This window comes from Primulina tabacum, chromosome 18 (assembly GCF_025594145.1).
Source record: "Primulina tabacum isolate GXHZ01 chromosome 18, ASM2559414v2, whole genome shotgun sequence".
Classification (NCBI taxonomy): Eukaryota; Viridiplantae; Streptophyta; class Magnoliopsida; order Lamiales; family Gesneriaceae; genus Primulina; species Primulina tabacum.
In genome coordinates, this window is record NC_134567.1 from 3895295 (window position 1) to 3967383 (window position 72089).

General features: G+C 36.1%; 2 protein-coding genes, 1 long non-coding RNA gene and 1 other non-coding gene across 11 annotated transcripts; 2 read left to right on the plus strand and 2 right to left on the minus strand.

Annotated features, from left to right (window-relative positions):
* The first annotated feature begins 5256 nt into the window (after window positions 1-5256).
* On the plus strand, window positions 5257-9926 carry LOC142533081 (putative plastid-lipid-associated protein 14, chloroplastic). Of its 5 annotated transcripts, none has more exons than XM_075639694.1 (14): window positions 5257-5478; window positions 5698-6033; window positions 6425-6468; window positions 6555-6633; window positions 6731-6844; window positions 7152-7334; window positions 7444-7530; window positions 7697-7803; window positions 7892-7979; window positions 8056-8136; window positions 8225-8301; window positions 8531-8666; window positions 9024-9086; window positions 9249-9926. In XM_075639694.1, exons 2-14 carry the CDS (start codon window positions 5704-5706, stop codon window positions 9903-9905), a joined length of 2046 nt encoding a protein of 681 aa, XP_075495809.1. In that variant the 5' UTR covers window positions 5257-5478; window positions 5698-5703; the 3' UTR covers window positions 9906-9926. The 5 variants fall into 5 exon arrangements, with proteins under 5 accessions (XP_075495809.1, XP_075495811.1, XP_075495812.1 ...); XM_075639696.1 differs by lacking the exon at window positions 5257-5478 and adding an exon at window positions 5485-5621; XM_075639697.1 differs by lacking the exon at window positions 5257-5478 and having other exon boundaries at window positions 5883-6033; window positions 6414-6468.
* Window positions 9927-36222: 26296 nt separating this feature from the next.
* On the minus strand, window positions 36223-39354 carry LOC142533814 (uncharacterized). The gene is made up of 6 exons (XR_012816816.1): window positions 39084-39354; window positions 38661-38836; window positions 38345-38408; window positions 38137-38241; window positions 37830-38028; window positions 36223-37652 (listed from the first exon to the last, which is right to left on the minus strand). It is a non-coding gene; the product is annotated as an uncharacterized LOC142533814 (long non-coding RNA).
* Window positions 39355-41482: 2128 nt separating this feature from the next.
* Window positions 41483-41588, minus strand: LOC142534014 (small nucleolar RNA R71). The gene has a single exon (XR_012816886.1). It is a non-coding gene; the product is annotated as a small nucleolar RNA R71 (small nucleolar RNA).
* Window positions 41589-48439: 6851 nt separating this feature from the next.
* LOC142533128 (E3 ubiquitin-protein ligase UPL1-like) lies at window positions 48440-64310 on the plus strand. Of its 4 annotated transcripts, none has more exons than XR_012816679.1 (16): window positions 48440-48788; window positions 49324-49419; window positions 49494-49700; window positions 50431-58356; window positions 58425-58742; window positions 58878-59076; window positions 59166-59455; window positions 59544-59833; window positions 60031-61153; window positions 61251-61397; window positions 61486-61566; window positions 61699-61924; window positions 62014-62153; window positions 62590-62696; window positions 62808-62970; window positions 63805-64310. XR_012816679.1 is itself a non-coding variant. In XM_075639773.1 (16 exons), exons 1-15 carry the CDS (start codon window positions 48756-48758, stop codon window positions 62908-62910), a joined length of 11286 nt encoding a protein of 3761 aa, XP_075495888.1. In that variant the 5' UTR covers window positions 48440-48755; the 3' UTR covers window positions 62911-62949; window positions 63805-64310. The 4 variants fall into 4 exon arrangements, 1 of the variants encoding a protein (XP_075495888.1); XR_012816680.1 differs by lacking the exon at window positions 63805-64310 and adding an exon at window positions 63264-63775; XM_075639773.1 differs by having other exon boundaries at window positions 62808-62949.
* The last annotated feature ends 7779 nt before the right edge of the window (window positions 64311-72089 follow it).

The following is a 72089-nucleotide window of genomic DNA, read 5'->3' on the forward strand; positions in this document are numbered from 1 at the left end:
CAGGTTGTAAACAAATTTTGGGTAAATTACTCATACAATTTTTCTTGCACATAGATTCCTTAAAATAGTTCCCAGTATTGAATCTGCAATGTTCGTATATCACATATAGCAATATCAATAAGTGAATCTATTCTAGGTTTTAACATGAAATGAACTGCTTCAATATGAATTCAGAACATGGTTCATTCTACTTCTGGTTTGAGTTTTTGTTTCTTTTTTTATTTCTTCAAAAATAATTAATTGCATATCCATATGGTTTCCCTAATTTCCATTGGATTTTCAATTTCCTTATGGAAACATTATTGATTAGATGATATTTTCTGTTTCTTAGACCAAGATTTCTTAAGAACTTCTTTACATGTCTTGTAGTTAATTCTTGACATCTCCGTGAGCTAATATTTTCTCTCATAATCTTTTTGAGCATGTTATGAGATAAAGTTGTGTGGATAAAGAAACCAAACAAATCTTCATGTGTTTTCGTGTCGAAACACTCCGTATTTCAGTCGTATTATGATTCTATCTTTCCTTCTTACTCTTGTTGACTCAAAACTTCTTCATATAATTTTGTCAAGAGGATATCCTCAAACTGGTATATTTGAATCATATCTTGATAATAAACCGCTTATTTATTGTCCAAAGTTGATACGAAGCACTTTATTCCCTTTCTATTGTTTTCTAGACATTTGGTAGAATTGTGACAGCATGCTGCACATATCCAACTATTATAATCTTTAAAAACTTTACTTAACTTTGGCGTGAGCTCTTCTGAAATTTTTTCTTGTCGATGTTTGTCTCATGATTCGAGATAAGTTCGATGCCTGGGACAACATTCTATTTCATGATGGTACATTTCTTTGCCCAAATTTATAAGATTTGGTTTTATGTTTAGTCCATATTATTCATGGTTAGTTCTTTCACTCTTGGCATAAGGTTGAGATCTAAAACTTTCCTCTTTTGCCTTTGTGATTTCTTTTAAGAAAAGATTCTCTTCTGGTATGAGAATATAGATTGCTGGATGTATTTTCTTATTAGCATTTCCCTCAAAGGAATTGGCATTTTGGCGACGAAAAGTTGCATTGTTGTATTTTTTTTCAACTCCTTTATTTCAATTATATTTAATGATAACATAATGTATTGATCTATTAAACAAATGTCATGTAATTGAAGTCTATACAAAGCTTGATTATATTTTTTTTCTTCTCCGTATCTTGACTATTAAAATAGTTAATCCCTATGAATTATACTTTTAATAGGGTACCCATTCTTCATGCTATTTCGAAGAGATTATCCGGCTAGAACAGATTCTTTTGTTTATGCCAACGTCATGTCCCAAGTGATTTTGACTGATAACATAAAAATCATTTATGCAAGTTTAATAAATCATTCTTTGTTAAGATCAACTGTTGTTGTTGCGATTCTCAGAACTGATGTTCAATCATCTATGATCAATTTTCTGTTTTTTAAATTCATCACATCGAGGTTAAGAATAAACTCATAAGGATATATTGGTTATAAAACAGTCTTTCCATATGATGTTTGGTACAAGAAAATTTGATTCTTTCTTGACCGTATTCCTGTTGGATGTGATTCCTTTCTAACATGGAAATCAATGTGGTTCTCTCCTTTGTTTGTTCATGGGATCCCAGACTTTCTCCTCTCGATGTTTCTTGATAAATATTCTAGTGGTAACAAGAGATCGATCATCTCGAGTTGTGTTCATTATTAGATACACGACTTTGAGATTTACAAAAAAATCTTCAAGATCTTGAAGATTATTAAGACCAACCCTTTTTATGGTTGTCATCATGTTATTTATTTCTTGAGACCTTATTGATAAGACTGACAATTTTTTTTCATCTGTTAGATGTTTTTGCCCAAATTTGACTTTCCTCTTTTTATATAATAAGAGTTCTATTATAAGGTCTAGAAATTCGAACGACGTGACCTGACTGCATGCAAATATAGGGTTTTGTTAAAATATATGTTTAATTATTTTAATATTTTAAATGCATGATTGTGACATGAATATATGTTTTATGTCTTGGTTCATTAAGATTGCATGATGTAGGGCTTTTAGCAGTATTTCACACTCGAACGAAGAACGGAGACCAGAGACGATTAAGGAAAAATGTTTTGCAAAAACTTGTGTGAGACGGTCTCACGGGTCGTATTTTATGAGACATATCTTTTATTTGGGTCATCCATTAAAAAGTATTACTTTTTATGCTAAGAATATTACTTTTTATTGTGAATATCGATAGGGTTGACTCGTTTCATAGATAAAGATTTGTGAGACCGTCTCACAAGAGACTACCCAAAATGTTTTTATTAAATAATTATTTTTAATTATTTAATATATGATGTAAATATGATGGATTTTCAAAAAATGGGCTTTTAAAGTATTTTTACGCATCGAGTCATATCTTTAACCTGTATGCAATTTTTAGCAAAGCGGAGGAATTTTTGAGGGTTCGGATAATATTTTCAAAAACGTACCTAAATAAAATATTTTACGAGTGTGCTATGTGACTTAATGTGCCTATTTTAATATATATTGGGCCTAGACTCCTATTCATCATCATTATTTTAATTATGGGCCCAATATACGCTTAATATTATATCAACCCTACCCCGAAACCCTAATATTCCCTCACTCTCACTCGGTCGCCCCTCTCAAAAAAATCCAGCAGCTGCTCGTGATTTCCAGCAGCAACCATGCTAGTTTTTCTCAAGAAATTTTCATAGTAACTCTTCTCCGTCCCTGCGGTATCCGTTCTACGCGATTGTTATCAAGTTTTTCGAGCGTATTTACGTGAAGGCACGCCCTATACCTCGTTTTTCTCATCATTCACATCAAAATATGTCTATTTGTGTGTTTAGGCATGAGAAACATCGTATTTATTATTTTATGTGCATATGGATCGAATTTACGTGGAAGCACTTCACTTTTCCTCATGTAACTCACGTTTTTTTTTTGACATGTTCGAAGGGGCCGTCAGGCTCTGAGTTTTAGGAGCATTTTACAGCAGGTTTCGAAGGTGTTTAAGGGCGATATCAAATCTGGTATGAAAGGGTAAGGGCCGATGGTGATCTCTTGGTTCTAGGGTTCAAATGGTTAGATCGGGTGAAAGGGAGAGGGCAACCGTGATGGATCCTTCCAAGCACTGGTTCAAGTCGTGTGGGGTTTGTGTCAGGCCTGGGAATGGTCCATGGTCAGCTGGTAGAAGGCCTAGGCTTGGATCGAAGCTTGATGACAAGCTAGGTCGAGTTTTGGGCGAGTTCGAGTAATCTCGATTGCAAGGGCTGTAGACGTGGGTTAGGTTGGTCCAGTCAGTTCAAGTTGGTCTGGTCACGGTCCTATAAGGGTTATTCATGGCCTGGAAGCGTCGGTTTCGGGTCTAGGGTCGAAGGTCGAAAGCTAGGTTCAATAGGGTTTGAATCTCGATACGTGCAGAAAATTTCAGCAGCTGGTCGAGGACTTTCGAGGGTCTTAGGTGGTCTGAAATATGCATTTTAAGGGCTGATCATGTAGGTTCAAGTCATGGTTTAAGTTTAGAAAAGTTTGGTTGAGTTTCGGGTTGATTCGGGTTAAAATCGGGACCCCACCCGATTCGGGTTAAAACTGGAACCCCAGCCTAAGTTTAAAACGAATTATAAAAGTTGATGAATGGGCACGAGTTTACGTCTAGAAAATGGTTATAAATATGTTTTGAGGTGTTTTAATAAGTTTGGTTGGCTTCAGGTCGAAAATTTGAGGTCCAGGGGTAAAATGGTCAATTAGGGTTTTCAGGAGCAAAATTGTCATTTTGCACCCCGATCGAGTTAGCAGTTCTGGAAACGCCTTGATAACCAAAATTGCATGTTTAAAATGTATATGTTTATTATGAATATGAATTTTTATGAAAATTCGAGAAAATACGTTGCATGCTTGGTTTTAAGAAATATACTTATATGCATGAATTTTATAAGTGATGAATAGAATGACATGTTTTTGAAGGATGTGAGTTGGTTGTAACTAATATGAACACGAACTCGAACACGAACATGTAAGGCCAAGGCTCAGTGGATGGGTAAAACTATACCTGATGTCCCCGGGTACCGCGGTTATACGTAGATGGATGCATCGACTTAGAGCTGATACGAAAGTCACAACTAATGATCTGAATTCAATAAAGAAAAATAAACACATATATGATTACATGATGATATATAATTTGAATATGTTTATGTTACGTTTGTTTAAGTTCACGCTTGTAAGGATCATAAAGTTTATTTTAATTACATTACTTTTCATTGTTGCGTGTTATATATATGTAATTGTTATATCGGTTCAGGTGTGTTGAGTCTTTAGACTCACTAGGTGTGATCCATGCAAGTGAGCATGATGAGGTAGAGACTGGAGGCGCTGAAGAGTGAGTAGGCGGAGCTGGGAGTGTGTACGATAACCCGATGACCTTGCATTTTCCGCATATTATGTTCCGCATATTATGTTTATGAGTAAGGGATAAACAATTTGGCTTGTTTTTGCATCTTTTTATGCTATAAAGGTGTTGAGTTCTTTTCAAAACAGTAGTATGGGAGTTGATGATATTTAGGATTTATTTAACTGCAGTCATTTTTATTCAATGGTTGACTGCTTTTATTCGCATTCATGTGTATGAATATTTTCGAACTTAGTTTTCAAAAAAAATTCTAGTAGTATTTTAGCAGTAGACGTTACATCTATACCAAAAGATGTCAACAACTTTCTTCCCATTTTCTTTTGACTAGAATTGAGCTAGTGTTCTAGATTTGGATTCTTGTTTGAATAACCTTCAATATTTCAAGAATTTCTTCTTATTTTTTGAGAACTCCTTCAACCTTTCGTGATACATAATATATCTGATTGTCGTAATTTTGTACCATCTTTTTGATTTTTCTAAAAAACACGAGAGTTTATAGTAATCCAGAACTATCTATAAGAATAATATTATTCTAGATAATATTTTATCTCAGTAATCAGATTTGTTATTAATTGCTAATGATATCCAACCTTAGTTATATCTTTGTTTTAAATATTAGAATTAAATCTGAAAATATAAATTTTAAACGCATGTTCGGATCTACCATTCGAGAAATATCTTCTCCTCTTAAAAGTTACATTGTAATAATAATTTAACATATCTGAGGCTCTGATCCAATTTTAATTGTCCTTTATGCAATTGTCCCTAAATGTGATCGCTAGAAGCAATAAAGTGGAGTCAAATTTTGAATAGAGAGGTGATTTTTTCCAACTCTATCCATAAATATCCATAAAATGTCAAATATGCACGCTCGTTAAGATATATATATATATCAGTCCGCGGGCGGACGCAGACTTGCGATTGGCTCGTGTTACAACGCTTCCACAGCTTTCGTGCACGCAACCCTCACGCGCTCGTTGTCTATTTGTACCACTCCTCCTGTGTATATCTCACGCTTCCATTTCCTCGCATTCAGGTATGCTAAATTCTCTGTCTACATAATTGTCGGTTAAAGTATTGGAAATTTTCAGGATTGTTTTTGCGAATGAGTGTTTTTTACTTTTTTTGGTAATTAGGATGTGATCCGTTGCTAAGGCTTTGTATTTACGAATTTTAGCGGTAGTTGATGTTTTACAAATTCGTTGACTCGAATTGAATTGATTAGTAAATTGATTTTTGTTTTTGTTTGATTTAGATTGTGATGGCGGTACCAATTGGAGTATGCTCCAGTTCAGCTTTTGATTATTCTCAAGTTCAGTGTTTGATGAGTTTGTCGAGTTGTAGAAATAATTCGTCGAGTATGCAAAGATCTTTGCCTGTGGCTACGAGGAATCACTATATTATACTCAGAGATAGGAGTTCGAGTGTAGAGGTTTTTGCTTCTAGAGGCAATATATCTCAAGAATTAGAATCCGAGGATAATGCTGGTGTGAGTTGTTCGGAGGAGGACGATGAATTAAGTCATGTGATTAAGTTCAAGATGTCGGATTTTAAGATTCACGACCGCGTTTCCATTGCTCTCGGCGAAAGGGTACGTGACAATTTCTTGCGAATTTGATATCATGCAAATGCTGTTGTGCTGTTATATCTATACTGTTGTTCGGCACTAGCACGTTTGAAGGCTAACTTAGCAACGAACAAGTAGGTTTCCTGAGACTTATATCCGACTTTCAGAGATAATTGGATACTTTTGAATGGAAAAGCATAATTAAATTTTCGTCATTGAACTTTGGGAATTTCAAACTCAACACAATCGTTTTCTGAATGGTAGCGAAGTAGAAGCCTAAGGTCCTACACTTTTTTGTAAAATCATATCTTTCAAAATAGTGCATATTTTACCAAAATCTCTTGTTATCACAAAATATTCTCTTATCAATGATTGGGTCCTCATTTTATTACGTTTGGGATAAGTTGTGATGCAGGGTGATGAGGTGGTATATGAAGCCACTGTGAAGGACCCTCGTAGGTTTGTTTCTTCTTCCAGACTTTGTCAAGCTCGTTTTGAAAGAATATGTATGAGATTTTAATATCAGTTTCTTTCTAGAAATGCAGTCCATTGTTTAACACAAGAGTTGTGCTTAGGAGACTGATTGGTACACTGGCTAAGCGAAGAGGAAGACGTGCAATGGAGGTTAGCAAGAATGATATTTTTAGTAATATTATTGAAAAGTTGCTGACCTTATTCTAAACTTGTTTTCTTTTTTTTTAAAAAAAAAAAATTGTTCTAGGTGTTGAGAAGACTAGGCAGCCGCAGATTATATCATTCTTACTCAATGCAAGTACATGGTTATGTTTGCTCATCCACAACCGAGGATAGTGATTCGTTCACTCTAGTTCATGGAGTAGGTTGCTTCCTCTAGTGCCAGTTTTTCTTATTTTTCGTCAATTTTCCAGGCATAAGGAAAATACAAATCATCAATACGGTGTACACATGATTGGTTTAACTCATGAAAAAGAGACGGTATTGATTGTATGACCACTGTTATACTCAGTTTCCTCATTTTTTATTGTGACAGTTCATAAAATATCTGCGAGTTTTCTTTGTACTGTAAACTATGATGGTGCATGGTCAAATGATTAATTCTCCTTTCTTCCTCGATTGATCAGGCTATCAGATGTCCAATGTAATTTTCTGAATTTGTCATGCAGTATCATGGAAGTTCTTCTTTGAGACATTGGCTTCAACGGTCTGATTGGCTTCCAACTTTGGAAGCTACTCTTGCTCTGGATGAGGAGTCCGTCAGGAAGGTTGGAGATGATACAGTGGGAGGACCAGCAGTTTCCCGACAGCTTCGCGTAATTCGACTCTTAATGCGTGATCTGTTGATTGGGGTTAGGAATCAAGCTCATCCTATCTCCAAAATTGGTGTAAATGGTTTCTTTTGTGGCTAAAGCACATTGGCGGTTAACCATGTTTCTTTTTTTCCTTACCATGTGCCAGGTGAATTACTTGCACAGCCATGGACTTGCCCATACGGAGCTGAGACTTGAAAATTTACATATTAGCCCCGTTGATAGACATATTAAAGTGAGTATGAACTATTCATTATCTTCTAACGGAAACAAAGCAATTGAGGTTGTTGCTACTTGTAGCATTTGATGTGCTATCCTATACTTGACTTGGTTAGTTGGATCTATCATTTTCTGGTTTACAATAAGGAACCGTCATCATCTGTTTCTTTATATAATCTTAGGTTGGACTACTGGGAAATGCTTCCGATTTCCACGAGTCCAGTCCAGATGATAGCAAACTCGATAGCAATATGGATAGACGAAAAATGATGATTGCTTTTGACATGAGGTTGGAAACGCTATCTGAACTTCGTTTGTCCTTGTTACGATCTAGAACCCTTGTTTTGACCTTTTTTTTTTCCAAACGTATTTGGTAGATGTGTTGGATTCATTATGGCCAAAATGGTTCTGAGAGACCTTATGGATCCCATGATTTTCTCACAGTTCAAAACATTTCTCTCCAAGGTATTATAAATTAAGTGGATTGGGATTTTTTGCTTCAACAGAAACGTCATTGTGCTCTTTTGTTTTCGTTTTTCAGGGAAACAACCCATCCTGCTTGCGTGAGTTTTTGATTAGTATTATCAATAGAAATTCTTCATCTGGAAAAATCGGATTCCAGGTTGGAAAACTTCCCATTACACATATAGCTGACTCATAGTTCCTAGTTCCCCCTTAATACCAACTTGTACTGATGCTGTAATTTGCAGATACTTGATAGAAATTGGGGAGCGGGTTGGAACTTGCTGTTCTTGCTTCTTGCAACGAAACCATCACAGGGAATTAGGTACCATTACATGGGTAGTTATTGTTTAGTGCTGTGTTCCTCCCATATCAATAAATATTATCTGCGCGTAACATCAAGTGAGCAAAAGATTTGTATATAGTTGTTGCGTAGCCTATGCACCTCAAGTTTTCTTCATTTCACTAGCAGTATTTTTGAAAGCTTGATAAGATGCATTTGTACGCATCAAGATCATTTTTTTATTAATTCAATTATGTTGGTACATCTGCAGTTGCTTGGATGCTTTGAGGCACCCTTTCCTGTGTGGACCACTATGGCGAGTGGACCCAACAATGGAAATGATCAGATGGAGCCTTGGTTCAACTGCAGTTCGAATCGCTGAGGAATATATTTATGGCAAGCAGCAGGTTTGTTGAATACATTCTCTCTAACTTATGCAGTCAGCCCTTAGCAATCCCAATAAGCAATCCCAATATTTCAATCTTCACGTATATGATCTAAAATTCGCATGTCTCACAGACTGATTGTATGTCAAAGAAAATAAAACCAAAATTTACGCTATATAATCCAAAACCTGAACTTTTATCAACGAATTTTCAACGTTTCCCTTGAGAATCTATAATTGTATTTATAATCAATATAATCGTATTTATAATCAACGTGTCGGAGACTGAATTAGAAAGGTTTGATGCTTAACTTTGAATATTATTGTGCGAAGTTCCTCTGACCAAGTGAACTGTTTTTGGTCTTTTGTTCCATTTCAGCGAAGAAGAATTGCACATTTTATTGAGCTAATGGAAATGTTGAACCCACATTCAAAGCCCAGGGTAACAAATTTCTTCATCACTTGGCTTTTTTTTACTACCGTAACTTCTTTTTTCTCGCCTCCATGTGTTGAATTCCGTATTTCAACCTCCCTTTGCTGAATCTGGTAGGCCGCCAACTGTTTTAACTTCCATTAGAACTGATAAATTTGCGTTCACATTCAGCAATGGCTGGAATTGCTTCCTGGCAAATGGCGTCTTCTTTATAGCACGGGTCGGCACATTGGTCTAACCCTGCGCCAACCTCCAGCTCGAGTCCTTATCGGCGATGTCCATTTGACAATATCCAAGCTTCTGAAGCCAGAAGCAACGTTTTCAATAGCATCAGACATTGGTTACAATGTTATAATTGGCAGAGATTGGGCTCATGACAAAACTGGGACAGGCGGAAAACTGAAGGTTACCTGTCTTTCTAAATTAAGAGCAGGACGACGGTTATATATAAAAGAGGAAACCTTGACTTCGAATTTCGTGTCAGCCACACAAGATGTCAGAGATTCTATTATAGAGAAGCTATCTAGTAAGAAGTGGAGAAAGATCATGCCCATAAAAGAATATCCTTCTAGCCTTCCTGTGGCAAAGCTCGTCTCCAGTGATGTTGAAATGACCATGAGCTTGGACAAACCGTTGAGTAGTGACATCGAAACTGCAAAGAATGTTATTCGCGAGGTTAGAATGCAAATACCACCCGAATTATTCGAGTTGTCGAAAATCGTGTGTGGGACATATGTAGATTCTAGGTTGCTTCTCCTTCGTAGTGTGAATGGTTCTGCCCTATTGTTCACCAGATCCCATGTAAATGACATATCATATAAACCATGATTTTTATGCATATTTTGATGTTTTCATTTCCAATCAAGTCGATAACACAGTTGCATCGGTTGTTAGGTAAGTGGTTTTAATTTCACACATATTATGTCGTAGGAAACGGACAAGTGTTTGAGATGAAATGAAGAATAATAACTACTATACACAAAAAAGATAAAACCAGCAGAAAAGTGTAAACCTAACACAATAAGTAATAATATGTATTATTCATTTCAAATAGTGTGGAGGTGTTTATCTGTGAAAATTAAAAAAAAAAATCCTCGAAACATTAGCTGAGGGTACATGTATAATTGCCACTGTCGAGGGGGTGGTGTAGATGTACACATGGTTGCTGCTGCTCAGGCATGGAGTGCTTAGGACTAATCTTCCGAATTCCGTTCCAGTAGTTGCATTGACATTATAGGAGATTCATGGAGTCACTTCATAGCTTTGTTTGAATCAGTTAAATTTTCTTTATCCTCAGGTGTTGTTCTGGCCAGTAAGCCTTTCTTACCTAGGATAGGATGTAATTCTTACTTCTTACCTAGGATAGGATGTAATTCTTACTCAAAGTGTGACATCATCTCTCCTGGTCTCCTTTATCCTACTGGATACACTGCACATCTACTAGTTACGCTTAATGTAGGTTTCATCTACTCTTCTGTACCATTTTGCCTTGCCCTCACCACAAACTTCGTCTCTAGTATTTATTTGTTCTCATGCTTATGGTGAACCCAACTTCCGAATAAAATCTCTATACTTCGACCACAAATCCTATCATCCTAAAAATTGGGCATTTTGGGGATATTTTGCCAAACTGATATCAAATTCTATGCATGATATTAAAAGGAGTGCCGATGTTTACCTTAAGAAAAACACACAGAGAGCCTTAATTCATGTGAGGATCTCGCATCGTATTATCGTAAATCATATTTTGATTCTCGATAATTCATGAGATTTGTCATATTATTAAGTATATGAAGGATATAATTGACAATGAAAGTGAAAAAATATGTTGTGATAATGAAATATTGTATTAGTAATTGATTTATGTTTGAAAAGTATGTTGAACAACAATAGATAAGTGACACATGTTACAGTTTCTTGCATAATTATCTGAGTATTATTTCAAATAAAATAAAACGAATTTCATTAGAAAGATGATACATACGACTAAAACTTTTATGTTTTTAGTTTTGTCCAAATCCATTTGAAAATATGAGCAAAATCATCCCCAAGTGTATCGTGTGCATTGAAGTTCTTGCAATGACACATTTTAGGAAGAATGAGCATAACTTCATGCCTGATATTCAAATGTCAATGGCACATGAAAGCCAATATATAGATATAATACTTTCATGTTGAAGACTTTTACTAATTCGAAGTGTAAAATAGAGTTTCAGACAAAACAAGGCACGCACCCGTGCTGAAAGTCGCCAAGCTCTGCCAAACTCCTTCTGAACAACAACAAGCGCGTGGCCGTGCCAGAACTCTCGCACCCACGCCCACCGCCTTAGCTGCATATGTTTTAAGATTGATAAGCATAGTTATGTTGATATTTTTCCTCTGTTTTCTACAAAGAAAAGTGAAAAATCAAATTCTATCGTCACAAGCACAGTTAGGTCTAAGGAAGAGGTCTAGGGCCTGGTTCGGGGTCGTTTAGACTTTCAAGCTGTGGTCTGTTCGGAGTCGTAAATTGTCCAAACGTGTCAAAATAGAGACGAATTGGACCTAGGTTAAAAAATTTCTTCAAGTTTCGGTTTTGGCTTGGGTTTGGGAAGTTCAAATAGCTTAAATTGGGTCTTAGGATGTTAATAAAGGTCTGGTATCGGGTTGGTTCGAGACAGAAGGGTAGTTTGGTCATTTGTTTGCCCAAAAACATGAAAACATGGGTAAAAGATTCGTTCGGTGAGAGAGTCGAGTCGTTTTTGAAATGTAGGTCCTAAGATGAAATTTTCAGCAAGTTTCTGGATATTTGGGTATTTTTAAAATTTTGGAATCAATTCGCTTTCTTTAGGACAAAGTCCGGGGTTGTGCGGGTAATTATAGAGTTGAAACGTTGGCGGTCGGTTTGAGGAAAAGTCGAGGGGTATGCAACTTCTTAAAACAATTTCATATCATGTTCAATGTTATTTTTAGAATTTTTAAAGTATATGCATAATATATGTTATTTTCAGAAGTTTTAACGTATCTGCATGTTTATGCTATTTTTAGCAGTCTCGACGTGTACGAATGATATAAGCCATTTTTAGAAGTTTTAAAGAATATGAAAAGTTATGCATGTTTTTACGAAATGATAAACTAAAGGAAAATATTTTTGAGGAATGTGAATTGATTGTGACGTAAAATTCGTAAGGGATCCGTTGAAAATAAGAACGGTGACGTTGCAATGAAAATGGAGTGAAGCATCGAAAACGGGGGCGATAATCTCAATAATAATGGATCCATTGAAGAAGTGAACGGTGAAATTATTTTGTGACAGTCGGAGGGATCGTCGAAGAAGTGGACGTTGAACCTGGCGGCCTAGTACTATGATTTATTTATTGATCAATCAATTGAATGTTGTCACTACCGAGGAACGAGCTTCACTTAAAAACGATATTTTTATGGGAAAGTTCATATCTAAGTGTGATTTCAAAAGTTGCATATTTTTGAAGGTTTTGCGTTTGCATGACAAATCTATTTTAAATAAACGCAATTTTTACGCATGTGATTGTATAATTATGTACTTGATATATCAGGTTTGAGCGTGCTGAGTCAATAGACTCACTAGGTTTGAATAGTTGCAGGTGATGATGATATTGAGTCATGAGGTGCGAACTATCAAGTCATCCGGGAGGTGCAGTATATACCCGAGGACCTATAAATTCCGCATATGTTAAAGATTTTGATGATTTTATGGATGATTGTTTTTATTTACAGACCGTTAGGATGATAGAATTTATTGATCTTAAATTTTATACTTTTACTGATTTATTTATGTATTTCTCAAGAACGAGTCTGGACATTATGGAATTCATTTATTTTACTATTTATGCTAGTTTATTTATGATGAATTAATTATGCATGGTTTAAGAATAAAAAAACTAGTGTAAATAAATGAATTTAGAAGTTAGGGTCATTTCAGTTGATATCAGAGCGGTGGTTCTTGAAAGGGTTATGCCTGTCGTTTCCGAAGAGCTCAAGAAGTTACGCCTCAAGTCTGTGTGTTTTATTGCTTTAAAGTTTTTAATTGTTTAGATATATCTGCTTATATGACTATCATAGAAACATGTTAGACGCGTTTTATTTTAAAACTACATGTTGGTTACGTGTTGGGTTGGACGACTTGTACATATATGCCTCCTAGACTAGTTCTTCGCAGAGATAGTAAGGATAGGTTGGGAGGAGGAGAATCCACCGCATCCTCCTAATCAGGATGCTAGTGCTCATGTGCTAGCTGGTATGGCTCGATTACTGGAGCAGCATTTTGGGAATGCTGCAAGGGTTCGACCATAGGTAGTATATGAGCGGTTCAGGAGGATGGACCCCGAGGAATTTTCTTGCACCACTGTTCCATTCGTGGCTGAGGGATGGATCAGGTCTTTGGAGATGATCTTTAGATATATGGATGTGACGGACGCTGACTGAGTTCATTGCACTATCTATTTGCTGAAGTATGATACTTCGTTATGGTGGGAGGGAGCGGAGCGAGGAGTGAATCTAGCGACTTTGACGTGGGAGGACTTCAAGAGGGTATTCTTTTAGAAGTATTTCAACGCCGATGTCCATTCGAGGTTGAAGACGGAGTTCATGAGTCTCCTCCAAGAGGATTCATCTGTTGCTGAATTTGTTCAGAGGTTTGACCGGGGCTGTCACTTTGTGGCCCTGATTGCAAATAATGTTGCAGAGAAGCTACGTCATTTCTTGGATGGTTTGAGGCCGAAGATCCATCGGGATGTGGTGCTGGTAGATCCAATCGACTATAATTCTGCTGTTGCTAGAGCTTTTCGAGCTAAGCAGTCACTGAAAGACATCGAGTGGGAGATGCGGTGCAAGAGGAACCGTGCTCAGCAACCAAGCCAGTAGAATAAGAAGCCATTCACGGGTCCTAGCAGGAATCAAGGTCAGCAGAGGCCTCAGGGAAAGCCGAAGCAGAATCAAAAACTAGGTGCTCCGAAGAGTGATGTGAAGCCATTGTGTAAGGAATGCAACCGCTACCATTATGGTAAGTATGTGTGGCTCTTTGGGAAGTGCTTCAAATGTGGAGAGCAAAGGCATATCGCTCTCAAATTGCCCTAATATTCAGGCACCTGAATCTGGCAGGGTGTATGTTATGCATGCAGAGGAGGCTGAGCTAGACACTACTCTCATCACAGGAAGGATCCGTCTCGAGGGTGTAGCCACGAATGCGCTGTTATATTCTGGATCTACTCATTCCTTTATTTTTCTGAATCTTTTGTGAGCCTTCTGAGGGTCACATCTGAGCAGTTGCATTTGGGATTTAGAGTTATGGTAGTTCGAGAGAGGAGATGTTGTCGTCTAGCGTGGTTAGAGGTGTGGAGCTTGAGATACATGGTTATTCTATTCGAGCAGATCTTATTGTACTTCCTATGCTCGAGTTCGACATTATCTTGGGTATGGGTTGGTTGACAGTGAATGGAGGTTTGACCGGCTTCCATTGGAGGACCGTATCTATTAATCCAGTCGGCGGGGAGTCTTTCTTATTTGAGGAAGCTCTGAGTAGTCGTGTGCCACACATTATCTCTTGCTTGCGCGCGAGGAATTTGATTATTAAGGGATGTCAAGCTTTTCTGGCTAGTCTTATCTCGATTCCTGACACAGCCAGTTGGACTATGGAGGAGGTAGAGGTCGTCAGGGAATTTCTTGATGTTTTCCCTGACGACGTGATCGGCGTTCCACCAGCAAGAGAGGTGGAGTTTTCTATCAAGCTGATGCCGGGTACCATGCCAATTTCTAAGGCACCTTATCGTCTTGTACCTACTGAGAATGAAAGAGCTGAAGAATCAGATTCAGGAGTTGTTAGACAAGGGTTTTATTCGTCCAAGTTCAATTTTATGCGGTGCATCAGTTCTCTTTGTGAAGAAGAAGGATGGCAGTATTAGACTCTGTATTGATTACCGAGAGTTGAACAGAGTGACTGTGAAAATCAAGTATCCGTTGCCAATGATCGAAGACCTATTTGATCAGTTGCAGGGAGCTTCGGTGTTCTCGAAGATAGACCTTCGTTCCGGTTATTATCAGTTGAAAGTCAAAGTGGCGGATGTTCATAAGACGGCCTTCAGAACTCATTATAGGCAATAAGAATTTCTTGTGATGCCATTGGGGTTGACAAATTCCCCATCGATCTTCATGGATATCATGAATTGCGTATTTCAGTCGTATTTGGATCAGTTTATTATCGTGTTCATTGACGACATTCTGATCTATTCGAGAAGTCGCAAGGATCACAATCAACATCTGATGACAGCACTGCAGGTGCTTCGTGATCAAAATCTATTTGCCAAGTTCAGCAAGTGTGAGTTCTGGTTAGAGAAGGTGGCATTCTTAGGCCACATTATTTCAAGAGATGGAGTAGAGGTCTACCCGTCTAAGGTCGAAGCTGTGAAGGAGTGGTCAGTACCTAGTAATGTATTCGAGATTCGCAATTTCTGAGGCCTGGATGGTTATTATCGCAAGTTTATCAAGAGATTTTTGTCTATTGCAGTGTCCTTAACAGATCTGATGAAGAAAAATGTCAAGTTTGTATGGAGTGCCGAATTCCATAGCAGTTTCGAGAAGTTGAAGCAAGCACTTACTGCAGCACCAGTTCTAGCGATGCCCTTCGGGCAAGGGGATTATGTGCTATACACTAATGTTTCGAAGCTCGGTTTGGGCACTGTACTGATGCAGAATGATAGGGTGATCGCCTATGCGTCCAAACAATTGAAAAATCAAGAGAAGAACTATCCGACGCATGACCTTGAATTAACTGCAGTTGTTTTTGCACCTAGATTTCGATACATTACTTGTATGGTGAGAAATGCAAGATTTTCACTAATCACAAGAGCCTCGAGTATTTCTTTACTCGGAAAGAGCTGAACATGAGGCAGAGGCGATAATTGAAGTTGGTTAAGGACTATGAATGTGACATTAGCTATCAAATGGGGAAAGCTAAAGTGGTGGTCGATGCATTGAGCTGAAAGACAACAATAGTAGGCCATGTAGCAGTACATAAACATCTCCAGACAGAGATTCAGAGGTTTGACCTTGAGATTTATGCAAGTGGCCATGCCCCGAGATTATCTACCTTGACGGTACAATCCACTTTGAGAGACCGCATTCGTACTGAGTAGTCTACTGATGAGCAGTTGCAGAAGTAGAAGACGAGGGACGAATCAAAGGGCGATACTTTGTATTCGGTGGAGGACGACATTGTCAGATATAGAGGTAGTTTATGGGTGCCTAGTGGTGATTCGTTGAGAATCGAGATTATGAAAGTTGAAATTGATTATACAATCTAGTGAATTTGAGTAACAAATCATTCTCATCTAAAAAAGTCCAAAACAACAAAAATAGATCAGTGTCACACCAATCAAGGCAGTAACTTTTCTTGGATAGAAGTGGTCGAGGATACTGACCAGCCAGCCGAAAAATTGAAACTGATCGGTGGTAGCTCCACCCAGAAAAATCAATATTCCAACGACTCTCCCTCCTCCAAGACAAAAAAGGAATAATCATCTAAGATTCTCTTCAATCCACCAGTTCAGGACTGGTCTCTACCTTTCCCATAGCCAAGGGGAAAGGAAAAGCGTAGCTGAAGTTCATGTCTCATAATCAGTATCACCTATCATGAAACGACCTCGATTTTTTTTTTCTAATCTTAAATGATAAATTCTAAAATACTAAACTAAATAAAATAATTTAACATTTCTAACAATCAAAATAAATTAATTTTTTAAATATCAAGTTCATAAAATAAATCCTAAATCATCCCCTAACCAAAACTTCCTAAATTGACCTTTGAAAACATCACTAACAATAAAAATAAAACATAAGAATATCTATAATAAAAATCATTAACATAATCTTTAAATATTTAATCTATCAAGCTAGTGCGAAAACATAAAGGCCCTAGGGTGTGTACTGATGCACTCGATCCACTCAAGCGTCGGCACCTCCCATAAATCATCAAAACCTGCATCATACAAACCTAGTGGTCTAAAGACTCAACACGTTCTAAATACGGATAGCAAATAGTACATATACATTCACATTCATTAAAATCATATTTTTATTTAAAATATCTTTTGAACATAAGTAAACCATTTAAAATCATTTTAGCATAATTAAATCATAAATCGTAAAATCATTTTAAAATAACCTTAAGCATAATAAATCCTTAAAAATCATTTAAAATAAGCTTTAAGCATAAATAATTCATTTCAAAAATAGCTTTAATCCTCATCATAAATCATAAGAATCATTTTTATCATAAGCTTTCAATCATATATCATTTTGGGTGAAGTTTGATCCTTGAAAGTGACTTGTTTTTATCTTTTGGTCGACTGCAGTCTTAGCTCTACATGGTCCATGGGGGTGTGCACTAGGGTCCCTCTTGGGACTTTTTCCATACACGAGGTCCTCTGGGGCCTTGGCCCGTATATGGGCTCCCTCTGGGGCCTTGGCCCTCACGTCATCCCCACAAAATTGTAAGTTCACCTTCCTCAACATAAACGGATCCCCCGCAAATCATGTATCATATATCATATCTTATGTCACAGTTAATTCACATCCCTCAAAATATTTTTCATTTTTTTAAAAAAAATCATAAAATAGCGTAACTTTCCAAAAATAACATTTTAAACAGTATAAATTGCACAACTTTACAATAAATCGTAAAATAACATATTATCATCAAAATCATCATTTTAAATCATAAAATATCATTTAACATGCGTTATGATCCTTCGGGACGTTGCCAAGCGTTTACGTATTTTCCTAAGTGTAAAATTACTGTTTTGTCCCTGGACGTAAACACTCAAATTTATTTTTTTTTATCACTTTTAATGACATGAGATTATTCTAAATAATTATTTAAGCTTAAATATAATTTTTCATAATTTTATAAAGTTTAAACTAGGCTTTTCAATTATTTCTTTAATTAACGTTTTGTGAGGCGATAAAATCCCGGATAAATTCAAAACTCCGTATTTTGATCCCAAATTTTAAGCATAACATTTTTATTATTTATTCTACCCTTATGAGCCATGAACCACACCCGTGGACCCATGGTTCTAATTTTTGTTCTTAAATTCGAAATATTGACCCATTATCGAACACACTGAGACATCTCCCAAAATACTCGAGCCAAGCCCGAGCCACCTCGAGCCAAACCCAAGCCAACCCACCTAGGCACCCTCTTGACTAAGCCCAGCTCAAAGAAATAGCCCCTAAGTCACTCCAACTCACCTGGAAACTGACCCATCACCTGCATGTGTGTGTGCATGAGTCTCCATAGTGCAATAGGACTCCCATCTAGTCTAGGACCCTTCCAGCCAAGCCACCACCAAGCCCACATGACCCTAACCCTCCATGGACCATGCCCAAACCCTAACCAGACCAACCCAAGCCCTGGACCCCGCGGAGCGAGCCACCAAACCAAAGCACAGCAGCCGCGCGCTTCATGGAGCTTCCCTCACGGTTTCCTCTTTTGGCTCGAGCCACAGCGCACCCAGCCACTCCAGCCCCTGGCCTGACCCCTGCCCATCACCCTAGGACCCTGGTGGACCACCCTGGCTCGCCCCCAGGCCACTGTGAGCCCCTCTTCTCAGCCACACCAGAAACCTGCGCGCCCCAAGCTCTCTCACGGTTCTCTCAAGCCAGCGGCCAGCCCAACCACTCCAGCCCCTACCCATCACTCTAGAACCCTTATTGACCACCTAGCCCAGCCCCAAACCGAGCCACAGCCCCTGGAACTTCCAGCCACCAGAAACTCTCTCGGGAAGAGTCCTATGCAGCGTGGACTCATCCCTAGCCCTGCTGCACGAGTCCTAGCCCACTAGGTCTCTACCAGGCCCTCTCCCCTGACCCTACTCGTTCCCCAGCCAGCCCTAGCCAAGCCCCCAAGCCCCATGCAAAGCCACCGAGTTCCTTGAACCCCAACAAGCATACACACACTTTTAAAAACTCTCAGCCCTTCTTTGATAAAAATCCTACGGTTCTAGCTTAGTTTTCTCAATTATTTTGTCATGTTTTGGTTATAAATCATTCATATAACAACCTATGTTGGCAGCGTACTCGTTGGATTCAAAATCGTTTTTCATAATAACATAAAATCGTCTCGTTTTTGAAAATATACGTTCTATCGTAAAAATAATCCGACAAACGTATTTTTTATGCATAAACAATTAAACACACATATTATGATTTGTATGATATTTTAAAAAGGTTTAGGAAACGTGGCTTTGCGTTTATAACACTCGAATTTTCAATCGTCGGCGAGGAAGGACGAACAGACGACGAAGAACACAAGCTTTTCTCTTCTCCCAAATTTTTGAAATTGTGGTTTGTGCTTTGAGGTGTGTTCCATGGCTGATTGGTGATGATTATGGTGAAAGAAAACTCTAAAACACTATTTATGTATTTTAATTAACATGTAATTGGGTTTAGGTTTGGGCTTGCTTGGTTATGGTGATTGGGCTTACTTAATTTATCTTAATTAGGCCCAATTGCCCTTATTTAATTGTAAAATAATATTGTTGGAAACTAAGTTTCGGCGTTTGACAAACTGAAGGACAAAAGCTAATACCAACTGATTATAATAACTGAACGTGTGAAGCCGCAACTGAACTACGCAACTGATTTACGCAACTGAACGAACAGTCAAATAACAGCAGTATTAAACCTTACCAGCTATTGCTCAGCAGCTGATTCTTCAGCTGAACACGTCATCAGTTATCGGAAAAGGACATTTAACCGACAATGGTACACAGCAGACTGTTACTTAGTGGAACGCCGCATTTCAAAGATTGCAGTGTACGGTTGTCAGAGGAATATTGACGTGGCAATCAACGGATATAAAGATTCAAATATTATTTATTGTTACCGTTGGAAGAGAAGCCTATAAATAGGCGAGAAGAGCAGTCGAAGAAAATGACGAACAACTATTCTATTCAAGCTTGATGTTACGCTGCTAAAATCACTACTCGTACTCAAATATCAAAAGCTCACTCTTATCAGATTGATCAGTAGCAATCAAGGCTACATTTACGAGCTTGTTAGCTCTTTGAAATCATTGTTAGACTCATTCAGTCATGTTAAATTCAGTCACGCACTATAAAAGTTTTTGTGAACTAAGAGTTTCACTTTTGGCAGTGTTAAGTTCAAACTGAAGTGGGTTAGTACAACTTTTGTATTCGATCAAAGTCTTTTAGTAAATATCATATCTTCGTGATAGAAGGGGTGACGTAGGAGTTATTCTATTCTCCGAACATCCAGAAACAAACCGTGTGCATTTTATTTCAGTTATTCTATCTCTCAGTCAGTTTACTTCCACAACTGTTTTTTCAGTTAAACTGATTGTTATCGATTGGCAAGATACCGAGTGTTAGTTTGCCACTAAACTGAACCCAATTTTCGAAAAATATATATAATTCGTGAGTGTTTATTCAACCCCCCTTCTAAACACTTATCGCCTTCTAACTGATCCTTTCAAGTGGTATCAGAGCTTATATCTTGCAAACTTTCAGGTTTTCGTATTCTCAGAAATGGCAAATCAAATTCCAGCACACATTTTGAATGCTATGGCTATTGATTTTGAGTCAGTTCTATCAGTCAACGAGGCAGATATCAAGAACGTATTTCTGAAATTGGAAGCAGCTGGTTTGAGGACATTTCTGGAACAATCTTCTCAGGAAATCTACCCGAAGGAACTTCATGATTTCTACTCAAATGGGTATATCAATTCTGATGGAAACGTCATCACTACTATCAATGGTCAGTTGTTGATCATTTCTGAAGAATCTTTTGGAGAACTGTTCTTATTTCCTACTGATGGGCTCAACAACGTTTCTGAGGTTAATACATCCGATATTGAGGAGATGCAATCGTTGTTAGCTGATGGTCGGAAAATCAAAGTTTCCGATCCCAATAAAGAGTTGAAGCCAAAAATCCAACTGCTGGCTGATATTGTGGCTAAGGGGATCTTAGCTAAGGCCGGTTCCTTTGCTGCCCTTACTCTTGAAAAATTTCAAGCGATGACTGTGATTATGGCTGAAAAGAAGGTGAATTGGAGGCATATCATCTTTTACCATTCTACGCAACATGGTCAAATCAACCAAGCAGTCAAGGGGTATGCAGTTCAAATCAGTTATCTTTTGAAGGCCAAGGGGCTAGTGGCTGATAATGCTGAAAAATCAGTCAAGTTCAAAATCTTCAACGCCAAGAACGTTCAGCCACCCAAGACTAAACTGGACATCTCTCCTGATCAGTTTGTAAAGATAAAAAAGGAGATAGGGACGCAGCAGGATGTTCCCATGTCAGTAAAGAAGGGCACAACTTTGGCTCAGCTGAAGACAATCCAGAGAAAATTGATTGTCAGTGAATCAGATTCTGAGAAGACACCTTCTTCGAAGATTGCAAAGAAACAAAGGACACAGAAAACCAAGCCGGCAGCAATGTTGGAATTCATCCCGACTGAAAGTGTAAAGCAATCAGATGTTCAACAGCCTATTCAGGCTATTCCTCTGAAAGCCATTCCAGCTGAAGTTTCAGCAAAAGATTAGTTACCCCCATCAATTGATCCATCCAAAAAGGTCATCACCACAGCTAGTAAAAAGAAGGAATCAGCTAGAGTTACAGCTCCTTTGATCCATATCAATCGACCTACCATCTTTGCTCCTACTTGACCCAAAGGAATCAAAATTCAGGAACTGGTGGATACTACTCGTTCTGGACTGAACATTCCGCACATTCTCTCTGATGAGAAAGGCAAGGGCCAGTTGATCGAAGAGCCCAAGCCAACAAACGCGATTCAAACTCACATTGACCTTATCTGGGAACAGGTCAATGCATTTGCTGAATCCAAACTGAAAACTTATGATGCTTGGACGCGTTTCAGAACTCACATCTTTGCCAAAGAGTTGAAAAGGAAGTCTCAACTGCATAAATTCATCAAACTGGAAGCAGGTGTTCTTAAAGTGGTCAAAGATGCTACCATTGTTCAGGCACTGGAAAGAAAAAAATATTTCTTTTATCAAATAAGAGCCAAAAAGTTGGCTCAACTGATTGAGAAGCTCAAGAGCAACTACATTCCTACAAATCCAACTGCCTACAATGATCGAGCTGTGCTTACTCAGTTAGACACAGATCTTATGAATTTGCAAATGCAGATAAAGTTCTGGGAAATGGATCAGGAATTAGTCAATCATGAAGGCCTTTCAGAAGAATAAGAAGACGAACCTTCATCACAGCACAAAGAGCCATCCCCAGAACAAGCTGCTGCTACAACTGTAGAGCCAATTCAGGATGTGCCACAATCTTCTTCTGCTGCTGATCCTCAACTATATTCGGACGCTGACTTGACACTTGCTAATATCGATGAAATCATTCAGTCCGTATCCCAAGAACTTCAGACAAATGTGCCTTCAACTGAATCAGTTGATCTCCCAACAGATCAAGCAGTTACAGATGCTCCTATCTCTTTCACTGAGGAACCAGTTCAACCTTTTATCTCTGCTGAACAAAGTGTTCTAACTGATGTGCCCATTCGATCGCCTGTCGTGACAAATCTAGAAACTGTTGACACTGTGGAGGCTCAGTTGCATGCCATTGAAAATTTTCCAACTGACGAGCCGCAACAAGTCTTAGTTGACCAAAAATCAGAAGCACCAGTCACTGAAACTCCCACAGATCATCAACTTAATCAGCAGGAAAGTTCCTCTGCTGCTACCGAATCACTCTTCATCTCCTCCTATTCAAGAATAAGCCAGTATGCAAGACGTTCCAGAGCTGATACATGCTGAAACGGTAATATCTGACAGGACTATGGTGGTCTTTGATCAAACTACCAGGGAATAGGAACCAAGGATGACTGAACATGTATCTCATCATCCATCCTCAGACATGGATTTAGTACTTGAAGAGATTCAGGACATCCAAAATCACATGTCATAGATGATGGATGATATCAAGAAAATTCAAAACACTCAACTTGCTCATTCTCTGAAAATAGACTCTTTAGTTGAATTCAATTCAGAGAGGCTGAAGAAAATTCAAGTTGCTGTGACCTCTATCTCTCTTACAATAGAGAAACTTAGAAAGAAAGAGGCTTAGTTGAGAGTCTCTCCCTAACTCAAGACACAATCAGCAAACGAGTTGACTTTGTGGAGACGTCTGTCTCAAGGAACATAGATTTGATGCAAACCATGGTGCTTAATGCAATCTTAAACGTGTCCACTACTGTCGGCCTCTTATCGGTTGATGTTCGGAGGTTATCAAATAAGATGGATGTATTTGACAAAAAGGGAGAAGAGATTAACGCTCAGCTATATCAACAGAAAAAGCAGTCAGAATCTCGTTGAAGAGCAGTCAGAAGTTAACTGTTTCGAGTAGCAGTTTTTATTGTTTGAAGATTATTATTCTTTAAGAAGAAGTTCAGTTAATTGAATTCTTATCTTATCTACAATGAGTTAAGTTGTTCAGTTATTATTTGCTTAGTTTTGTCAAACACCTAAAAAGGGGAAATTGTTGGAAACTAAGTTTCGGAGTTTGACAAACTGAAGGACAAAAGCTCGAACCAACTGATTATAATAACTGAACGTATGAAGCCGCAACTGAACTACGCAACTGATTTACGCAACTGAACGAGCAGTCAACTAACAGCAGTTGTAAACCTTACCAGCTATTGTTCAGCAGCTGATTCTTCAGCTGAACACGTCATCAGTTATCGGGAAAGGACATTTAACCGACAATGGTACACAGCAGAATGTTACTTAGTGGAACGGCGCATTTCAGAGATTGCAGTGTACGGTTGTCAGAGGAATATTGACGTGGCAATCAACGGATATAAAGATTCAAATATTATTTATTGTTACCGTTGGAAGAGAAGCCTATAAATAGGCGAGAAGGGCAGTCTAAGAAAATGACGAATAACTATTCTATTCAAGCTTGCTGTTACGCTGCTAAAATCACTACTCGTACTCAAATATCAAAAGCTCACTCTTATCAGATTGATCAGTAGCAATCAAGGCTACATTTACGAGCTTGTTAGCACTTTGAAATCATTGTTAGATTCATTCAGTCGTGTTAAATTCAGTCACGCACTGTAAAAGTTTTGGTGAACTAAGAGTTTCAGTTTTGGCAGTGTTAAGTCCAAACTGAAGTGGGTCAGTACAACTTTTGTATTCGATCAAAATCTTTTAGTGAAAATCTTATCTTCGTGATAGAAGGGGTGAAGTAGGAGTTATCTATTCTCCGAACATCCAGAAACAAACCGTGCGTATTTTAATTCAGTTATTATTTTCAGTTAGTTATTCTATCTCTCAGTCAGTTTACTTCCGCAACTGTTTTTTCAGTTAAACTGATTGTTATCGACTGACGAGATACCGAGTGTCAGTTTGTCACTAAACTGAACCCAATTTTCGAAAAATATATATAATCCGTGAGTGTTTATTCAACCCCCCTTATAAACAATTATCACCTTCTAACCGATCCTTTCAAATATTCTACAAAAATTCGTTTTCGAAAATATTGCATTTGGTATTTTTTAAAAATAATTTATTGGCGCAAAACCAATTTCTCAGAAAAATCGAGCTCGACTCGTAAAATAATTCGAACTCCAAAATTATTAGGAAAATTAGATCATTTTTAAATCATATTAGGAAGTCTTGCCATTATTTAAAGAAAATTACATATTCTTGTCTTGTCGTCACCGGTCTCCTTTCCCCTGCCTATTATGGAATATTCGGGTAAAATCCTTAATTTCATGAAATCATGTCATATTATCATTTAATCACGCAATCATACATTTAATCATGTAATAAATATCATGCAATAATTTAAAACAAATTAAATAAAACAATTAAGCAATTAAAATAATTTGCATGCATGCGGTTTACGTAAGTTGGTTTTTCGGACGTTACATATCCAATCTCAAATAAACCTACGGATGGATGAAGTGAATGTACTTACTAAAGAGAAGATCAAATTCTTTGATGAATGGGTGGAATTCAAGATGGTCATCCTTGCATCAAAATTGAAGAAAAATGATGTGCTGAAGAGGTGCATAGCATTAGAAAAAGTTGTTCTACAACAAGTCAAGATTGTGGTCATAAATGAAGCTATTAAACGACGCGATGATCTCTTGGATCTTCTAAAGATTCAAAAGCTTAATACAGTTTGTGCCGAACAAAGATCCAATTATGATCCTTCTTGTCCAACCACATTTGATGATACAGTTGTGATAAATCAACTAGATATGGACGTGGCCTCCCTGTAGATGAAGGTCAAATTCTAGGAGAATGAGCACAAATTGTTTGACAAACTGTCCACCTAGTCATATCCGATCACCTCTCCACCTTTGAGGAAGATCACTCTTGACAATGTTGAGGAAATTGTTCAATCCATTGCAGAACAACAAGATGATGACGATGATGATGAATGAATTGTTATTGAGTGAACTACTTTCTACACCTCCTTTGACCAAGAATACCGATGCAATGATTTCTAATGCAGAAGTCATCATATTGAGGGCGTGATTACGATTGAATCTAATGAACCTACTTTTTTTCGAGGAGTTTTACAAGAAGTAGTTGAGATAACAATGGCTGAGCAAGATAATCTAGATCCTAAAGAAAAAATCAGTTAGACTGAAGAGGAACAGGCTGAATCAAGAATCTTAATGATCGAATAAGCGGGGCCTTCTAGCAGTCATGCTCTTTGACTAACAGTTACTAAATCCAAAGAACTATCAAGAATAGAGACGTTCTCCCTGATTGGGACTTAACCGATGAAACAACTTTGGATCAGATCAAATCAAGTCTCACTCTCGTCTTCTCTTTTATAACGGTTCTGAAAAGAAGGAATCTGAATACTGAGGAAGCCTTAGAATCATTCAAAAATAAATGCTCAAAGAAGTGTCAGATCTATCCAGGGGTATGATCGACAAATTTAATCTACTTGAGCAAATAAAAAAGGCCCAGGCAGCCACTGCTACTCATCTTGGTGGGCAAATTCAACCCAATAACTTTCGAATTCACACCAAGATAGAGGAATTTCAAGCAAACTTTAATGACAAGATTAACGGCTTCGGTTCTCAGTTAAACTCTATTCTTGACTACCTAAATTCATTATCTAGTTGATCAGTCAGACCGAATCCATATATTTCGTGAGGAATCAATATGATCAGTTATTAAGGATCAGAGCCTATCTGGAATATTAGATAAAGTTTTTTGTACTAACAGTCACTGAACCTAAAACACAATGTCAGTTTTCGACGTACTACCAGAACATGTCGGAAAGGACAATGACTTGGCAACAACGACATCTGCATTTGGAAACGATGTATTTTGAAAAGATTACCGTTGTATAATAAATATGTAAATAGATCAGTTGCACAAACTCTAAGTTAGACAGTTACATCATCTATCTTTGGATTATAAAAGCAAACTGATATTCTCCGCAAAAATTTTCCGAGAGCCAAACTGAAATAGTAAGCACACTATATCATTATCTGATAATTTTGAGGATTAAATTTGTGCTTAATATTTCTCTATGAAAATTTGTGTAATTGGGAGTAAGAAGTCTTACTGCTCAAAGTATTTAGATTGAAATTTTACTAAGAGTTTCAGTTAGGTAGTGTTAAGTCTTATTTAAGTGGGTGATTCAAATTACTTTTAATTACCAAAGTATTTTAATGCAAACCTTCTTTAAGGAAAAAAGGGTGACGTAAGTGTTTTGAAATCTCCGAAAATCCAGAAACAACCTTTTGTTTATTTACTTTCCAGTCTATCTTCCTTACTGACCTTCTTGATAAGCCACTTGTTCAACCCGTTTCAGTAATCCTACTTCCATACAGTTCACATTGATTGACTTGCTGAGAATCCAATCGACAAGAACAAAATTTTAGTATTGCTAACACAACCAAATTATTTTGAGATAAATTTATTCATCTCCTCTAAATTTATTTTTGATCCTAACAAGATGCTTGAGTATTAAAGAATATTAAATATATATGTATATACATGTTATTTCATTCGTAAAAAATATATTGAGAGCATTTCATTTTTAACTTGTTCCAAATATAAAGTCAAAGTCTTCGGGACTTTTTTTAAAAATATTATATTTTTAAAACTTATATATTAAAATATTACAAAATTGGGAACTTTGTAAAAATATTACAATCTGGAATTTGAAACCGCGGATTCAAAATTTTTTTTTTAAAAAAATAATTTGTGTGTCACGAATTCATTTGAATCCGTGACAAAAAAATAAAAAAAATTTGTGTCAGCGGATTCATTTGAATCCGTGACATCTGAATCCGGGACAGTCTGTCCCGGATTCTGAATCCGACACAGACTGTCACGGATTCATTGAATCCGTCAGTGCCCTTGTTTCCTTCCTATAAATTGCACCGAGTATTTGACATTGTTTCATCGATCTTCGGGCAAATATTCTTTCAACAAAATCCTTCGGCACAAATATTTGACATTCTCATACGCAATTTTTTGTTTTCTTCGCTCCGTATTTTTTTTGTTAGTTATAATTTTTAGAATTCGTGACTCTCCTCCCTTTATAAATTACGTCGATCGTATGATTATTAAAATTTCTAATTTGATTTGAGGAAATTCTGTCGAATAACAGAATTTTAGAGATTTGCGTCGAGTCTCAGTAATTCAGAAGTTGATTTGGGATAATTGTGCTGAGTATCAGAATTTGAGAGAATTGCGCCGAGTCTCAGTCGAATATTTTTTTCTTTTTATATTGAATATTTTTTTGTATAATAATTCTGATAATGTTTGTAATTTATTGCAGATATTGAACATCGTTCGCTGATTCATTTACAAATTCCGTACAACCACATTTAAAAAGATAATTTAAATAATTTTTTAGATTTAATTGTATTATTTATGTTTTATTAATGTAATTATAAATTTTTTCTGTTGCATTGTAATATAATGTATAATTTTGTTATATTTTATATTTTTATTATTATTATATTATAAAATTACTATTATGAATACTTATAATTTATTCTTAAAAATTACTATTATGAATATTAATAATAAATTAATAATAAATATAAATTGTTGATGTTGGGAAAAAAATTTCAAAATTCGTATTTTAAATGTAATTATATTATACTATTTAAATATAAGAATGAGTTAATATTCAAAGTTTTGTCACTGTTTAGTGTATTAATTACATTAATGTAATAAAATAAATTGAGAAAAAAACTAATTGTAAAATTAATGTATCATAAAATGTAACATGTAATTATAATACATACATTATTAATAGTTATTATTAAGTATAGTAATAGTTATAAAAACGTATACATTAGTAATAATTAAAATAGTTATTTATTATAACATGTAATTATTAAGTATAGTAATAGTTATAAAACATATATATTAGTAATAGTTATTTATTATAATAAATACATTAGTAATAGTTATAAAACGTATACATTTATTGTAATTAAATTAAGTATAATTATTATTATACAATTAATATTATAATTATTCCAATAATACAATTATTATTATAATTATTACGTGATATGTTCATTAATATTATACAATTATACAATTAATATTATAATTATTCAATATTATAATTATATAGTTATTATTATACAATTAATATTATAATTATTCCAATAATACAAAACGTATACATTTATTATAATTAAATTAAGTATAGTTATTATTATACAATTAATATTATAATTATTCCAATAATACAATTATTATTATAATTATTACGTGATACGTTCATTAATATTATACAATTAATATTATAATCCAATATTATAATTATATAGTTATTATTATACAATTAATATTATAATTATTCTAATAATACAATTAATATTATAATTATTGTAATTAAATTAAGTATAATTATTATTATTACTTAAAACTACTATGATGCATTTATTATGTGCTCGGTGATGCAAAAATTCTAAATTATAGTATTATAATTTCAATAATATAATTAATATTATAACTATTGTTATTACTTAAAACTACTATAATTAACGAACTAACAATAAATATAATAAACAAAAATAATATCGTTACCTTGTAATATTATGAAAAAATTTCGAAGACTTACGCTAATGAAGCTCGGTGATCGAAAGAAAAATGCAGGGAAAAGGAAGGAGTGCTCCTCGATCGGTGATTGAAAACGAGGAGGTGCGCACTTCATTTAAAGAAGGGGAAGTCACGGGTGGGGGTCACGGACAATGAATCCGTGAGCTCCTGCCACGGATTCTGCCACGGATTCTGAATCCGTGACAGGCTGTCACGGATTCATTGAATCCGTGACTTTTTTTTTGAATTTTTTTTTAATTTTTTTTAAAAATAAATTATGAATCCGTGACAGTGTTTTGCGGATTATACTACTTTTATAAAAATTCAATTTGCCAACATTTTTATAATGATTTTATTAATTTATAATATTTTTTAAAAAAAACCCAAGTCTTCGTATTTAATAATATTTATTAAACTCCTTTATGAATATATCATGATTTTTTTTATTAATCAATTCCAATAATTTTTGTACTATCATTAAAATACTTATGAAATAAATATATATAAAATAGGTAGGAAAAAAATTGTATAAATTGAATTTTCTAATTATATTCTGATGGAGAGTATGTGTGTGTATATATACACACACACACACATACTCTCCATTATATATATATATATATATATATATATATATATATATATAGCCCATAAAAGTAACAGTTTTGGCCCAAGTTCATTTAGTAATGTTAAAATCTAACAATTAAAATGGGCTTTCGACCAATACAACAAAATGTTCTTGTCGATATAATTGTTGGTCGTTGGGGTAATGACCAAGCTTTGGGAAAATGAACCAAGCCACTAACTACTACATGTTCCATGTCGCGCAAAAACATAGAGCAAGTTCCAATCAAATTTCAGCAATTATTTTTCTTTCATATTTTTGTTCATTTTAGCAATTATGTGAGATTATATAATTCACATTTAAATTCTTTTTCTAATTTGAGTTTTAAATTCTTCAGATTTTATTATCATTCCCTTTAGTTGTAAAAATGTTTATTTTGTTCGATAGACAAAATTAATTTAATGTCATTTACGAATTTGATATTAGTGCCAGGCAGGACATGTGCAAATTTTTGTGGTAAAGTAATTGGCACGTCCAATGGGACATATGGATGCAAATTTTCCGTATTTATATTATCATGTTTAACATGATGAAACTATGGATTTCTTAGGTAACTTTTTCCGAGAAAGAATGGAAGGAAGACGTAGAATATTATTAAGGAAATTCATTACATCAATGGAGTGCACAAACAAATTATTGAAAACCTGAAAGTCCGTATGTTTATGTTTACGAGATGAGTTATCGACCCCCCAAGAATCTTTTACTGATAAAATAAGACAAAATATATTTGAAAGATACAACATAAGGCTTCCTTCACAAGAATGGAATTGAATGCATTATTTAATACTTGAGAATACATGGTTTCTAATTTTTCAGATACATATGATTATGTGCTTTTAAAAAAGGATAGATGGGTCCACATGAAGGACAAGTAAGGATTTAAAGAAGGATCAGCAGGAGGAATTTTTCATAACATGTTGGGACAAATGGAGACGATGTGTAACGTCCACTACTCGTTTTTCTTAAAAAGTACTAGATTTTATTTTTTCATTAAATTCAGCCGATTATATTTATAAATATTATACACCATTTTAAAAATAAAACAATCAACTATTATTTGAAAATCCTAAAATAAAGTAATTCAAAACATAAATCGTAATTCGTTTACCAAACCTAAACTTAACAATATTTCAAAATCAATCTAACTCTAACATCCTCTCGAAAACATCTCAAAAGCATTATAATAGTCATAAAATATTTAACGTAAACTTAAAACATAAACTTAATTTAAATGCGAAAAACTAGCACTGGTTCTCGGGTTGTGCACCTTCAGTACAGCAAGATCAACCATCAAATCCCTCATTAACATCAATCTCATGCTCACCTGCATCGATCACACTTAGTGAGTCTATTGACTCAGCAAATATTAACCATGATAGCAATTAATATATATACAATCACAAGCAAGAATGAAAATACTTTTACTTATTATAACTTTTCATGAACATACATAAACTTAAACATTTTCATATCATATCATAGTTCCCTTTATCATATACATATATGTTTTTCTTTTATTGAATTCAGATCTTCAATTGTGAATTTGTATTAGCTGAAGATCGATGGATCCATCTATGTATTACCACAGTACTGGGCGGCGGGGACATCGAAAACACTCTCACTCGTCAACTGAGCATTGACCTCACATATCATCGTATCATCATAATAATCGTATCACCGTATTAGTCACAATCAATTCACCTCCTTTAAAATTTCATATTTCCATCACTTATAAAAATTCATGTCCATATAAATCATTTTCTTTTAAACCAAGCATGCAACATGTCTTTTAACATTAACGTTTCATTATAAAATTTCATAAACATTTAAAATAAACATATTAACATATTTTACAGCATTCAGGGCACTTTCAGGACGTCTACTATTTTCCTGTGTAAAATGACCGTTTTACCCATAGACATACAATTTCTCGATTTTGACTTTTTCTTACTTTAATTGACTCTAGAACATCCAAAATAACTATTTAAGCTTAAATTTAATTTATAATATTTTTATTTAGCTTAAATTCGAGGCTTTTGATTTAATTTCATATTTATTATTTCGTGAAACGTTTAATTTTCGAATTAATTCAAGTTTTAATATTTTAATCCCAAATTTTAAACATAGACTTTTTTTAACTAAATTACCCTCGTGAACTATGAACCGACCTCTGTGGACCATGGTTAGACCCCTTAGCCATTTAACTCAAAAAAACCGAACCCTAGCTTATTCCCCTCGAGCCATCTTGCAATTTCTTCGAGCCACGCCCAAGCCCAACCCTGACCAGACCACCTAGGGACCCTACTGACCAGCCATGAACCCTTGAACCAAGCCCTAGCCCATGCCACAAATCTGCACGTGAGTCGCGGTCGATAATGCAATAATAAACCCCAACTCGTCGAGGACTCCTCACCCGAGCCACCACCTGAGCCCGAACCCTCATGACCCTCACTGGACCACCCTTAGACCTAGCCTGGACCCCCTGGCCAAGTTGTGAACCCCTCGCACAGCTGTTGCTCTCGGCTTGCATGGGAAGAGTCCCATCGCGCATGGACTCTCCCCCAACCGCCGTGCATGGCTAGGACTCTTCCTCACACGTAGCCATGTCCAGCCCGAGCCCTGATTAAGCCCTGGTCGAGCCGCATGCTTGCTTTCCCCCTAACCGAATCCCTTATGCACAACTCTTGCAATTTTCGTCCATGCTTAGCTCGCCTACATCTAGCCTTCATGCAGGCTCTCCTAGGCCCTTAAACTCCTTTGAAATTCATCCATTTTTATCGTCTTAGGATGGCAGCCCCTTATCATCATATACATGAGTTTTATATCATCAAAGCATGAGTTATATGCATATATGTTCATAAAAACGAAAATAAAGCTTATGCCACATATTTTTCCTGCAAAGTTAATCAAATATACATAATATGGTGTGAAAGATGTTTGAAAGAATGTTAAGGCGTGCCTTTGCGTATATTACGCTCGAAAGTAACTTGGCAATGCTAAGAACAGCGACGTAGAAAACCCTAGGCTGAAATCTCCTCAAAACCGTGGCTTTTCCTTCCAAGATCTTCGTGTGTGTGCGTGTGTTTTTGCTAGGAGAATTCTAGTGTGTTTGTGAGGGGATGGGGCGTGTGATATGGGGGTTGTGGGTAGGGTTTTAGGATTTTTATTTGTTAAATAAATCATGTGTGCAAGCTTAGGCCTATTAACATGGTATAATAGGCCCATTAAGCTCATTACGTAATTTTTAAAATATTTTATTTAGAAAAGGTTGTGAAAATATTAGCCGAGTTCTCAAAAAATTTATATTTTCGTCGAAAATTGAATACCGTTTAAAAATACGTCTCGCCATATAAAATCACCTCAAAACACATCGTTTTCGAAAATACCATATAGCATAAACCACATTTTAAATAATTAAAAACAATCATTTAATAAAAATATTTTCTCTTTTTCAGCCATCGGTCTTCGTTCCTCGATCGCGTCTCGAATAACTTTTAAAAATACAATTTTATGCATTCTAACAGTAAACCCTATTTTTGAACATATAATCATGCATATCATAATTAATTCATGCCATTAAAACTATTTAATTAATCATTTTTCATTCTCCCTAGATTTGCATGCTATTGGATTACGTCATCATATTTTATAACTTACACAATGAATGTGTATCTAAATGAGCACCACAAAGAAATTCCTAAAACACCTTTAATTCCTCCTATTTATTCAAACTTGGAGTACAAGAAAAGACATGAGAAATTGGATTTATGACGTCAAGTGTCATGAGATGTTTATATGAATCCATGAGTTGTATGACAAAAAAGACGACCAAGATAATGTCGACAACAAAGAGTGAATTGGTAGACCATGTGTAAGAGATTTTCAGGTAAGTGATGATAATATTTTTGTGAATTCAATTTTAAGTGGCATAAATATGATGAAAGAAATTTTTTCCCATAAGGATAATCCAATGAATAATGAAGAAGATTTTTATGTTTCCAAGACTTTATTGACTGATAAAGACAACTCGGGTAGCAAGCTAGGAGAAAATGATACATTGATTAATCTAGGAAAAAAAAATTGAGTAGAAAATAAGGAGAGATGAAATATCTGAAGAAAGATAAAAAAAAATATTGAATCCTCAAAGAGATGATATTTGAAGCAAAACACTCACGCTCAAATTTGAGACAAAAAAAAAAATCACCTCAAGGAAGCCATAAGGATGTGTTGGATACCCAAGGATTAGATGTTTGAATTAAAGGATTAGTGACGAAAAAATAATTATAACATGAGGAATGCATCAAACTTTAGGGGAAACTCTTTTTAAGGCCAAGGACTCATGGTTGTGAAGTCAGGGAACAAGTCAAATCATCGAGGATCGACAAGTTTAATGAAAAAACAGTTATAACCTTGGAGATCCATAACCAAAAGATCGGAGATTGTACTTTATAATGGAGGATCATTAGATATAATGCTAGGGAGTGAGCAATACTTCTCTAGATTCTCTTACTCAGACCCGGAGAACCAACAATACATCAAGGCTCCGTTTGATACGTGTGATAGGATAAGTAAATGATTAATAATTAGAGTGATTAAAAAATGATATATATGGATTAATAGTATGGTGAGATAAATAACATGGTGTTTGGTATGATTTTAAATGATGGATTAATTTTGTAAATTTTATTGTAATGACCAAAATGCCACAAAGGCTGATTAAATATATATTCTTAAAATAATTGGATAGATAATTAAATATTTATAATTATAATTTACATTTATTAAAATTAATTTAAATATATTTATTAAAAATAAATTTATAAATATGCATTTACTTTAATAATTAAAATAGCAATAATATTTTGAATGTTAATGTTAAATAAAGTTTTAGTAATAATTACAATATTATTGTTTTTTCTTAAAATAATTATAAATATTCTTAAAATAATTTGATAGATAATTAAATATATATAATTATAATTTACATTTATTAAAATTAATTTAAATCATTAAAAAAATTAGAATTGAAAAATTATTTATTTTCATAAAAAATTTAATTAATAAGATTACAAATTTATAAAAATTTAATTTAAGATATATTTGTATTACAATTTATTTTTTTTAAAATGATTGAAAATAATAAAAATATATGAACTTAATTTATAAAAAGATATAATAAAAATTTAAATATTATATTAATTATTAAATGTTCACTAATTTTAATTTTCATATTATATTGAAGAAAACAATTTAAGGGTATTATGGTCAATATACAATCTTATCATGATCACTATTCAAAAAATATTAATTATCACATCCTATGAGGAGGGATATTTAATCACACAAATAACATGAATAGTATAGGCTTTCAATCATAATCAAGGGCCTGTAGATTAATAAAAAACTAACCAAATGTGAGATAAGGGAATGATTATTAAATACTCATTCCCTTATCATGGTTACCAAACATAGCCCAAAGGATCATCTTACATAGGTTTGAAGGATCAAAAACATCTTCAAGTATTGTTGGGTTCGAGGCCAAGAAACCATTATGTTGGAGGATTGATACGTGCAATTTTCGCACTTAATTTGTGATGAAAATTCGATTGGATTATGCTAGTTTGGAGTAGGATTATGCGTTTGTGTTGTTAGTTTTTTGTTTCCGAGATAAAATAAATTAAAAGAGGTTGAGATGTTTCTGAAGAGGAAAAATACCAAGGAGAAAATAATTGGAAGACTTGATAGAGTTTGAACTATCCAAAAGAGTCCGAAAGTCGTGAGAGAGGTACCTTAACTAGTAGAAAAATCGCTTTTTACTTCGCGTATTCAATGAAGCAATAAGGTCGTTAAGTGCCGAAGTATATGGACGTGAAGTAATAGATGTACCTTTTACTTCGCATAATAACCGAAGTTGTATGATTGAAAATACTGAAGTCTTTGGCCGGTTTTCGAAGGAAAACCGGTCCAGAATTGGACCGGTGCCGAAGTAAGAAATGTGTTTTACTTCATCGATTATTGTAAGTAATGAAGTAATATATTATATATAACTTCGTCTTAATTATTATTTAGCGAAGTAGTTTATAATATTTTACTGCACAATTTACATTGAGTGACGAAGTAATTCATCTGAAAGACTTCATAGTTATGTATTTTAGTGAGATAATAGTCACAAAAAACTTCACAATTTATCCTACTTGTTGAAGTAAATATAATTTATAACTTCAGCATTTATCCTATTTGTTGAAGTATTTTATATTATGTTACTTCACAATTTAGATTTAGTGACGAAGTAAGTGGTTCGAAAGAATTCAATAATTTGTATTTTGGTGAAGTAATTGCGCAAAACAACTTCGCTTTTGATGAAGTAATTTTTAAAGAAAGACTTCGCAATATATGACTTAATACACTAATATAATTAAATTCATAAATTATCCATCTAAAAATGATGAATATCCACGAATCCACAATTACATATTCATCAATCCACAAATAACCCAAAAATGTATCAACAAAACCAAAAGTATATCCAAAAATCCACAATGACAAACAAAATATTTATCCCAACATACACCATCCATTTAAGCACCTACATAGGATTAAACAAATTCACTCCATTCACTTCTGACCTCGTCATATTGAGATTGAGTGTAATATTGGTTCTTGATGCATCCTGCAAACTGAAATTTGAAAAAGAAAATACATTAGATTCTTCTATTTCAAATAAAAATTGACAGACATAAAAGACAAAACCAGATCACCTTAAACTCCAACAAAATCTGAAGCAACCCAACTTCTTGTTTCAAGAAGCAAAATCAACTTAAAAGTAAGAACATATAGAATTTGTGCCACTTGGAAATGATACAAGAATCTTGAAAAAAAGACAACACTTACAGTCCAGAATCATACTCCCGTATATGATTTTCCGGGCTTCAAATTTCTTGATAAAACCAACAACCCACCAAATAAAACAAATGAAAGAAAATATTTTAACCAAAACATATATCAGCAATACACAGAATAAACACAAAAGTTTAAGATTACAACACAGAAGATATGAAAATCAGGAACAAAATTTCCTTTTTTTATCACTAATATAAAATATATCACAATGACAACAATTCATCTCAAGCAATTATCTCAACAATAAAACAGCAAAATCTGATCTCCACCCAAGGATCATTTTTGCACAAGATTGACTCCATATCAACCATGCCGTAGAGGTAGACAGATGTGGCAAAGATATCTGCAATCCTCTACATGTACAAGTGGCAAATAGGGAAGGCACACAAACAAACATACACAGTTGCATAATACATTGTTAACACTTCAACCACAGCTATTCACCCCATTTCGCAAATCCAAAACGTTATTTATGGATTTAAAAACAAATTTAATGATGTACACACATAGAAATTGTTTTTTTTTAAATAAAAAAAACTGAAATATTTTAGTAAAAGTTTCCACTCCAAAAAACAAATTTTTAATAGAGTAGGAGGCCGTTCCTATGGTCTAGAGCTTGACATGCTTCGCATTCCTCCCTCATTCTTTATTCTTTTAATTGATTACCATGCCTTTTTAAACAAGCAAGCAACCTCATTTCTACTTCAGTCAAAATAATAAAGAAAGCTTTGGCTTCTACTAACCTTTTTGGCACAACCACAATTTCTTCCCTAATAAACTCCATACGAAAAAGAGCATTATATTTTGGATCTCCTTTAATTTATTTATAGTGAAACACCATGAAAATTCACCTGCACAGCTTGTTTCAGAAATCTATGGTCTTCCTGCTTTTGATGGCCTTGTTAGCTTCAGCTGCTGAGAATAACGAAAAAATGCCGCGCCCTGGATTCAAGAAAAATTCAACAGTAGCAGAAGCACAACATGTGAAATTGCAGCGTCTGGAAGCTGCTTTTGATGCCTTCTTATCAAGATGACATGCAGCTCAATCTAATGGTCAGTAATGGTCAGTAATGAAGCGCAACATGTGAAGCTGCTTTTGATGCCTTCTTAGTTACTTACTTAGATGACATGAAGCTCAATATAATGGTCAGTAAGACCTTGAGTGTCCACAGCTCGATAAACTCCTGGCGCTGGGCTTTCGGGTCAGTGATATCAGCTAAAAATCGAACTTCATGTTCCAAGAAATATCGTTTAGCAAAAGACAAAATACTATGTTTGATACTCCGGTGCTTTTCTTCCACGTCAATACCAATCTATACTTGAAAATAAAACAACAAAAGCGTTTCAGCTGACTTAGCAGCAGTGATGAATACTAAAATTAAGTGTGTGGATCTCGACAACAAGAATGATATAAACATATAGTGACCTACTTGAGAATTGATGGTCACTACACAAGCTACCAAAGAAGACGTGTGCGAGATATTGAAATGCAGCGGAGGTGGTTGACAGCCATCGCTAGAACCCAATCTACCTGCCAATATACAGATAGCCCAAGTGGTTGCAGAGAAAGCTATACAGCATGATGATACTAGAAAAGTGAGGATAATAATATCATATAAAATAAACAGTCCAACCTCAGGTTTTCCACAAGTGTTTGTTCGGAATTTCAGTGATTGGGGACTAACTTGTGAATCTGATCTACAAAAAAAAAAAAAAAACAATCCAATCAGGAACTCCAGTGTTTATATCAAATAAAAGAAGAAAAAGTTTCTTCCATGAAAAATAAGGTCTTATCGACACCGGGACCGATGGCCGGACCCAGGATTAGGGGAGAGGGAGAGAAACTCTTCCATCAAAAAACCACATCTCACATTAAAAAAACAAAAGAAATACTGGAACATTGAGATCAAAACAAGAGTTCCAACAATGAGATGAAAAATTGAAACATACATCTGGCTATAGTTGTCCGAACCAAGGCGCGAGATAGCAAAGCACTCTTCATCAGCTCATCTCCTCTCATTCGCAATACAGTCTACTTCTCACAAGGAGATAGAATACCCCAATACTGACTCAACAATGAATCGCTACTCACTTGACAAGGTTTCACATACCACAAATGAATCTCCCTAATCATCCAAGCAACCGGCAAACAAAGTGATTAGCTCATTTCAATGTTTCCAAGCGTCCCAAATCACAACCAAAAATAAATAACACCCCCCCTCCAAAAAAATAACAAAAAAAAATACTGAAAAAAAAAGACTTGAGTTGCTGTATATACAATCCGCACAAAGTACTTACAACAAAAATTTAAAATACTCAGTGTCATCAACGACCCATCGATTACAGATGACCACGAACATGTATAGAAATTACCTCAAAGAAAAGACTCCTCTTTTCGCAGTGTAATCAACAAAATCGGAGATTTAAGTCCAGATCAAATCTCGAAATAATCGAATAACTGATTCATATATCAGAGTATAGGAGAAGTGGTCACGCGAAAAGATTTAATTTTTATGAGAGAATTTGGGTTCACAAAAGTGAGAATGGGAAGAAGTCTTGCTGACAATAGTGCACATCATCCGCCATTTGAGTAGACACGGAGGAGAAAAAACCCTAGACGACGAATGGAGAGGAATAGATAGTGATTAGTGTGTGTGGACATACTTTTAATTAAACTTATCGGTTCATCTTTTTACTTCAGTATGAACTTATTTTCCTTATTTTTTACTTCATCAATATTGATATGCCGAAGTAAAATATAATAAAAAAATACAGTGAAGCCCGTGTTTTTAAACATCCGAAGTAAAATATATTATTTTACTTCGCTTGTGTTATTACTGAAGTTATTGGTAATGTATTACTTAGTAATTTATTATTGCCGAAGTAATGTATGCCGAAGTAAAATTCAATTTTTCTACTAGTGCTTAGAGCTGTCTAAGTGGCACCTCGACATCGAAAATTGAAGAAACTCCATGGAACATGAGCATAAGATCCATGAACCTGGCGCCTAAGCATCTGCCATGAAGAACACAAGAATAAAATCCTAGAAATCGGTGCCTTGATACCACACATGTGGTGCCTTAGCGCCTGAAGCCACCAAAATTATGAGGAACGATGAACATGAGGCGCCTTTGTGCCACCTACTCGACATCTAAGCAAAAAGAGTCCTATGCAAAAAGTAACTCAAGAATTTCAGGCTGTGAAAAAATTATCAAGAGCAATTTTAAATTGATAACCGAAGGCCCATAAGGGGAGAACCCACAACTACGCATCCATAAACATACAAAAAGAGGAAAAGATGGAGGAGGCAGCTGAAGAGAGCGAAGGGATCGAAGAAAAATTGCACGGAGAGAGAAGAAGCATCATCTGAGGATGAAGAAGTTTCGTCGATCTTCATCCTATTTTCTATGCCCCTTCATATTTGAATATGTTCAAGAACATATTTTGTTTTGATTTAAATCCTTCATGAACTAATTCCTTTGTCTAGAGGACAACATAGTTTGATTGACAACTATGATTTGATCTTTTAATTTACGAATTCTAATTCTTCGGTTAGTTTATTTGTGTTTTATAAATTTATTGCGTTCAATTACTTGTTCATTAATTGAATTGTCGTATTTATTTGGGATCTATTACTCGGAAGAGGGGATTTTGAATAGGACATTTGAAAACCATATCGTTGGTGTTTATATAGTTCGGGAGGTATGTAACTCCATGGAAGTCATTGAAAGAATTCTTGTGCTGATATTTGATCTCTAATAGGGATATTGACTTCGTTGTTAGATAATTATTTTCTGCTTATCATTTGAGAAAGGTAGTAGGAAAGATTAGGAATTATAGGCTACTAAACTAGAATATTAGTAGGAATTAATCATAGTGGATAGTCAAGTGAAATCGAACCTCCAACATCTTATCTCATTGATTTTTCTCCTTATAGTTCTCATTAATTGTAGGTTAATTGTGTGAAATTCTAATTTATATTATAAATCTCATATTTGATTTTCAGAATAAAGTTAAAATCATTCTAACTACAGTAATTAGTAAATTATTCATCCTCTGTGAGACGATATCCGTATTTATCCGAGTACTAAAACTTGACACCTTACGTTTACGGTAAGAAATAACACAACAAGTTTTTGGTGTCATTGGAGATGAATGAATTAATCTAGTTTAAACTAATATTGTTGTTTATTAGTCTTAATTTTAATTTAGATTTTATTTATTATAACTTGAAATTATTTTTCTCTGTCTTGCAGCTTATGCGAAAGACTCAAAGTTTTGATTTTTTGTTGTTTTTTTTTTTATCCATAAATTGAAAAGTTGTCAAAGTAATGAGATAATCACAAAGAGAAAAGCTAAAGGCCATGACTGAAAACAGAGAGAATAATGCAAATTCACCTCCTACTAAGGTACGCATTAGATATCACTTTAAGTCGGAGATCAATACACATTACTTTGGCATAGCTTGTTGAACGATCAATGCAAATAATTTCAAATTGAAGCCAAAACTGATCTATATGGTGCAACAGAAGTAATTTGGGGGCGCACCCATTGCAGATCCTCATCTGCATATGAGAAAATTCCTCGAGATCGCGGACACGGTAAAAGTTAATGGTGTTTATGATAATGCAGTTAGATTGTGTTTGTTTTTGTTCTCTCTCTGAGATATTACTAGAAGTTGGCTCCAATCACTACCTCTGGGTAGTATCATGATTTGGGTAGATATGACATCTAAATTATTCGTAAAATATTTTCCACCTGCGAAATCTGCTCAATTAAAAATTGAAATAATCACGTTGAGGTAGCAAGAGTTTGAGCAGTTATATGAAGCATGAGAGAATTTAAAGATTTACTCAAACGATGCCCAAATCATAATTATGGAGATTGGGTTCAAGTGGAACTGTTTTATAATGGGTTGAACACATCGACGAGAATCCCAGTCAATTCAGCTGCGGGTGGAACAATATTTTATAGGACACTTGAAAAAGCTTACTAGATGTTGAAGCAAATGACGATTAAAAGTTCTCACTTTCTTTCTGAGAGATCGCTAATAAAAAATTCTGTTGGATTGCATGGGGTGGATCCTTTAACATCACTCACTACTCAAGTATCTGCACTTGCAACACATATAAAAACAATGAACAAAGGGAATATATCAACACAGAATATGTTGCAGCCCTTACCCATGAGTATTAGAGCTTGGAAGAAGCTCGATATGTTAACAACAGAAATTGTGGTGGCTCTGTTGAGACATCGTGGTCTCGTACACAAGAGGCTGCGGAAGTTTAAAATTTTTCGTTTTGACAATCAAAACGTCACTTGGACGTTGTGTGTTTAAACTTTCATTCATAGGGTGTTTAAGAGTTATACCTTCGCGTATTAAACGTTGGACTCCAAATTATTCTGGTGCGAGGCGTAGATAGTCTTTCTTGTAATTTCCTACGAACAACTCTTTCTTTGATCGCCTAATTAGGTCTACGACCAGTGAATAAATTCCTTGTTTGAATTTAATTAGTAACTCCAAACAATTTAGCATTGAGACTAAGAACTCCGAATTTTCAAAATCCGGAGAATGTGCGGCGGCGACGGCGCGACTTGGATGAAAGGAGGTGGCCAAAAATTTTCTTGTTCTCCAACAAGAAGTGGCCGAGACTTTTGTGAAGGATGGGAGGGGACTTTGTTGTGTTTTTGTGTGCAAAAACTTATGGTCTGTAATTATGAGTCTTAGTGGTGTATATATAGAGTATACTCCTAATTCAATTAAGAGTCTCTTTCCTACTAGGACTCTAAATCCTTATCCTACTAGGACTCTAATTTCATTATATATATAATCTTATATTATTATTTATTATATTATGTGTTTATCAACTTTTGATATCACGTGATATATTTATAATAATGTATGTACATATTAGTAATCATCATACTAGTACAAACATTTAATTAGTAAATTCCAAATTTACTAAATAAATGATCACAAACTCATTATAACCCTGACCGACGATCCGAGAACGCCGATATATCAAGGATACAAGTTTTGTTCATAAAATAAAAATAAAAAATTTTGAAGATCAGAATCTTCACTTACCATATTTGGCAGGTGCCAGTTATAGCGAAGTCCTTCATTAAACAGACAGTTCCACTCTCCTTCCTTATTTAGCCATCATGCACACTTCCATTTTTTCATCCCATGAAACACCTCACAAAATCTTTTATAAGCTTCCTATTCGATCTCCATAAAACTATAGTCGCCAAATTTCAACTATTTGAAATATGACTATCACAACGGGAACACATAGTCCGATATTTGTGTGATTCTCAATGGTTCATGTATACAAGTAGCCGTGGGTTCACATCTCCATGTGATTCAGAATGACATTTATTCTTATTCGGGCTTACCCTAGTTAGCCCCATTCTTTTCATCAACTCCTTGATAAAAAATGTCAGAACTCATTTCTGATTGCTCCCATTGGAGCATGGTAAGAGCGTCTAGTAGCATCGCCCCATGACCGTTAGGTATCACTGATAGTGCCTGCAAGAATATTTATTCATAGTTAGCGTACAGTACGGTCCTTTCAACTCATATATCGTAATGTCCAAAATGCGATAATGTAATCCAACTGCATGCAAATCTAGGAAAAATGGAAAATGCCTAATTAAATTATTTTAAATTCATTAATTAAATGCGACAAGCATGTTTACATGTTAAAAATATTTTTTTCTATTAGAATTAATAAAAATGTGTTTTAAAAGTTATTCGAGACGCGATCGAGGAACGGAGACTGGGACTGTAAAGGAAAAATATTTTTATTAAATGATTATATTTAAATATTTGATATATGGTATATTTAAAACGTAATTTTCTAAAATGATGTCTTTTGATATGTTTTTACATGCGAGTCATATTTTAAACCGGTAATTGATTTTTGACGAAAACAAAGACTTTTTTCATTCTGTCCAGCCCCTAACCATCGACCCTAGGACACTACTCAAGCCCTTGACAACCTACTGGACCAGGCCTAGCACCCCAACCGTGCCTAGCCCTTCAAACCGTGCCCTAGGAGCCATGAGAGACGTCAAGCTTGCGTACCCGTCCCTAGCCTTCATTACCAGCCACCGTGCAGCCACCCTAGGACCCTACTGGGCCCCTATGGACTCTACTGGACCGAGCTTGAGAAGCCTAAAGCCCACAGCCCCTCAAACCCATCCCAAACGTGCGCGGCTCTCCCTTGCTTCACGCGATCACCCTAGCCCTTCGAACCAACTCTTGTGCCGCCACCCTAGGACCATCATGCAGCCTCTTAGGTCTCCTAGTCATGCCCTAACAATAGCTACAACCGTGGCTCTCAAGGGTGCCCTAGCCGAAACCCTATTACTAAAGAACATACAATTTTCGTTCAATCTAGTTACCCTCCATGTCCAGTCCTTGTGCAACCTTGTCTAGGCCATTAAACCCTCTAAAATTTATCCATTTTGGTGTCCCTACCAAGGCAGCCCCTTCATGCATCAATATAAAGAGTTTTACATCATAAAAACTTGAGTTTTGAGCATAACATGGCATAAAAACGAAAATAACCCAAAGGGTAACAACTTTTTCATGCAAACATGCATCAAACATATAATATGATGCGATAGATGAGAAAAAGGAGGTTATTGTGTGCCTTTACGTTTATTACGCACGAAAAACGAGTTGAGATGCGAAGAACGTCGACGTAGGGAGGACCTTGCTGAATTCCCTTCAACTTCACGTGATTTTCCCTTGTGTCTGCCGTGTTATGTGGCTGATAGAGCGTCCTTGTGTTTAGACGGGTTGGGGCGTGAGTCGTAGTGTTTAGGTTTAGGGTTTTAGGGCTTAATATTTGATATATAACACAAGGTGCAAGCTTGTGCCCATTAACCTAGTATAATAGGCTCATTAAGCTTATTTGTAAATACTTAAAATATTTTGCTAAGGGAATTTTGTGAAAATAATATTCGAGTTCTCAAAAAGTCCCTATTTTCATTGAAAATTGAATACCGGTTTAAAATACGACTCGACATATAAAAACACCTCATTTTTGAAAATTCCATTTAAAATACACCACACTTTAAAAAATTTAAAATAATTATTTAATAAAAATATTTTCCCTTATGGTCCCCGGTCTCCGTTCCTCGATCGCGTCTCGGATCATCTTTAAAACACAGTTTTATGCATTCATGTAGAAATGTACATTTTAAACATGCACACCATATTAAATTTATACAATTAAAACCATTTAACTCATTTTATATTTTTCCTAGATTTGCATGAAGTCATGTTACGTTATCTTATTTTTGGACTCTACATAACGTTTTTATTTTAAACCAAGCACGCAACACATCTTTTAGCATATGTCGTTCTCCTTCATAAAATTCCATAAAAAAAATTTTTAACATTCATTACAACATTCAAGGCACTGCCAGGATGTCGAACATTTTTAGGTGTAAAATGACCGTTTTATCCCTGAAATTTACCATTGTACCTTAAAACGACAACCTAAATCCATCCAACCCCTTGAATTACACCCATGACATTTCTTTAAACTTAAGCTCCTTAACTATATTCGCTATTCGTTTCGAAACTTGAACCTACGTCTTGGTTTCAACCCGAATCGACTCGAAACTTAAGCAAAATTTAGCAAATTTGAACCATAACTTAATCACATCTAACTATACCCTATGCAACCCAAATCAAGCTGTTTCGAACCCTTAGAAAAGCCTAGGAAGCTTCTGAATTTTCTGCCCATGTTTGAATCAAACAATAACCTTAACAACCCATATGCCCCTTCGTTCCTAGCCCTTCACCGACACAACCAGACCCTAGCTGACCCTCTTGAGACCCTAACCGAACCCCCTTAGACCATTCCTAGACCACTCCTATAGCCTATGCACGCGAACGTGCATGGTTCTTCCCATAAATGCGTGGCCACGGCTAGGAAGTTCCCTAGCCGTGCGCCTACCCTAACCAGCCCCACCAGCCATCCTTGGACCAGACCACCATGGCCCGTGGATAGGACCCTCACGAGCCCAGCCCTCACCTGGTCATCCCTTGCACAACCTCCTTCCTAATTTTTTCCCAACAGTCGAAGCCCTGCCTTAGTTTCCCCCAAAACACCAAAAATGTGCGGCCCCTACAATCATGTACCATAACAGCCTACATCATGCTTCTTAAGACCTTTTAACATACTGAAAAACGTCCATGATGTCCCTGCCGCATCGGTTTATACTACATCACCTAGCTTCCCAAAAATCTGAGGTTTACTTAAATGAATCCAAGAAGCTATTCATGAAACATGGGCAATTAACGACTATTTGTCCAGAGGAGACATTCTGGAGTTATATTGTTTTAGTACAGCACCAGAACCAGCAGAAAAAGACTCACATGAAGATTTTCATTTTATCAAGCTAAGGAGGCTAGACACAAATATTCAAAAGTTTATCAAGGATCCTCAAATAGAAGAAACATCACTTGTTGCTTCAATAACTGAAGATGAAATCTCTACTAGAAGTGCACGCAGTCTATGGGTCTGTCTAACCGAGATAGACAAAGTCAAGTTTCAATTTAAGTTTTATCATAATTCTATAAAATAGATCATTCATGTTAAATAATATGACAAGAAAAACAACAAGTTTTGCAGAAGACTATTTGAAAAAAAAAAAGAAATATTCTTTGGAATAACAAGCTGTCGGGGAGTAAAGAATGTCGTTGAAAATTCTGTAACATAGCTCATGTGGGAAGATGATCAGAAAACATTTGTCCATAATGCCCGAACCAAAAGGAGCCAGAATTTGGCAAAGGCTTTAGGTTGAGATCAGACCGGAAGCATCTTGCAGAAACAAGACCAAGTGGTAAAGAACCACATAAATAACAATTTCCTCGGGGACAATACAAAAACAAAAGATTCTCCGACAAACAAAAGTAGACATGTGATCTAACCACTCCATTAAATGGAGGATGGACAACTACTAAAAGACGATTCCACTAACTAGTGGAAAATATACCTCTCAACCACCCATTAAAGAAAAACCACCAACTCGTGGTTGAATGGACCATCACTCACAAGATGCTGTCGACCACAACTGGCAGAATAATTCACAAGCTTTGAAGTTTGGATTTAAATCCACCAATACTTCTATAATACCAAAGCAGAAGGAAGATGAAGGCATCATTTAACCTCTTCATTTTTCTTTCGAATAAATTGTAATATTTTATCTTACTAGTTTATGTGTGTTATAACTCCGGCTCCTATAGATAGCTAAGGAAGTCCCTCCTCTTATACATGAGGTTATTATATAATAACAGTTTGTATTTTGAGTAAAAAGATCAATGCTTATTGTCCTCTCATGTATTATTTTTAAATTGAATTACTTTAGTATACACCTTGAGGTAAGAAATGAAACATGGTTGTTCTATGTGTTGTTGAAAGAATCTATGTTAGGAACCATCTATTGCGACTGCGTGGTTAGACTATGAGGAGCAGTTTGTAAAATCTGATTAATATGACCCGACGGTGCTCCGGTCAAAGAGATAAACATTTCAATTTATTATATGGAAGCATGATGAGCCAATAAAAAAAAATTGATTATATGGAAGGATAAAAACCTTGCGTAACTGCATGTCATTAGCCATATGCCTTTAAAAACAGGCTCGACTGGTAAAACAATGCTACGTACCATAATTATGAAGACTGATAATATTTTTTGAAAATTTAAAAAATTGGGGAGCTCAAACAAAGATTTGAAAGGATGAAGAATGAGGAGAAAGTTAAGTTTGAATATGAGGAGTTATTGCAAGTTTATTTTTTTTTTTTTTTTGTCAAATCAATATTCATTATGAGTCAAAAAGACACTGAAGGAAAAAATTCTACACAAATCTAATTTCATTCATAAAACTAATCAAATTCAGTGCTATTACACTTTCAATAGTTTGATGACTAAACTTTATATATATATATATATATATATATTGTCTCATCTTATCTTACTGTATAAAGTTATGCATATTTGCTAAATGATTGTTAATTAATTTGGTGCAGTTTTAGAGAAATTTATGATTTTATCTTAATTTAATTTTAATCACAACTAAAACTATTAGACAAATTGGTAATTTCAAACATTTCAATATTTTTTTTGTCTTTTGATGACTATTTAATTAAAGAAATGTCATGACTATTTTTTTGTCCTTTGATATATATTTAATTACGAAATACCACATTTTATTATTTTTTGTCATTTGGTGGATATTTATTTACAAAAACGTCATTTTTGTATTTTTTTATTTTATAATTTATTTTATTCTTTCATGTTTTTCGTTACAAATATTCAACGCATGCAACCGATTACTAGTAATAAAAATTAAAATTAACGTCTCATATGTGATATTACATGACACAACGAGCAACAAATTTCCTGGGGAAAGGGAAATATGTGGAAATCTCATTCTTTGTGGTCAAACGTATGTGATGTTTAGTTAGTTGTGTTAGGGTTAAATCGGATTGTAATGAGTGTTAAAATTGAAAATCTGGAAGAAAAAGAAACAGGAAAGTAAGAATATATTTGGAAATTAACCCTTGATTTGATATTCAAGACCAAATTTGATTTTCATATTTTTTTTTTTAAAAAAATCCCTCAATCAATAATTACTTATAATTTATCAATAAAATTTGCAATTGGTATCAAATGTATTTCCATTATTATTAATTTTATGGGAAAAATTCCCTTTTGTTTCCACCACCTCACGAAAATCCTATGCGATTGTGAAAATCCTATGCGATCACAATCGCATACAAAAACCCTCGTTCCGAAAACCCTGTAATTGATTCACACACACAGTAGTTTTCTGTATTTGATTCGGATTTTCTCTAATTTTTTCAATCCCATAAAAATTTTCCACCCTCTTCAAATCCCTCAATTCCCGTGTTCTTTCGTGTTCTCCGTTCTGATTTGTTATTGAATCGATTGATTCATTAGTTTGTGGTCGATTAACCCTTGGAGTGAGTAATGGGCACGTTTGATTGATAGCAAGAGATGAAGTTGAAGCGAAGGAGGGCACATGAAGTGGTCGGTGAAATTATTTTCTTGCTCCTCTTTGATTTGTCTGCTTGATTGAAATTCTTCCGGGGAAGTTTCCTTAATGGTTGATTTTGCTTACTGAACTTGTTTCGATAACATGGTAATGCATTGCTTGAGAAGTTCTAGTTAGCGGGGAATGTCTTGTTTTAATGTAAATTCATCTTAAAGGTCAATCTTTGCGTGTCGCAAAACTTTCTAGTGATTACATCAACATACCTGTTTCCTGTGATAATAATGTAATAATGAATTGCTACTCACAAGGGTTAATCTGTTATGAATAGTTTACACAGTGCGCCAGAGAATCGTCGCTAGAGAAAATAATAGCTATATTTCTGTTTCTTTTTAGCTGCTTATCTTTGAGCTCTAAAATCTTCTCTAATCCATATGATTTTTTTTTAAAAATTATTTGGTTAGTTATCTTCTACTTTCTTTTGTGTTTTTCTTTGTCCTTTTCTCCTTTTGTTTTTATATTTTTTTACTATTTTTGGAATAATTGATATTCCTGTCCGTTTTTTTCCTGCAGCCTTCTAAGATTAAAACCTTTATCAACAATGTTACCGCTACACCGCCAGAGAATATAGAAGATTCTCTGAAAAGTTTCTTTTGGGTGTTTGACAAGGTGCATATTTAAATCCCGCAAACTATGCAAATTCCTTCCCCCTGCTTTGATAATAACGATACTTGTAATTGCAGGGAGATTTTCATCACTGGGTTGACTTGTTTAATCATTTCGATACCTATTTTGAGAAATACATCAAGCCAAGGAAGGATTTGCAGCTTGGGGACAACTCTTTAGAATCTGATCCACCCTTCCCAAGGGAAGCTGTTCTACATATACTTCGTGTCATAAGGATAATATTAGAAAATTGCACCAATAAACATTTTTACAGCTCTTATGAGGTTCCTTTCTTTACCCTCATTCGGCCACATGGATAGTTATCTCTGAGCAGCTTAATTTAAAGATTTATGCGGTCATCTAAATAGGATAAAGCTAAAAACTCCTCGGTGTTAGCCCATATGTTTGTCATTGCACTTGATAGAAGTTGCTATTAACTTTTGTAATGGGTAAGTCTTACTCCAGGCTAGGGATTTCCCAATCAGAAACCAAAGTAATCAGTTCATTTTTTAAAATCTAAAATGCCCATGATGTTATGTATCCACTCCATCGCTTTTACGATGCTAAAAAATCATACTAAGTGCATATTGTTGGTAATTAATGAAGGAAAAAACTAATAGTCGTCTAGGTGGTCAGTTTTGGTTGATTTTGCCTTTGATGGTGGGAAAGTTGGAAGGTGGTTGATTTGCAAGGTAGGATGAGTGAGAGAGGAGGGAGGTAACTGTTCGAAAGATCGAAGCATGGGGGGATTGATTTTAGATGGTGGGGATACATATCTATTGCCAGTGTTCTTTAATATCTGAGATTGCTATCTTTTAAGCTTCTTGCATTTGAGAAAACCAAACACTATAAATATCATTCTGCCTCTAGATAAAGCTCTTACATATTTTAATTTTCGCTGTTGTTGCCCTAGTTTATATGTGTTGTCATTTTTGCCATAGACTTGCACTTCATTGCTTGCTTTATGTGTTTCAATTATGTCATCTTGATCAAATTTTTTTAATGGCTGTGCAGCATCACTTATCATCTTTGCTTTCTTCCACTGATTCGGATGTTGTGGAGGCTTCTCTACAAACTTTGGCTGCTTTTTTGAAGAAATCTAATGCAAAATACAATTTAATAGATGCTTCTCTACGCTCAAGATTATTTGCTTTTGCCCAAGGATGGGGGGGGAAGGAAGATGGTCTTGGATTGATTTCATGTGCTTTACAAAATGGATTGGACCCAATTGCTTTCGAGTTGGGTTGCTCTCTGCATTTTCAGTTTTATGCTGTGAGCGAAACTGCAAATGAATCGACTTCTTCTGAGCAGATGACCAGAGGTTTACAAGTCATACACATATCTGCAGTTGACTCTATGAAGGAGTCCGACCTTGAACTTCTTAATAAGTTAGCCGTACAGTATAAAGTTCCGCATGATTTGAGGTTTTCTCTTCTGACAAGATTGCGTTTTGCTAGGGCCTTTAGCTCAGCAGTTACACGCCATCATTACACATGCATCCGCCTCTATGCTTTTATAGTTCTTGTTCAAGCCTGCAGTGATACTGATGACCTGGTTTCTTACTTGAACACTGAGCCAGAGTTCATCAATGAATTGGTTACCTTGTTGAGCTATGAAGATGCAATACCTGGAAAAATTCGGATTTTATGCATTCTTTCTCTGGTTGCCCTTTGTCAAGATAGGTCTCGTCAGCCGACAGTATTGTCCGTTGTCACATTGGGGGGGCACCGTGGTATTCTATCTAGTCTTATGCTGAAAGCTGTTGATTCTGTTGTGAACAATCCATCAAAGTGTTCTATTGTTTTTGCGGAGTGTCTGTTATCTCTTATTACGATGTTAGTATCATCTTCATCAGGTTGCTCAGCCATGCGTGAAGCGGGATTTATACCGACTCTTTTACCTCTACTGAAAGATGTGAATCCTCAGCACTTGCATTTGGTTAGCACAGCTGTGCATGTTCTAGAAGCATTTATGGATTACAGCAACCCTGCTGCTGCTCTTTTTCGAGATTTGGGAGGTTTGGATGACACAATAACTCGCCTGATGGTAGAAGTATCTTATATTGAAAATGGTTCAAAGCAACATAACATTTCTGTTGACCTTGACTGTGCTGGCCGTGGTGGTTCGCAAATTATGACAGATACTTTTGCTGAACTTGATAGTTCGCTACCTCTTTTTTCTGAAGCTTTGGTTTCATATCACCGTCGGTTGTTGATGAAAGCCTTATTGCGAGCTATATCTCTTGGTACTTATGCACCTGGGACAACAACTCACGTGTATGGCTCCGAAGAGAGCCTGTTGCCACATTGTATATGCATAATATTTAAAAGAGCAAAAGACTTTGGTGGTGGTGTATTTTCATTGGCAGCTACTCTCATGAGTGATTTAATTCACAAAGATCCTACTTGTATCTCTGTCTTAGATGGAGCAGGTATTCCTTCCGCTTTTATAGATGCTATCATGGATGGTGTTCTTTGTTCTGCTGAGGCGATTACTTGTATACCACAATGTCTTGATGCTCTTTGTTTGAACAACAATGGTCTTCAGGCTGTGAAAGAACGTAATGCTTTGAGGTGCTTTGTAAAAGTTTTTACATCCAAAACATACCTACGAGCCCTTGCTGCTGATACTCTTGGCTCGTTATCTAGTGGTTTGGATGAACTAATGCGCCATGCTTCCTCATTGCGTGGCGAAGGAGTTGATATGCTGATTGAAATACTGAACAATATTGCAAAAATTGGATCTGGGCTTGAAGCAGCTTCTCAGTCTACACATTCTTTAAGCTGTTCTGAACCTGTTCCTATGGAAATTGAATCTGAGAATAGATATTTACCCTTTGTAGATGTTAGAGATTCACATAAACCCGAAAGTGGATCATCGGAATTAATTCTGGATGCTTCATCGATGAATGTGGAATCATTTTTGCCTGATTGTATTTCCAATGCTTCTCATTTTCTCGAATCAGTTCTTCAGAATTCTGATACATGCCGAATTTTTGTTGAAAAGAAAGGGATCGAGTGTGTCTTGCAATTGTTTACTTTACCTCTCATACCCCTTTCAGCTTGTCTTGGCCAAAGCATCACTGTTGCATTTAAAAACTTTTCTCCTCAGCATTCTACTTCACTCGCTCGTGCACTGTGTCTATTTCTGAGAGACCATTTGAAGTTAACGAATGAGCTTTTAACTTCAATTGGGGGATCCCAATTTGCTCAGATTGAATTTTCTGAAAGAGTAAAGATCTTGAGGTGTCTCTCCAGTTTGGAAGGCATCCTGTACCTTTGCAATTCTTTGCTAAAAGGTACTACTACCATTATCTCTGAATTGGGTTCTGCTGCTGCTGATGTGTTTAAGGATCTTGGCAAGGTTTATCGTGAAATTCTTTGGCAAATATCTTTGTGTTGTGAGTTGAAAGTAGAGGAGAAGCGGAATGTTGAACCGGACCCTGCAAGTGCAGATAGGGGACTGTCTACTGTCGTTGGAAGGGAGAGTGATGATGATGCTAATATTCCATCTATCAGGTACATTAATCCTGCTGCTGTCAGAAATGCACCTCACTCACATTGGGGAGTTGAGCGTGAGTTTATACCAACGGTCCGTTCAGGTGAAGGTTCCAGTCGTCGCAGTCGGCATAGTTTGGCTCGTCTTCGGGGTAGCAGGATTGGCAGGTGTTTGGAAGCTTTCCAAATGGATTATGAAGCTGGACCAAGTAATGCAGAGATTTCTTATTGTGTAATGAAGCAAAAAAATCCTGAAATACTAATTTTGGAAAACCTCAATAAGCTTGCTTCAACAATGCGCTCATTCTTCACAGCTCTAGTGAAAGGTTTTACTTTCCCAAATCGTCGAAGGACTGAAACTGCATCCCTGGTCTCTGCTGCTAATAGTGTTGGAACTGCTTTGGCAAAAAATTTTCTCGAGGCCTTGGGTTTCTCGGGTTACTCCAACTCTAATGGACATGATATATCACTTTCAGTCAAGTGTCGCTATCTGGGGAAAGTTGTGGCTGACATGGCGGCTCTTACATTTGATAGCCGGCGGCGCACTTGTTACAATGCTATGATTAATAATTTCTATGTCCATGGGACATTCAAGGAGCTTCTTACAACTTTTGAAGCAACAAGTCAGTTGCTTTGGACTCTTCCTTACGTTGTTTCGGATTCCGGTGCTGATATTGTTAAGATTGGTGAGGGGGGAAAACCATCTCAAAGCTCTTGGCTGCTTGATACGTTACGGAGTCATTGTCGTGAACTTGAGTATTTTGTTAATTCTGGTTTGCTGTTATCTTCAACCTCTGCTTCTCAGATACTTGTGCAACCTGTTGATGTTGGTTTGTCATTGGGGTTGTTTCCTGTTCCAAAGGACCCAGAAGCATTCATTTGCATGTTGCAGTCCCAAGTTTTAGATGTGATACGTCCCATTTGGTGTCATCCATTGTTTCCTAAATGTGGTCCATGTTTCATCACTTCAATCATTTCACTTATGATTCACGTGTGCAATGGTGTTAGTGATGTAAAACGGAGTCGTGGTGGGTTTTCTGGGACTGTGAGCCAACGTTTTATGCCTCCTCCTGATGAAGCAATCATTGTGACCATAATTGAGATGGGCTTCTCAAGAGCGCGGGCAGAGGAAGCACTGAGAAGGGCGGAAACAAATAGTGTTGAGATGGCAATGGAATGGTTGTTTAATCATGCGGAAGATCCTGTGCAGGAGGATGATGAGTTGGCTCGTGCACTGGCTTTATCTCTTGGTAGTTCATCAGAAACACCTAAGATTGATAGTGCTGATAAATCTGTGCATGTTCTACTAGAAGAGGGACAAGCAAAAGCACCTCCTGCTGATGACATCCTTGCAACAGCTATGAAATTGTTCCAAGGCAGTGATACATTGGCTTTCCGGCTGACAGATTTTCTTGTTACTGTTTGCAACCGGAACACCGGGGAAGACCGTATGAAAGTTATTTCTTATCTTGTTCAACAGTTAAAGCTATACCCACTTGAGTTCTCCAAGGATAGCAGTCCACTGGGTATGATCTCACATACTTTAGCATTGATTATTTCAGAAGATGGAAGTGCTCGGGATATCGCTGCGCAGAATGGGATTGTCTCAATTGTAATTGATATCTTGATGAATTTTATGGGCAAGAAGGAGGCTTCAAATGGGCTCCTTGTTCATAAATGTATTAGTGCGTTACTTCTCATCTTGGATAATCTGTCGCAGACCAGGCCTAAATTATGCGGTGATGGTACTGATGGAGCACAAAATGGTCCACCATCTGACTCAACAGAAAATCAATCTTCTGAGACAAAAAATAAATCAATTCCAATTGTTAAAGATAAGAATGACTGTACTCTGGATGGATCTGAGTTCGAAGATATGCTTGGGAAGCCAACTGGTTATTTGACGATGGAGGAGAGTTCTAAGGCACTAGTAATTGCTTGTGACCTGATAAAGAGACATGTACCACCAATGGTAATGCAGGCTGTTCTTCAGTTATGTGCTCGGCTAACAAAATCACATGTTCTGGCTTTGCAATTTCTTGAAAGTGGTGGCATGATTGCCCTTTTTGGCATTCCAAGAGGTAGTTTTTTTCCCGGATATGTTACCTTAGCTTCTGCCATCATCAGACATCTTCTTGAAGATCCTCAGACATTGCAAACAGCCATTGAATTGGAGATACGCCAAACTCTTGGTGGAAATCGCCATGTTGGTGGCATATCTGTGAGAACATTTTTGACATCGATGGCACCTGTTATATCTAGAAATCCAGAGGTCTTCATGAGAGCGGCACTTTCCGTCTGTCAGTTGGAGTCATTGGGAGGGAGTTCCATTATCATGTTATCAAAAGATAAAGAGAAAGAAAAGCCAAAAGCATCTGGTGTTGAAGCTGGAGCATCTACTAATGAATGTCGTATTGTTGAAAATAAGTCTCATGATGGGTTTAGTAAGTACTCTAAAGGACATAAAAAGGTTTCAGCAAATCTTACTCAAGTGATTGATTTTCTCCTTGAAATTGTGTTGGCATATCCTATGAAGGAGGAGGATGGTTGCGCAGGTCATCTGAACACCATGGAGGTAGATGAACCTACCACCAAAAAGAAGGGTAAATTAAAGGTTGATGAGACGCTAAACTTAGGATCAGACGGTTTGGCAGACCAATTGGCATCCCTAGCTAAGATGACTTTTGTGCTCAAATTATTGAGCGACATTTTACTGATGTATGTTCATGCTGGAGGAGTTATATTGAAACGAGATTTGGAAATGTCTCAACTGCGCATGTCTGGTCATATAGGCTATCCTGGACAAGGGGGCGTAATTCATCATATTCTCCATTGTCTTCTTCCCATTTCAGTAGATAAATCTTTTGGCTCAGATGAATGGAGAGACAAACTTTCTGAAAAAGCTTCATGGTTTTTGGTTGTTTTGGCTGGCCGCTCTAGTGAAGGAAGGAGAAGGGTGTTCAATGAACTTTTCAAATCGCTATCTTCATTTTCACAAGTTGAGAATAATCCTTTTTGTAGCAATCTGTTACCTGACAAGAAAATCCTTGCTTTTGTTGATTTGGTGTATTCCATTTTATCAAAGAATTCTTCTGCAGGAAACTTACCTGGATCTGGGTGTTCACCTGACATTGCGAAAAGTATGATAGATGGTGGTATTGTGCATTGCTTATCAGATATTCTTCAAGCTATTGATTTGGACCACCCTGATGCGTTGAAAGTTGTGAATCTCATACTCAAGTCTTTGGAAAGCTTGACAAGGGCCGCTAATGCAAACGAACAAGTTCTTAAATCTGATGTTCTAAATAAGAAAAAAATTATCGGCCAAAGTGGAAGGTCTGATGCTCAACATGATGGAATTCCAGCTTCTCAAGAATTGCAAACCACCGAGGATGGGAATGAGCAACATAGGGCCATTAGTAATACTGGTTTAGAAGCATATCCCCAAATTATGCCTCACAATGATGGTAATCAAACTACAAATTTGAATGTGTCCATGGAGCAAGAGATGAGAACTGAGGAGATTCCAAATGCTAGTCCACCTATGGAACTTGAGTTGGATTACATGCATGAGGAAATGGAAGAAAGTCGTGCCTCACCCAATTCAACACAAATGACTTTCCGTGTGGAGAATAGAGTAGATCACGATATGAATGATGAAGAGGATGTCATGGGTGATGATGGTGATGATGATGATGACGACGACGGAGAAGAAGATGATGAGGATGAAGATATAGCAGAAGACGGCACTGGTCTGATGTCCCTGGCTGATACAGATGTGGAGGATCGTGATGATACTGGCATCAGAGATGAATATATTGATGATATGATTGATGAAGAAGATGATTTCCATGAAAATCGTGTCATTGAGGTGAGGTGGAGGGAAGCCCTTGATGGCTTAGATCATTTGCAGGTACGTGGACAAACAGGGACTGGAGGAGGGTTAATCGATGTAGCTGAAACCTTTGAAGGCGTGACTGTTGATGACTTATTTGGAATGCGTCGATCTTTTGGTTTTGAGCGGCGGCGTCAAGCTAATAGAACTTCCTATGAAAGATCAGTTACAGAAGGGAATGGTTTTCAACATCCTCTCCTTTTGAGGCCATCACATTCTGGGGATTCAGTGTCAGTATGGGCATCTAGTGGAAATACCTCCCAGGATTCAGGAGGCACTGAAAACCTTGATGTGGCCCATTTCTATATGTTTGATGCTTCCATTCTTCCTCATGAAAATTCTCCTTCTAACATATTTGGTGACCGACTTGGTGGGTCTGCACCTCCCCCACTAGCTGATTTTTCTACTGGCTTAGAGTCCTTGCATGTGTCGGGTCGAAGGGGGCCAAGTGATGGCCGGTGGACTGATGATGGCCAACCCCAAGCTGGTGGACAAGCCACTGCAATTGCGCAGGCAGTGGAAGAGAAATTCATTTCTCTATTGAGCAATAACGTTACTGCTGATAATGATGATAAATTTTCACAAAACCTAGCAGTTCCAGATAAACAGGGGGGAGATTCCATCATTGTTTCTAGATTGAGCAATAATGTTACTGCTGATAATGGTGATAAATTTTCACAAAACCTAGCAGTTCCAGATAAACAGGGGGGAGATTCCATCATTGCTGACAATCAACTGGAGGATATTGTTGATGCTCTGCAGAATGATGATCGGAGTCACGAACCTCAACTACTTGAGATGGGCATCACAGAGGTCCTCGCTGAACAAGCTGGTGGGTGCCAACAAGCAAGGGAAAATGTTCCAAGTTTGATTGTTAGTGATATAATTGAAATGGGGGGAGGAAATGTGTTTGGCAGCGAGTCATTGGAGACATCATCATGTTTGATTGCTCAAAATGGAGTGCTCTTTGATATGACTTCAAGGGATGGCATTCCATCTCAAGATGAGGGTTCTGATATGTCTTTTGTTCAAGATAATCAGTCCAGTTCTCATGCTCCATCGATTTCTGGATCATGTTTGCAAGTTCTTGGCAATCATCATGCTTCATCAAGTCCAGAAAATAGTGATGTTGAAATGGGTATTCAAAAATTACCACGGTCCGAGATCAATCTAGAGGAGCCATCATTACAACAAAGTGGTTTGATCGTTCGGGATTCAGGTCAAGCAGATGAAAGTAGGTTGAATAACGAGGCTTCAAATTCAAATGGTATAGATCCAACATTTTTGGATGCGCTTCCAGAAGATCTCCGTGCAGAGGTTCTTGCTTCACAACAAGCTCAGCCAGCTCAGGCTCCAACTCCTACTTATGCACCTCCTACTGTTGAAGATATAGATCCTGAGTTTTTGGCTGCTCTTCCACTTGATATTCAAGCTGAAGTGCTTGCCCAACAAAGAGTCCAAAGAATTGCACAGCAATCGGATGGTCAGCCCGTTGATATGGACAATGCATCAATTATTGCCACCTTTTCAGCTGATCTACGTGAAGAGGTTTGTTGTTTCAAATCGTTGACCTATTGGCTTTGGCCTAATTTGCTAATTTTTCTTCCATCTATCAGGTTCTTTTGACTTCTTCAGAGGCTGTTTTATCTGCATTACCATCTCCATTACTTGCTGAAGCACAAATGCTCAGAGACCGAGCTTTAAATCGTTATCATGCTCGCAGTTTGTTTGGAAATAGCCAGGGGCTCAATAGTCGAGGAAATAGATTGGGATTGGGCTTTGATTGGCGGACAGTGATGGACAGGGGTGTCGGAGTCACTATTGGTGGGGGATCTTCTCCAGTAGATAACTTAAAGTTGAAAGAGCTTGATGGAGAACCACTTTTGAACTCTAAGGGCTTGAAAGCATTAATTCGCCTACTACGACTGGGACAGGTAGTTCAGAATCTTTGAACTTAAAAATACCTTATTTCGTAGATTCCAGAATACAGACATCTGCTGCTTTTTTACTATTCTCTTTGTTGTTTTGATCATGTGTGATACTGACATATTGTTGTGTGTCACCGTTAGCCTCTTGGGAAAGGTCTGTTGCAGAGACTTTTGTTAAACTTATGCACCCACAGTGAGACAAGAGCTATTCTGGTTCGTCTTCTGCTCGATATGATCAATCCTGAGTCTGTAGGTATAGCTGGTGGAGTGACTGCAAAAAATGCACACAGGCTTTATGGATGTCAGTCTCATATTAATGGTCAATCTCAATTGCGTGATGGTATGAGTAAATCTTTATTGTTGATGAAAATTTCCAATATTTTGTGATTTGGAATTTGGTCTCACAATAATAACCCTTTTTTTTCCAAGGTGTTCCTTCAATTGTAATGCGAAGGGTACTCGAGATTCTGACCTATATGTCTACAAATCATTCTGGCATTGCCAGTCTTCTTTTCTACTTTGATGCGTCAAATATTTCTGAATCTTCCATCACAAGTCAGTCAGGAGGAAAGAGCGATAAGGGTAAGGAAAAATTCACTGGAGAAGAGCACCATCTTAGCCTTTCTGAAAGCTCACAAAACGGGGATGTCCCGTTGATATTGCTCCTTAGACTTTTAAGCCAGCCACTTTGCCTGCGGAGTATTTCTCATCTAGAACAGGTAACTATTCTCACACTGCCACGTGTATACCAACTGCTTCTGAAGAGGTTTTGCATTATCTTAGTATTTAATTCTTGTCATGATGTAGGTCATGGGTCTGCTCCAGGTGGTGGTATTTGCTGCGGCAGCCAAGGTAGAATGTAAGTCTAGTGTGGCAGAAACTGCATGTCAGACTGAAAATGTTTCTGGCGATGAAACTGCAATCGACATTCAGAAAGATCCTCATGTAAATGAAGTAAAACCTAATCCTCTTGACCAGAGTTCCAGTGCTTTGAACTCCAAAGCAAATTGTCAAAAAAGTGATACAACTCATGATATCTTCGTACGGATTCCGAGACAGGATTTGCATAATCTCTGCAGCCTTCTAGGTCATGAAGGGTACTATTATTAAATTCTGACTGTTACCTATGTATTTCTTGGAAAATTCCATGTGGCTTGTGCTTTTATTAAAAACGTAGGGTTCTACCTCATTGTTCATATCCACCACTTCGTGACATTTTACCTAATTTTGTTTATCTTAGAATGACTGACAGAAAAGTAATGCCACCATGTTAATCTGTAACATTTATCATTAGGCTTTCAGACAAAGTTTACTCAATGGCTGGCGAGGTGCTAAAGAAGTTGGCCTTTGTTGCTGTTGCTCATCGCAAATTTTTTGTTTCGGAGCTTTCTGAGTCAGCCCATAGGTTGAGCAGATCAGCTGTTAATGAACTTATAACACTTAGAGATACACACATGCTGGGATTGAGCTCTGGATCCATGGCTGGGGCTTCAGTCCTTCGTGTGCTTCAGATACTCAGTGCAGTTACTTCAGTTGGCAGTTACTTGAACGAGGACAGAGTGGATGCTGAGGTGCAGGAAGAGCATACCACCATGTCAAAGTTAAATGTCGCACTGGAATCATTATGGGAAGAGCTAAGTGAGTGCATCAGTGCTGTGGAGTCAGAGCTAAGTCAGAATTCCCGGTCTCCAGTTTCCAGTATTAACATTGGCGAGCAGATGCAAGTTTCACCTGCATCCCCCCCTCTTCCCCCTGGAAGTCAGAGACTCTTGCCGTTTATTGAGGGTTTTTTTGTTCTATGCGAGAAAATACAGTCGAACAATACAATTTTGCATCAAGATAATTTCAATGTGACAGCTAGAGAAGTGAAAGAGTCTACTGGGAGCTCAGTTCCATCATCTGCCAAATGTGTGGATCCTTGCAGAAGACTAGATGGATCTGTCACATTTGCAAGGTTTGCTGAGAAGCACCGTCGCCTTCTTAATGCTTTTATAAGGCAGAATCCTGCTTTATTGGAAAAATCACTCTGTATGATGCTGAAAGCCTCTCGGCTGATTGATTTCGATAACAAAAGGGCTTATTTCCGATCCAGGATTAGGCAGCAGCATGATCAACACCTCTCAGGTCCACTGCGAATTAGTGTTAGGCGCCCATACATTTTGGAGGATTCATATAACCAGCTACGCAAGAGACCAAGTCAAGATCTTAAAGGGCGGTTGAATGTGCATTTTCAAGGTGAAGAGGGCATTGATGCTGGTGGTTTAACTAGAGAATGGTATCAGTTACTATCGAGGGTCCTATTCGACAAAGGAGCTCTTCTTTTCACGACTGTTGGAAACAATGCGACTTTTCAGCCAAATCCCAATTCCGTATATCAAACTGAACATCTCTCTTATTTCAGATTTGTAGGCCGTGTGGTAATTGTTCGAGTACCTATTTTGAGCTCGAAAATTTATAGCTCTTTGTAATTGTATTTTCATCTTCTAATATTTTTTGTCTCCATCTTATTTATAGGTTGCCAAAGCTCTGTTTGATGGGCAATTGCTTGATGTTTATTTTACTCGCTCCTTCTACAAGCACATCCTTGGTGTGAAGGTGACTTACCATGACATAGAGGCTGTTGATCCTGATTACTATAAAAATCTGAAATGGATGCTTGAGGTGAGTGGGACTAAGAGTGCCACCATTTGTGTTTTAGCCTAGGGAGTTTGTTAAGTAGTTTCTAAATATGTCATTTCCCTTGTGACAGAATGATGTGAGTGATATACCAGATTTGACATTTAGCATAGATGCGGATGAAGAAAAACAAATCCTTTACGAGAAAACAGAGGTACAGATGTAGGAATTATATGTGTTATACTTCATTGGGAAGTTTTCCCCCATCGTATTGATAAATTCATCTAAAATGTTATAAGATTTCTGGACTGCTGAGTATCTCTTATATATATGCTATTGTGAAAAGGTTACTGATTATGAGCTGAAGCCGGGAGGAAGAAACATAAGATTAACGGAAGAAACAAAGCATGAATACGTAGATCTTGTAGCGGACCACATTTTGACGAATGCTATCCGGCCTCAGATCACTTCTTTTCTTGGAGGTTTCAATGAATTAGTACCCCGAGAACTTATATCTATTTTTAACGATAAAGAGCTTGAATTATTGATTAGCGGTCTTCCTGAAATTGACTGTAAGTCTATGCATTGTTTTCCATTCTCAATTTCATGTGATAATTTTTATTGTTCAGAAAATATCCTCGTGATTCAATTATTTTTGCAGTGGATGATCTGAAGGCCAACACTGAGTATACGGGTTACACAGCAGCATCAAATGTTGTTCAGTGGTTTTGGGAGGTTGTCAAGGGTTTCAATAAGGAAGACATGGCAAGATTGCTTCAGTTTGTGACTGGAACCTCCAAGGTGATTTGCGTAATCCTGAATTATTATAAATTACTTGTGTGGCTAATTCGATGGTCAATAGCTGAACTATATTCAGCTTCAATTTGAAAGGGCATATGTGTCGATTTGAACCATGATGTTTCTATTATATTGAGACAAAATGGTTCTGGGGCTGATGTGAACTGTTGCTTTTTGGAACAGCAATAAAGCTTGAGTGTGTGTGGTGGTGTGTGAAAGATAGAGCATTAGAAAATAACTGCACCATAATTAGGAAGGAACTTTTTGAGTTTCATATGTCACAGAAGTTTAATTCTTGGCATAGTTTTCGTCTTGGTGCAAAACAATTGAATGTCCCTTGTAGGGGATATCTTCTGATATGTGCTAATTTATTGTGCATTATTATCCTTTGTTGATAGAAACATTTCTTCCAGCACTAAATTGGATTTTGGCTTTTTAGGTTCCTTTAGAAGGTTTTAAGGCATTGCAAGGCATATCTGGTCCCCAGAGATTTCAGGTTCACAAAGCATATGGAGCTCCTGAGAGACTTCCTTCAGCTCATACCTGGTAAGTTCTTGAAATGTGGAGTGGTGAGTTGATAAATTCTGTTCTTGCTAATTAAATGTTTGTTTTGAAATCTGATCCGACAAGTTCATCTTGTGTACAAATTCTTTCCAGCTTCAATCAGCTGGACCTTCCAGAGTACTCTTCAAAGGAACAACTTCAAGAACGTATGCTGCTGGCAATCCACGAAGCTAGCGAAGGATTTGGATTTGGTTAAATTAGTGGCAACATGGTGTTCTGTTAAAACAGCTTCCAGGTTCCTCATTGCCACGTTAATGTTAGTTACATTTGAACTTCATTTAATTTCATTACTCAACTCTTGATTTGACTTGGTCCACTAGGACTGCCTGCATGTGCTTGCCTTGGCTATATTTGTTTCAAGCATCATTGAAATACATGCACCTCGTCCTCGTTTTTCTGATCAAATTGGAATCCCTAAATCTCAATTCGAGATGCACATGGCATTATTGAAATGTTGAATTTTTCAAATTTGTCAATATCTACAAGGCGTATCCATATAACATTAGCACTTATTTATCAAACGTTTTTAAATTGTTTTTTGGTGGTCAGAATGTGAATCCAAACCTCTCAACTGCAGCACTAGTGATTGTGCATACTTGGTTGTTTTCAGGTTTGTCTCAAATGTGTCCTCAAAAATTTTGGGTGGTCAAATTTAAGAAATGTTTGGATTTTGTATGAGAACATTTGGTACCGTTTCAAGTTTCAACTGAAAATAATCAGCTCTTACTATTCGAAGCCCCTTTTGTTCTTCGTTCTTTAGCTACTTCAGAAAACAGCTTGGTTTCAAATCTACCTGTCATTAGTCCAATAATGTCAATTTTTTTTAACGAAGTCCAAGAATAAACTAGAAGAGTTTCAAAACTCACGTATTTCCTTTCAGATACACAGAAATAACATTATGAATAGAATTGTGCTGAAACTTATCCCTTGTCCCGGTTTGGGTATATTTCCTTGCTCTGTATTTTGGTAGGATATATTCACTATCTCACAAACTAGACAACTTACTGCCGTAAATGCGTTGGTGCATCCAGAAAAATGCAATGAATGTGCTAAATTTGTTTTCTCTGAGATATGATACTTTATTTTGCAGATTTGATTCATCTTTCAAGTACTTTTCAAAGATACAGATGATCATGATCTCTCCTTCACATGGGTTGTATGTAATTGGTGGAAGAATCTTTCTATAGCTCCAGATTCAATTTATTTAGTTAGCTTCTACCCTGAAAGCAGGAAAATGTCTAGTCTTTTGGTTTTCTACCATATATATTTTATGCACGACGAATGACGAAAAAGTTGAAAAAGGGGAGGAGCTAATGACGACAAAAGATGAAAAAGGGGAGGAGCTAAACTATGGCCCTTGTGTACATACCTTTTGTTATCATCTACCTCTGAGGGAATGGGTATTCGTTCTCATTTTTTTATATCTCTCACTTGCCAAATCGGTTTCAGGCGTAAAACAAAAATAAAGAGTGACTTGCTGATTGCAATATGCAATTGAATTTACTGGTTTTGAAAGCCCCTTTTTACCCAAGCATGTACAGGATTTGATGCTTCTTTCATTAAATAAAAGTTGCTATTCATTCTTTTGAGTCTTAAGTTTGCATTGTGTTATCAATACGTGGGGCAGGTTATGCATGTTTCGGTCGATTGTTTCGCTTCATTTTGTTGCAATGCCTTTTTAAGCTGATCATATGTTGGATGTGGCTTTATCAGTTATTCATATTCCATTCTTTTTAACACAAGAATATCAAATTTATAAATGTTTAACATGAAAGCTCGGTACAAGAGCATGTAAAATCGTGTGGTGAAGTTACTGTGATGAAGTTGATAACTTTATCTCATGCTGATATCAGTATCGTTAAATTCAGTTTGTTTTTCTTCGGTGGTTAGATGATGTTGTAGATATGATATTTAAATATTGATTTTTATTCAATTCAAAAACATAATAAAAATACACATAAATATAAATAATTTAATATATATGTATAATTAAAATTTAAAATTTACACGAAATAAAAACAATATGGAAAATTTAAAATACACAAAATTAAAAAAATTTACAAACAATTAAAATATAATGAAATACGAATTAAATAAATTATTAATTAAATCTTTTACAAAGAATTTAATCTTGCATCTTCATTGTAATACTGAAACGTCATTCAACTTTTGATTGTTAATATCTCTCTCTATTGTTCGATTTTCTTGATCCATCTCCACTCTTTGTTGGTCCCTCACCCTCGTGCTCCATCATCCTCATTTTATACTTATTTTCCATAATATATTTGAGCAATTTTTACATAATGTTTTTTTTGCTAGAGTAATCCTCTCATCCTTCCCCCTTTTTTTTTTAATCTCCTTCATGCATTGTTTTCAGCATTTCCCTCATGTTTGCATCTTTTGATCATTCTCCTCTCATGACTTTTTTAAGAGCCTTCCTTCCCATCGGTTTAATAGTTTGTGTATCGAAGGGTGTGAAGAAAAGAGTTGAAGATGATTTATCATTGATCGAGCTTTTCGTACACTATAAATTCTTAATACAAATAAAATAAATGTTTATTCCCGAATGATACGCAAGTGCACGAGTGAAGTTATATATTGTGTACGAAGTACGATATTGTCCTACAGAGACAATATCACACAATTATTATTTTCAGAAATTGATCTTTAGTAAATTTTAAACTAGATTTTGAAGTTAAAATTCGAAAAATACATAAAACTCGACAATACAAAATGAAGATTAAAATCAAGTGAGAAAGAATTCGTTGTGAATTTTAGTTCACCTATCCATAGTTTATTTCAAATAACTGATCTCAACTATCACTTATGCTTTTGACAAGATTATCTAATTTGTTAAAACACTCTCTCAAGTTAAGCTAAACTAATTCAACATGATGAAATAATTAATTTTTTTTAACTATTTATCAAAGGTGAATCGCATGCATGTTTTATAGAATCCTTTAGCTTTCAACTTACTGGATTATCACTATCAACGTGTATTCAATTTCATAGATCTACGCAAATTATAAATTCATAGACTATATTACCCGTTCTTATTGCGAACTATTCTTTCGACTTCATTCATAATATAAAATATCATAAAATTTAATTATTCTTTAATTATTCAAATAAAAATCGTAATATAATCATGCGTGAAGCAAAAGTCAGTAATCAAATTAAATAAAACGTCTAGAAATATGATCCCCTTAAATCCCCAGAAAATATAAAAACTTGGCCGCTAAACGTCATAATAAACTTCTCAAAACAAAGTTTTCAGATTAAAAGTACTAAAAGAAATGAAGGAGAGAAGAAAAGAGGCGTGGAAATCTCGATTTATTTCAAGTCATGAATTATGTGTCAAAACCATATATTAGGCTTTCTATGTTGGGGAGAATCCACAAAAAGTGTGAACAAATCGATGCATATTTTTTCAATATTGGGTCATGCTGGATCAAGTGATTTCTCTGCCCAATTCTTGTTTTCTTTTTTTACTCGGGCGCGACGTGACGGAAAAAATCACCCGCCCTAGCATGAGTTGCTCGGCCTTGTATGTCATCTCTATTTATATGCACTGGGGAGGGTTGGCCCATAATTCCATCTTTTATTGATTAATTCACTAAAAAGTCAACTCAAAATACATAAATCACGCATACAAGAATGAGATTCAAAATGCCACAGCAAACACGTAAAATTGACACACAACAACCTCTCCTTACTATCCATTTACTCGCCTTCGAGCAAGATAGGTTATGAAGCATAACAAAATAAAGATCAGCTTATTGGTGAGTTCATGATTAGTTATGCCTAAGTGAATATTCAACATATTTCCCATCACTCAACGCCCAATGCAAGTTTTCTCACATCCCTTGAAGCTTACACATTGTATTTTCTACTGAAATTTGAGTGTGTATGTCTTATGTTGGTTCTGTTGTTATGAGTTTCAAATAGATCCATTATCCCAAGTCTTTAAGAAATTTCAATCAACATGTTGATGTAAAATTTCCCTCTTCTACGTCCTTTTCTCCACTAATTACTAACCAGCAAACATAGACCGCTATGATTTTTTTAGGCATAAATTATGGCTCAAATGAGGGCCGTCAACTGTTGTTAAAATATACAAGAGAAAGAGAATACAATATTTGATCGATCAATTTATTCACAACCAGATTTTGCATCTGATTTCATTCATCTCCATACATCCCTCTTTTTAGCATAGGAATTAGATTTAATTTCTTTATTTGGCTCCCACCCCTTACATATCTTTTTTTTCAAAGTTTTTTTTTAAAAAAAGAATTTGTCTTTTTCAAGTGTAAATTTCTTTCATATTTGTACTCCTTTGGGTAATAATAATTGATCAATTTGTTCATTTATTCCGAGGGTGTAAATATGAGGCCTGATGTAAAAGAAACTGTCTTTTTCAAGTGTAAATTTCTTTCATATTTGTACTCCTTTTGGTATGAATAATTGATCAATTTCTTCATTTATTCCTAGGGTTTAAATTTGAGGCTAGATGTAGGGAGAATTGTTCAAAACACCTTGTTAGGATCGGTTAGGAGTGAAAAAGTTTTTAGAAGGGGGGTAGGGGGGAGAGTTGAATAAACACTTGACATTTTTCTCAACTTTTTTCGAATAATGAATCAGTTTAATGATAAACTGAATTCAAGAATCTTGTTGTCAATGTCAATCAGTTAACTTAATAAAAGTGCGGAAATAATTAAAGGACATATAGAATAAAACTGATAAGGAAAAACACAAAATTTGTGAATGTTTGGATATTTCAGACACTCCTAAGTCACCCCTTCTATCTCGAAGATAGGATATTCACTAAAAGACTTTGATCTATACAAAGATTTGCACAAACCCACTTCAGTTTGGACTTAACACTACCAAGACTGAAACTCTTAGTATCAATACAATTTATCAGTACTCAACTTATGTGTAACTTCTTAGCACAACTGATCTCAACAAGATCGAATAATACAACAATGAGTGTTAGTGTTTTAAGCTCAAATTATAGCATGAAAGCTATGAATGTGTATACTAAGCGTGGGCTTTTGAGAGCTTTTAAACTTGAAAGAATATGCGCAGAGTTCTTGACTGTATTGCTTGATAACTTGGACAACTTCGTAAATTGATTACCCTGCTTCAGCTGATCTTCTCGGCTATTTATACGGTTTTCTTCCAACGGTAACAATGAATGCATTTTGAATCTTTATATCTGTTGTATAGCCACATCAACATTCTTCTGACAATCGTACACTATAGCTTTTCTAAAATGCGGCGTTTCCACTACACATTGCAGTCTGATCTTGTACAATTGTCGGTCGATAGCTACGTTCCTTAACTGATGATGTGTCAAGCTGATTTATCAGTTGACATAGCCGATATGATTAACTGATTGCTGTGTAACTGATCAGTCTCAACTAATCATCCAGTTGACTACACAGTTCAGTTAGCTTGCTTAGTTCAGTTGCCTTTGATTATACATGCATTAATCTTCAGTTCGGGCAACTATCAGTTTACGAATCTTTAGTTCAGTTGCTTTCAGTCTTCTTGATCAGCTGTTCAATCTTTTCATGCTCAATTTGTCAAAATCTGAAATTAAGTTTCCAACAATTTCTCTCTTTTAGGTGTTTGACAAAACTTAGAATTTATGAACTGATCAACCTGAACTCTTGTAGATAATATAATCTTTTATTGATAACTTTTTTAATGTACAGATTCATACAAAGAATGAAGAAATAAAAGAATTTCCGAATAAAAGAATCTTCTACCGACTGACTGAAAATCTGCCAAAAACTCTCAACTGAATATAAAGACCGTCTTCTAACTAATCTGGACTTCTTCATTTCTTTGCTCTTTTATCAGCTGGTCCTTGATCAGTCGGTTGACTAGGTCTCTTCTTAGATAGCTTCTGATGTTCTTCTTCTTCTTCCCCTTTTTGTCAAACCCATCAATCTTGCTGGATAACGCACGTACTTCCGAGGTGACATTAGATATTGCATTCATTATTTGTTCTTGCATCATATCCATTCTCTTTGTCACTACTGTTTCCAAAAATTCAATGCAATTTTTGAACATGTCTTGAGTCTGGAAATGTCCTTGAACAGTCACTCGGTCTTTTTTAATTGATATAGTTGGAGAAAAAAGGAAGTGATATCCTTTGTAACCTACTATAGGTTCTTCATTGTATTCTCCTTCATAGAATCAATCTTCAATGTGTGCAGCAATTGGATTGACTTGATATCAGAAATAGATGAAACCAAATGGAGAAGGTTGGACTGAATGTGTAACGTACCGTATTTTTGAACTACTTGAAGTTTGCGAAAAAATAAAAATTTTCTTACATAGGAAATAAACTCTCAAATTTCGATTTGAAATAAACTGTTCATCTAAAAATAGTTGAAATAAAAAGAGCATGACTGAAGTTTGCTAAAAACACATGATTAAATATCGTAACCCAGAAAACGAAATCAGAGTAGTTGAAGCTTTGCATAAAACTAAAAACATGGGCGGTCCTCGGGTTTAGCTTCCCGCTCAGTCCGAGCCAGCTCACTGGTCCGCACCCCTCGTCTTCTCAAAGTCATCCTCACCTGCATCGATCAAGTCTAGTGAGTCTAAAGACTCAACATGTATAAACTGGGAATAACAAGTAATACGTAATAAAACCACATGCATATTTAAAATAGGGCGTACATACTTGAAACTTGAACATACATACATAACATAGACGTGCCATAACGTGAAACTTTTCTGAAACATGCTTGCAACATACATACTTGAACATACATGAACTTCATCATTTTGCGTAGAGATATGTTTCAAAGCAAGTGACCCTTACATAAATACGCCTGATCAGACTAAAACACAGTACTGGGCTGACTGGGAAGATCCACTGCCACATACATGAGATCCCGGTTCATGTTTTAACGGGTGGATTGGTCCCTGGTCATGCTTTACCGCTTTCCAATCCTGATCTAAACCCGGTCATGCTTTACCGGGGTGGATTGGTCCCTGGTCATGCTTTACCGCTTTCCAATCTCATACATAATTTGGTCACAAGACTGAAGTTCGCTAAAAACACATGATTAAACATCGTAACCCAGAAAATGAAATCAGAGTAGTTGAAGCTTTGCATAAAACTAAAAACATGGGTGGTCTTTTTGAAAATGTGTTTTTGACGAAATTCTTGAAGTTCATTCGTTGCAGGCTTCGTTGGGAACCGTTGGTTGATCGCTGCTGTGTTTAAGTATTGTGAGTATGATATTGGGATGAATTTTGGTGCTTCGTCTTGTGTCGATAGGCACTTGGTTGCATTAGAAGTCTTAGGAAACATTTTGGTGTCAAACTGTCATGTTCACAATTTGAGTTGCGTTGTATGACTTGCATCGTTCTTTTGGGGCATTTATGTGAGTTTGAATCACTACCATAACGTCCTAGGATGGGTCTCGAACTCTAGATCTTCGTCTCCAGTCCGTGCCTCTATCCCGTGTGTTTTTCTCTCCGAAACTACTGTTTTTCTCGTGTGTTTCTTCCCCACCGCTCTGTTTTCTTGGTCCAATTGGCTTCGTTTCCACTATTTTCCCCATTCCTGAAATGACAACAAAAACAAACAAAAAACGCATAATTCTGTTCGAAACAGACATAATTCAAAATGGATTCTAATATAAATTAAGTGCAAATCTTACACTTATCAAACCCCCCAAACTTGAACTTTTGCTCGTCCTGAGCAAAATAAAATAAAAGCAAATAATCAAGAAAAAATTATCACTAACGACTATAGTCATGGATATGCAAAAAGTGATATTGGCCTCCGACGTATCTAATTTCATGTAATTCACGATTTCCCAAGAGTCACGTGCGTGTGCGATATGTCAATGTTCATTTACCCAATCGAATGCTCAAATAGAGTTGTCATGCCCATTCGTCTTACAAAGTCAAGAAATCATCAGCTCAGTGCCGCTCACACTTCATTAAAATACAAATTCATATTCACAGATCACATAGGACTTTATCGGTGATTAATTGGCTCAATAAATATTCAACAAAAAATATACCAAAGATGAAATCACACCATGAGATGCTTGTATGCAAATGATTAAAGTCTATACGTGTTGACAATGTTTTTCAGGTATCCATAGGGCTTGACTTGAACAACTTTTCTCCACTAGTATATTGGATAAATGTGACAAGGTTAATAGGTCTTTTAGGCTTGTAATATTAGGCTACGGCTCATGGCTACAATAAAGGTATGGAGATCAAGATTTGAGAGAAATAATTGAATTTTCATAATTCTCATCCTCATTTCATTCACCATCACTTTATTGTTTTCTTCCCAATCATATCCTTCATCTCCCATATTTTCCTTTTTTTTTCACCGCTTTTGATTTTTTTTTTGAATGTTTTTCTTCTTTTTGTCTCTTTTCAACTTCTTTTAGCACATTAAAATTTTTCTTTTCTTTTCAAGGAGTATTTGAATCATTACAACACCCATGAACTTATTTCTCTAAAAATTAGGTAGGGCAATAAGTGTATAAGCTTCATTAGGTAGTCGTTGTGGGATGTAGAATAGATACAAGTAGGGGCTAATTGTATGTCATTGACATACACCACTTGATTTTTAGTAGACTCAAAATGGGACACTAGAGATATTTCATGTTCATTTGGTAGGCTCGAAGGCTCAAAACGGCTCCAAAGATCGCCTAAATCATTCCTATGCCAATATTATCCGTATTTCGCCTCGAAAAGTGTTCAAGCAAGTTCTAGATTTTTTTTCGATCCATTAGTCAATTCATATAAACCAATCACATGCATTTGTTCAACCAAAAATGATATACGAGGTAGGTAAAAAAGAAATTTTAAGCATCTCAATTAACTCGAAGCTCAAAGGGCTACAATTGACAGTAAACAAAGAACATAGGCCCAAAGATATTGTGAAAAATTGCCTAGATCATTTCTATGTTTGCAAAAGTGTCAATCAATGTCATGCAAGAATTACCAAGAATCAGATCTCCATCGTCTATTTAGCATCACATGCATGCAACTTGTCTCTAAGCAACGATAAGTATCAACAAACATGACAGAACAAAATAATTGTGACTCCTAAGTTATCATGAACACATATATACTTCAGAACCGCAATTCAATTTTCGTCATCGGCCACACATTTTATTTATCCATGACTCTTCCTAACAAATCTAGCATGCAAAAAATAAATAAAAACTAAAGAAAAAAAAAATCAATTTAAATAATAATAATAATAATTCTAACGTGCAAGCAAATTCACCCCCCCAAACTTAAAATATGCATTGACCTCAATGTATAGAATAAAGAACACGACAACACATACCTCGCGCACGAGTGTCAGAACTTGGG

Coding starts and splice junctions, on each gene's coding strand:
- LOC142533081 (XM_075639694.1), top strand. CDS start 5,704: ATGGCGGTACCAATTGGAGTATGCTCCAGTTCAGCTTTTGATTATTCT. Junction 6,034..6,424: donor CCATTGCTCTCGGCGAAAGG/GTACGTGACAAT, acceptor GTTGTGATGCAG/GGTGATGAGGTGGTATATGA. Junction 7,531..7,696: donor CCGTTGATAGACATATTAAA/GTGAGTATGAAC, acceptor ATATAATCTTAG/GTTGGACTACTGGGAAATGC.
- LOC142533128 (XM_075639773.1), top strand. CDS start 48,756: ATGAAGTTGAAGCGAAGGAGGGCACATGAAGTG. Junction 48,789..49,323: donor GAAGGAGGGCACATGAAGTG/GTCGGTGAAATT, acceptor TTTTTCCTGCAG/CCTTCTAAGATTAAAACCTT. Junction 59,834..60,030: donor AGCCTTCTAGGTCATGAAGG/GTACTATTATTA, acceptor ATTTATCATTAG/GCTTTCAGACAAAGTTTACT.